This window comes from Somniosus microcephalus, chromosome 1 (assembly GCF_052327205.1).
Source record: "Somniosus microcephalus isolate GS21.2 chromosome 1, FLI_Smic_1.0, whole genome shotgun sequence".
Classification (NCBI taxonomy): Eukaryota; Metazoa; Chordata; class Chondrichthyes; order Squaliformes; family Somniosidae; genus Somniosus; species Somniosus microcephalus.
The window spans coordinates 196,669,462-196,741,550 of NC_140987.1; positions in this window are offsets into that span (position 1 = coordinate 196,669,462).

The window sequence follows — 72,089 nt, forward strand, 5'->3', positions numbered from 1 at the left end:
TGAGGTCCGGTGCTGAGGTCCGCCGCGTATCGCGCGGCTGATGGACGGCCGCTGTGGGTGGGCGGGCGGCGCATGCGCGGTCAGTGCGGGTGGCACATGCGCGGTCAGTGTGGGCGGCACGAGCCCCCCGCGATTTCCCGAGGCTCGCCCCCCCGCGATTTCCCGAGGCTCTGGCCCCCCCGCGATTTCCCGAGGCTCTCCCCCCCCCCCGCGATTTCCCGAGGCTCTCCCCCCCCCGCGATTTGCCGAGGCTCTCCCCCCCCGCGATTTCCCGAGGCTCTCCCCCCCCCCGCGATTTCCCGAGGTTCTCCCCCCCCCGCGATTTCCCGAGGCTCTCCCCCCCCCCCGCGATTTCCGGAGGCTCTCCCCCCCCCCTATTAAATTGTTATTTAATTCCCTAACACATCATTAAAATATTTACCTTAGTTCCCTAACACACAGAAAGTGTGGGGGAAAAAATTGTGAAAAATCAAGATGGCGGCCACTCACCTCGGTTCAGAAGGATAAGGCCCGCCCACACACGCACCGATTGGTCGACCGGTCAGGTCACCGAAGCATAGGATTGGTCAATCGTCGAGTCACTCGACACTCAACTGTAGGAAGGAACCCGCCGTCCGATTGGTCGACCTCGACGTCACACGGTCGCTAATGAGATGCTAATGAGCGGAACGCTGAACGTTTTTGGGATACCGCGGGCGGGATTTTTGTCCGGCCGAAACGTAAATACGCCTATGACCGGTCCGGAATCACAAGCTTTCTTTTGAGGTGACGCGCGCGTCGGTACGCTCTGTAACTTTCAAACGTATAGAGAACGGACAGACATCGGGACAGACAGACATCGGGACAGACAGAAGAGCTCTTTTATATATATAGATTGGGGCCGTATTTTCCGATCGGAGGGTTCCTGCATGCAGAGGCCTTCGATCTGGAAAAAATCTACGGACTTACCTGAGGGCTCCCAAGGTCCAGACACTTCCGCTCCTGGCCCTCTCCAACTCGAAATGCGCAGGGCCCATGTATCCCAGAGGCGCACGCGGTTTCCAAGCGTCCCTGGGATCACGTGGGCCATGGGGAGCCAATCAAAGAAGGGAATCTCCCTTCATACACTTGACAGATAGATCTGTCAAATTTATGAATGGAGATCACCCAAAAACACTGTAAAACATTAAATAAATACATTTTATAAAGCACATTTTTAAAATGAGTTGACATTACAATAAATTAAATATTTTAAACAAAAATTAAATTTTTTCAAAAAAATAATTGAAGTTTTTTACGGGTCTAAAAATAAACTTACCTTTTTTAAAAAGTATTTTTAAATGATAAATGAGTGAAATTTAAAAAAAACTTTTTTTCAAATCTTATGCTGGTAAAAGCAGGCCTTACGCTTTTTGCCAGGCGTAAGATTTCTAAGGGTTTTTTGCGGGCGGAGGTTCTCCAGAGAGCGGAACTCTCCCCCCGCAGAGAACCTTCTCTAGGGCAGGCGTCCGAGATCGGAAATATCGGTTTTCAGCGTATGCGCTTGGCATGCCTGAAACCGGCATTTCCGATGTCCCTATGGGTGTATACACAGCCCGTACACACCCGTAGGCATCGGAATATACGGCCCATGATCTTTCCCAAAGTGCATCACTTCACACTTCTCAGCATTGAACTCCATCTGTCATGCTTCTGCCCATTTCACCATCCTGTCTATGTCATCCTAAAGTCTACAATTATCCTCATCATGATCTATTACGTTGCCAAATTTCTTAACATCTGCAAACTTTATAATGCTGCTCCCTACACCCGAGTCTAGGTCGTTTATAAAAATTGAAAGGAGTAATGGACCCAAAACTGGCCCTTCTGGAACCTCCCAGTCTAAAAAACATACATCCACCATCACCCTCTGCTTCCTGTCACTGAGCCAATTCTGTATCCATATGCCACTTTCCCCTTAATTCCATGGGCTTCCATCTTCTTAACAAGGCATCAAGGGGTATGGGGAGAGAGTGGGAATATGTTATTGAGATAGAGGATCAGCCATGATCTCATTGAATGACGGAGCAGGCTCGAAAGGCCGAATGGCCTACTCCTGCTCCTATTTTTTTATTTCTATGTTTTCTAACAAGCCTTCTATGTGGTACTTTGTCAAATGCCTTCCGAAATTCCATATAAAGCAGAAATACAGAAGACAGGCATTTGTGAAAACAAATGGAAGATACCTGTTTTGCCGAAAGAGATCAATGAGATGAAATGATTATACAGGTAGACTATCCTTTATCCGAAAACCTCGGGACCAGTCGTGTTTCGGTTTTCAGAAAATTTCGGATTTCGGAAGGTATGTTATAAGACTGGGAAATTTGTCGGGGGTGGGTCGGCGGGGGGGTCGGCGGGGGGTCGGGGGTGGGGGTCATCGGGGTCGGCGGTGGGGGTCGGCGGGGGTCGGGTCGGCGGGGGGGTCGGCGGGGGTCCGCGGGGGGGTCGGCGGGGGGGTCGGCGGGAGTCGGGGTCGGCGGGGGGGTCGGCGGGGGGTCGTCGGCGGGGGTCGGGGTCATGCGCACGACTTACGCTGACCCTCTGCTCAGCGTAAGTCGTGCGTCATTCTGGTCATGTCGTGCGCACGACTTATGCTGAACGAAAAAACCTTCGGTTTTTAGAGGGTTTCAGTTTTCGGAAGTTCGGATAAAAGGTAGTCTACCTGTACTTGCTAGGTTAGGCGGAACCAAATAAATATATTAGACTTTGCTTGTGGGTTTTAGGCTATAAAATCTAATGAGGTAAAAGTAAAATTTCTTATGTTGCTAAAAACTTTAATCATTGCTTTTATGGGAAATCTTTAGGAAAAGGGGATTTCTCACAAATGTTATACAAACAAATTCTGGAGGCCAATGCATCAGACAACAGGGAGACAGTAATCCAGAGCGTAATAGAGCATGCTAAGTATTGTATAATCACACAATACTGAAAGTGACTCAATGTTGACTCATGATTTCCCAATCAGCCAAAGGATTTCCCCCTGCCTTCAGTTATTTTAGACCATCCTATCTTTGAGAAGCCCTGAAGCTAAACCTACAGATCTTGAAGTCTTTCACTAATAGGTGGCATAGAGTTGCTAAAAAAATCCAATTAGTCAGAGAAACTTTTTTTATTCATTCACAGGATGTGAATACAAGGCCAGTATTTATAGCCCATCCCTAATAATGTCCTGGCCAACATTTATCCCTCAATCAACATCACTAAAACAGATTATCTGGTCATTTAAAAAAATAACCTAATGGGATGTGGGCATCACTGGCAAAGCAATCATTTATTGCCCATCCCTAATTGCCCTTAAGAAGGTGGTGGTGAGCTGCCTTCTTGAACTGCTCAGTCCATGTGGTGATGGTACTCCCACATACTGTTAGGAAAGGAGTTCCAGGATTTTGACCCAGCGACGATGAAGGAACAGCAAAATATTTTCAAGTCAGGATGGTGTGTGACTTGGATGGGAACTTGGAGGTGATGGTGTTCCCAAACGCCTGTTGCCCTTGTCCTTCTAGGTGGTAGAGGTCGCGGGTTTGGGTCGCTGCCGAAGAAGCATTGGCGAGTTGCTACAGTGCATCGTGTAGATGGTACTCACTACAGCGACGATGCGCTGGCGGTGGAGGGAATGAATGTTTAATGTGGTGGATGAGGTGCAAATCAAGCGGGCTGCTTTGTCCTGGATGGTGTCGAGCTTCTGAGTGTTGTTGGAGCTACACTCATCCAGGTAAGTGGAGAGTATTCCATCACACTCCTTACTTATGCCTTGTAGATGGTGGAAAGGCTTTGTGGAGACACTCGCTGCAGAATACCTAGCCTCTGACCTGCTCTTGTAGCCATAGTATTTATGTGGCTGGTCCAGTTAAGTTTCTGGTCAATAGTGATCTCCAGGATGTTGATGTTGGGGGATTAGGTGATGGTAATCCCATTTAATGTCAAGGGGATGTGGTTAGACTCTCTCTTGTTGGAGATAGTCATTGCCTGGCACTTATGTGGTATGATTGTTACTTGCCACTTATCAGCCCAAGCCTGAATGTTATCTAGGTCTTGCTGCATGTGGGCACAGAATGCTTCATTATCTGAGGAGTTGCGAATGGAACTGAACATGATACAGTCATCAGCGAACATCCCCACTTCTGACCTTATGATGGAGGGAAGGTCATTTATGAAGCAACTGAAGATGGTTGGGCCTGGGACACTGCCCTGAGGAACTCCTGCAGCAATGGCCTGGGGCTGAAATGATTGGCCTCCAACCATCTTCCTTTGTGCCAGGCAGGACTCCAGCCAGTGGAGAGTTATGCCCCTGATTCTCGTTGACTTCAATTTTACTAGGGCTCCATGATGCCACGCTTGGTCAAATGCTACCTTGATGTCAAGTGCAGTTACTCTCACCTTACCTCTGGAATTCAACTCTTTTGTCCATGTTTGGACCAAGGCTGTAATGTGTTCTGGAGCTGAGTGGTCCTGGCGGAACCCAAACTGGGCATCAGTGAGCAGGTTATTGGTGAGTAAGTGCTGCTTGATAGCACTGTTGACAACACCTTCCATCACTTTGCTGATGATGGTAATTTGCCAGATTGGATTTGTCCTATTTTTTGTGGACAGGGCATACCTGGGCAATCTTTCACTTTGTCAGGTAGATGCCAGTGTCGTTGCAGTACTAGAACAGCTTGGCTCGAGGCACGGCTAGTTCTGGAGAACAAGTCTTCAGCACAACAGCCGGGATAATGTCAGGGCCCATAGCCTTTGCTGTATCCAGTGCACTCAGCTGTTTCTTGATATCATGTGGAGCAAATCGAATTGGCTGAAGACTAGCTTCTGTGATGGTGGGGGACCTCAGGTGGAAGCCGAGATGTATCATCCAATCGTCTCTTCTGGCTGAAGATGGTTGCAAACGCTTCAGTCTTGTCTTTTGCACTCACGTGCTAGGCTCTGCCTTCATTGAGGATGGCAATGTTCATGGAGACTTCATCTCCTGTTAATTGCTTAATTATTCACCAGCATTCACAACTGGATGTGGCAGGACTGCAGGGCATTGATCTGATCCATTGGTTGTAGGATCGCTTAGTTCTGTCTATAGCATGCTGCTTCTGCTGTTTAGCATGCATGTAGTCCTGTGTTGCAGCTTCCTCAGGTTAGCAGTTCATTTTTAGGTATGCCTGGTGCTGCTCCTGGAATGCTCTTCTACACTTCTCATTGAACCAGGGTTGGTCCCCTGGCGTAATGGTAATGGTAGAGGGAGGGATATGCCAGGCCATGAGGTTACAGATTGTGGTGGATAACAAACTTCATAAAGTATGTTATTCTACACATTTATGAATACCACTCACTGATTTATTCTGGTGATTTATATTTAAAGCAATAAAACTGTTCTATCTCCTTTTAATGGACACAAATAGTTCTTGATATCAATGAATGAGATGCTTCAAAGGAAGAATTCAGCATTACTGGTTAAAGAAGGGATTAACACAATTGTAAGGAAGGATATTAGCTCTGATGATGTGGAATCTGTATGGGTAGAATTGAGAAATACTAAGGGGCAGAAAACGTTCGTGGGAGTGGTATATAGACCTCCAAACAGTAAGGCGGAGGTTGGGGATGGCATTAAAAGGGAAATTAAAGAAGCATGCAATAAGGGCACAGCAGTCATCATGGGTGACTTTAATCTACATATAGATTGGGCTAACCAAATTAGTAACAATACTGTGGAGGAGGAATTCCTGGAGTGATTACGGGATTGTTTCCTGGACCAATATGTCGAGGAACCAACCAGAGATCAGACCATCTTAGACTGGGTATTAAGTAATGAGAAAGGATTAATTAGCAATCTTGTTGTACGAGGCCCCTTGGGTCGGAGCGATCATAATATGATCGAATTCTTCATTAAGATGGAGAATGAAGTAGTTGACTCAGAGACTAGGGTCCTAAATTTAAATAAAGGAAACTACAATGGTCTGAGGAGCAAGTTGGGTAGGATTGATTGGGGAATGTCACTCAAAGGGTTGATGGTGGATTGGCAATGGCAAACATTCAAAGGCCGAATGGATGAACTACAGAATTTGTTCATCCCAGTTTGGCATAAAAATAAAACAAAAAAGGTGACTCAACCGTGGCTAACAAGGGAAATTAGGGATAGCATAAGATCCAAGGAGAGGACATATAAATTGGCCAGAAAAAGCAATAATCCTGAGGATTGGGAGCAGTTTAGGATTCAACAAAGGAGGACAAAGGGATTAATTAAGAAGGGGAAAATAGAATATGAGAGTAAGCTTTCAGGTAACATAAAAGCTGACTGTAAAAGCTTTTATAGATATGTGAAGAGAAAAAGATTGGTGAAGTCAAGCGTAGGTCCCTTGCAGTCAGAATCAGGGGAAATTATAATGGGGAACAAAGAAATGGCAGACCAACTAAATACATATTTTGGTTCTGTCTTCACAAAGGAGGACCTCCCAGAGATGCCAGGGTCTGATAGGGTCTGATGAAAGGGTGGAACTGAAAGAAATCAGTATTTGTAGGGAAATGGTGTTAAGGAAATTGATGGGACTGAAGGCCGATAAATCCCCAGGGCCTGATAATCTACATCCTAGGGTACTTAAGGAAGTGGCCCTAGAAATAGTAGATGCATTGCTGGTCATCTTTCAGAACTCGATAGACTCTGGAACAGTACCCATGGATTGGAGGGTAGCTAATGTTACCCCACTATTCAAAAAAGGTGGTAGAGAAAAAGTGGGGAAGCCTGACATTGGTAGTGGGGAAAATGCTAGAGTCCATTATAAAAGATGTAATAGCAGAGCACTTGGAAAACAGTGATGGGATCGGACAAAGTCAACATGGATTTACAAAAGGTAAATCGTGCTTGACTAAACTACTGGAATTTTTTGAGGATGTAACTGGTAAAATAGATAAGGGAGAACCAGTGGATGTGGTATATTTGGACTTTCAGAAGTCTTTCAATAAGGTCCCGCATAAGAGATTAGCGTGCAAAATTAAGGCACATGGGATTGGGGGCAAGGTATTGACTTGGATAGAGAACTGGTTGGTGGATAGAAAGCAAAGAGCTGGAATAAATGGGTCGTTTTCCGATTGGCAGGCAGTGACTAGTGGGGTACCGCAAGGATCGGTCCTAGGACCCCAGCTGTTCACAATATATATTAATGATCTGGACGAGGGAATTGGATGTAATATCTCCAAATTTGCAGACGACACAAAGCTGGGTGGGAGGGTATGCTGTGAGGAGGATGTCGTGAAATTCCAGTACGATTTGGACAGGTTGGGTGATTGGGCAGAAACATGGCATATGCACTATAATATGGATAAATGTGAGGTTATCCACTTTGGTGGCAAAAACAGGAAGGCAGACTATTATTTGAATGGTGTGGAGATGCCGGTGTTGGACTGGGGTGGACAAATGTAAGAAGTCACACAACACCAGGTTATAGTCCAACAGTTTTATTTGAAATCACAAGCTTTCGGAGCGCTGCTCCTTCATCAGGTGAAGTGGAGAGATGCATAAAGACACAGCTTATATAGTCAGAGAATAATGCCAGATGATTACAGGAAATCTTTCTAACTTTCTAACCGAGGTGTGATAAATGGCAGTTAGAAAGATTACCTGTAATAGAAACATAGAAACATAGAGATAGGAACAGGAGTAGGCCATTCGGCCCTTCGAGCCTGCTCCGCCATTCAATGAGATCATGGCTGATCTTCGTCTGAGATCATAGCTGATCTTACCAGTTCAGTACCCCGTCCCCGCCTTTTCTCCGTAACCCTTAATCCCCTTAGCCTTCAGAAATATATCCAATTCTCTCTTGAAAATATTTATTGAATTAGCCTTCACAGCCCTCTGTGGCAGGGAATTCCACAGGCTCACCACTCTTTGAGTGAAGAAATTCTTCCTCATCTCTGTTTTAAATGATTTGCCCGCTATTTTTAGACTGTGGCCCCTGGTTCTGTGCTCCCCGGCCATTGGAAACATTCTCTCTGAATTCAGCCTGTCCAGGCCTGCCATAATTTTATATGTTTCGATGAGATCCCCTCTCAATCTTCTAAACTCCAGTGAGTACAAGCCCAAACTATTTAATCTCTCTTCGTAGGTCATTCCCGCCATTCCAGGTATCAGCCTGGTGAATCGCCGTTGCACTCTTTCCATGGCAAGAACATCCTTCCGCAGATGGGGCGACCAAAACTGTACACAATGCTCCAGATGCGGTCTCACCAGCACCTTGTACAGCTGTAATAAGGTATCCCTATTCCTATACTCGAACCCCCTTGATATGAAGGCCAACATACCATTTGCCTTCTTAATCGCCTGTTGCACCTGCATGCTCTCCTTCAGTGACTGGTGCACAAGAACACCCAGGTCCCTCTGCACTTCCCCATCTCCCAATCTATTGCCATTTAGATAATAATCTACCCTCCTGTTTTTACCCCCAAAGTGGATAACCTCGCATTTATCCACATTATAGTGCATCTGCCACGTATCCGCCCATTCCCCCAACCTGTCCAAATCGCACTGTAGCCTCCTGACATCCTCATCAGAGCCCACCCCTCCTCCTAGTTTAGTGTCGTCAGCGAATTTGGAAATATTGCATCCAATTCCCTGATCCAGATCATTTATATATATTGTGAACAGCTGGGGTCCCAGGACAGATCCTTGCGGCACCCCGCTGGTCACTGCCTGCCACTCCGAAAACGAGCCGTTTATTCCAACTCTCTGTTTTCTATCCGCCAGCCAGTTCTCTATCCACGTTAATACTTTGCCCCCAATCCCATGAGCCTTAATTTTGCATGATAATCTTTTGTGTGGAACCTTATCGAAGGCTTTCTGGAAGTCAAGGTACACCACATCCACTGGCTCTCCCCCATCTATTTTACCAGTTACTTCCTCAAAAAATTCCAGCAGATTAGTCAAACACGATTTACCCTTTGTAAATCCATGTTGACTCTGTCCGATCCTTTCCCCATTTGTCAAGTGCTCCGCTATTTTATCCTTAATAATGGACTCTAGCATTCTGCCCACAACCGATGTAAGGCTTACTGGTCTATAATTCCCTGCTTTCTCTCTACCCCCCTTTTTAAATATTGGGGTAACATTAGCTACCCTCCAATCCACGGGTACTGTTCCCGAGTCAATGGAGTTCCGGAAGATGATCCTTAGAGCATCTGCTATCTCCAGGGCCACCTCCTTAAGTACCCTAGGATGTAGTTTATCAGGCCCCGGGGATTTGTCGGCCTTCAGTCCCCTCAACTTACCCAACACCATATCCCTAGAGATACTAATTTCTGTCAGCTCCTCCCTCTCATTAGTCCCTATGTTTGCCGATATTCCTGGGAGGTTATTTGTGTCCTCCTTTGTGAATACAGAACCAAAGTATGAGTTTAATTGGTCTGCCATTTCCTTATTCTCCATTATATATTCTCCCGAATCGGACTGCAAGGGACCGACTTGGGATTTTACCAGTCTTTTCCTCCTGATATACCGATAAAAGCTTTTGCAGTCTGTCTTTATGTTTGCTGCAAGTTTACTTTCGTATTCTATTTTCCCCTTCCTGATTAATCCCTTTGTCCTCTTTTGCTGTATCCTGTACTGCCCCCAATCTTCCGGTCTGGTGCTTTTTTTTGCCAGTTGATATGCCCTTTTTTTTGATTTTATGCTGTCCCTAATTTCCCTCGTTATCCACGGTTGAGTCACCTTTTTAGGTTTATTTTTATGCCAAACCGGTATAAACATGTTCTGGAATTCTTCCATTCTATCTTTGAATGCTTGCCATTGTCTATCCACTGTCAATCCCCCCAGAAACACCACCCAATCAATCTTACCCAATTCCCGTCTCATACCCTCGTAATTCCCTTTATTTAAGTTCTGGACCTTAGTCTCTGATTCAATTTCCTCACTCTCCATCTCGACTGAGAGCTCGATCATATTATGATCGCTCTGACCCAAGGGGCCTCGTACAAGAAGATTGCTGATAAGTCCCTTCTCATTGCACAATACCCAGTCTAAAATGGCCTGATCTCGAGTCGGCTCCTCGACATATTGGTCCAGATAACCGTCCCGAAAACATTCCAGGAATTCCTCCTCCTCAGAATTTTTACTAATTTGGGTAGTCCAATCAATATGTAAATTAAAGTCACCCATGATGACAGCTGTGCTCTTATCGCACGCTTCTCTAATTTCCCTTTTTATGCCTTCCCTCACCTCCATATTACTATTTGGAGGCCTATATATCACACCCACTAAAGTTTTCCTCCCCTTGCTATTTCTCATTTCTACCCATACAGATTCCGTTTCATCCGAGTTAATATCCTTCCTTTCCATTGCATTAATCCCCTCCTTTACCAGCAATGCTACCCCACCTCCCCTACCTTTTTGCCGATCCTTCCTAAATATTGTATGTGGTAAACCACTGTTATAGTTATCACTGTATATTGTTCTCACTGTTCTCACTGTCACATCACTACACGAGGTCGCCTCTTGTCGCACTGTTATACCTGGGCTGACCACCTCCGACTCCGCCCATTACCTGCCCAGGTATAAAGGTAGCTGACTGGCTAGTATTCCTCCCTGTTGGATCGGATCACCCACGAGGGTGGGCTCTGTTATTTAGCCAATAAAAACCTTCAGTTACGTTCTTAACTCGTCGCCTTTTATTGGACTAATTGATAGGCATATCAATTTTATTGACTAAATTTTAAAGATGTCTGATAATGAACAGCAACAGCAAGGAGCTCACCCAGCAGCACAGCAACAGCAGCCTCCAGACAACGGGCCACACCAGCCGGCTTGGCTGCAAGCCTTGAAACCACCATACCTGGATCTAAACCCACAGGCACCAAACTCAGCCAACGACTTCAAACACTGGCTGGACTGCTTCGAATCGTACCTGGAGGAAGCCGTCGTCCCTCAGAGATCCAAACTAAGAGTCCTGAAAGCCCAAGCGAGCCCGAGAGTATATACACTCATCCAGGACATGACTACGTACGACGACGCCATCAACCTACTGAAACAGCAGTACCGGAGCCCGGTAAACTACATGTACACTAGGCATCTCTTAAGATCTCGCCAGCAACAGCCAGGAGAATCGATAGCTGAATTTTCACGAGCGCTGAGACAACTCGGCAGGAACTGTGACTTTAAAGCGGTGACGGCTACTGCGAACATGGAAGACAATGTCCGCGACGCCTTGGTGAGAGGCCTACGTTCCGACTACACACGGCAAAGACTGCTTGAAGCTAAGGACATAGACCTGGACAAGGCCGAAGCCCTCGCCCTCACCCTAGAGGCCACCCAGCAAGACCAGGAAGCGTTTGCCAGGTACTATTCGCGACCCTGGGACTCGGGCCTGACCCCCACCCCACCACCCTTCACAGCGCTGCCCCCGGGACCTACCTCAGCGTCTGCATCACGGATCCGACCGGGCCCGCTAGCCCCGGTACCGGCCCCGACATCAGGCAACCCCGATCGGGCCGCTGGCTGCTTCTTTTGCGGCCAGGAGAAGCATCCGAGGTCGCGCTGCCCAGCCAAAAACTCGACCTGCAAAACCTGCCTCAAGAAAGGCCACTTCTCCAAGGCCTGCAGAAGCAAATCCTCAGAAGCCAGCAGTGCCTCATGCGAACCCTGGGGGCGGCCATCTTTGTGCGGGGCAGCCGAAGCCTGCAGAGCCTCATGGGAAGACCAGGGGCGGCCATCTTTGTGCGGGGCAGCCGAAGCCTGCAGAGCCTCATGGGAAAACCAGGGGCGGCCATCTTTGTGCGGGGCAGCCGAAGCCTGCAGAGCCTCATGGGAACAGCAGGGGCGGCCATCTTTGTGCGGGGCAAACGATTTAAACAGAGCCTCATGTGAACTACGGGGGCCGCCATCTTCGCCGCCATCTTGTCATGACAACGACGCGCTCATCTACACCCTAGCTTCCGTGACCCTGGATCAAGCCCGCCCGCACCACCTGGCCAGCTCAATGATGGACATCAAAGTCAACGGCCACGCCACGACCTGCCTGTTCGACAGCGGAAGCACGGAGAGCTTCATCCACCCAGACACGGTGAGCCACTACTCCCTCCCCGTCCTGCCAACGCGCAGCCGCATCTCGATGGCATCGAGGTCGCACGCCACAGACATCAGCGGCTACTGTGTCGTGACATTGTCGGTTAAAGGGACAGAGTATAAAAATTTTAAACTCCTCGTACTCCCCCAGCTGTGCGCTGCCGTCATACTAGGGCTGGACTTCCAATCCCACCTCCAAAGTGTAACCCTAGCATACGGTGGACCCCTCCCCCCACTCACAGTCGACAACCAGCGAAAGTTAAACCGCCCACCGCGTAACACCTGCAGCCTATCCACCCTCAAGGTACCGCCACCTTCCCTGTTCGCTAACCTCACCCCCGACTGCAAACCTGTCGCTACTAAGAGCAGGCGGTACAGCGCTGGGGACAGAGCCTTCATTAGCTCTGAGGTGCAGCGACTCCTGAAAGAGGGCATTATTGAGGGGAGCAGCAGCCCCTGGCGTGCCCAGGTGGTGGTAGTCAAGACCGGCGACAAAAATCGCCTGGTTATCGACTACAGCCAGACCATAAACAGATACACCCAGCTGGACGCATACCCCCTCCCCCGCATATCGGACATGGTCAATGAGATTGCACAATACCGCGTATTCTCGACCATCGACCTCAAGTCGGCCTACCACCAACTCCCCATCAGCCCGGAGGACAGCCAGTACACCGCCTTCGAGGCGAATGGCCGCCTCTACCAATTCCTTAGGGTCCCCTTTGGTGTCACCAACGGGGTCTCGGTTTTCCAACGGGAGATGGACCGGATGGTTGACCAGAACGGACTACAGGCCACTTTCCCCTATCTCGATAACGTCACCATCTGCGGCCGCAACCGGCAGGACCATGACGTGAATCTGGAGAAATTCCTCCGTACGGCCCAACGGCTGAACCTCACCTACAATAAGGAGAAATGCGTGTTTAACACAGCGCGCCTTGCCATCCTTGGCTGTGTAGTAGAGAACGGAGTCATCGGCCCCGACCCCGAAAGAATGCGCCCCCTCATGGAGCTACCCCTCCCCCACTGTCCAAAAGCACTTAGGAGAACCCTGGGGCTTTTCGCCTACTATGCCCAATGGGTACCCAATTATGCGGACAAAGCCAGACCCCTCCTGAAAACCACATCCTTCCCCCTCACGGAAGAGGCGTGCGCGGCCTTCTCCCTCATTAAGGGAGACATAGCCAAGGCCACAATGCACGCAGTGGATGAGTCAATCCCCTTCCAAGTGGAGAGCGATGCATCCGACTTCGCCCTAGCCGCTACCCTTAACCAGGAGGGTAGGCCGGTAGCCTTCTTCTCAAGGACCCTACAGGGCCCCGAGACCCGACACTCGTCGGTCGAGAAGGAAGCCTAGGCAATTGTGGAGGCAGTACGGCGCTGGAGGCACTACTTGGCAGGCAAACGATTTACCCTCCTCACCGACCAACGCTCGGTTGCCTTCATGTTTAATAACAAGCTGAGGGGCAAGATCAAGAACGACAAAATCTTGAGGTGGAGAATCGAGCTTTCCACCTATGATTATGAGATCTTGTACCGGCCCGGTAAACTGAACGACCCCCCTAATGCTCTTTCACGCATTACATGCGCCAGCGCGCAAAGTGATAGACTTCAGACCCTCCACAATGACCTCTGCCACCCCGGAGTCACCAGACTCTACCATTTCATTAAGGCCCGCAACCTGCCATACTCCATCGAGGAGGTCAGGACCATGACCAGGAACTGCCAGATCTGTGCTGAGTGCAAACCGCACTTCTATAAGCCGGACAGAGCAAGCCTGATCAAGGCCACCCGCCCCTTCGAGCGTCTGAGCATCGACTTCAAGGGGCCCCTACCGTCATCCGACCGTAATGTGTACTTCCTCAACATCGTTGATGAGTACTCCCGTTTCCCCTTTGCCTTCCCCTGCCCAGACATGACCAGTAACACGGTCATTAAATGCCTGAACAAACTCTTCGCCTTGTTCGGGTTCCCGAACTATATACATAGTGACCGGGGCGCCTCCTTCATGAGCGAGGAACTCCGTCAGTTCCTATTGGAGAGGGGTATTGCAGCAAGCAGGACCACCAGCTACAACCCCCGAGGGAACGGCCAGGTGGAAAGAGAGAACGCGACGGTATGGAAGGCCACCCTCTTAGCCTTAAAGTCTAAGGGCCTCCCAACCTCCCGCTGGCAAGAGGTCCTCCCGATTGCGCTGCACTCCATCCGGTCACTACTTTGCACTGCCATTAACACCACCCCCCATGCCCGAATGTTTGTCTTCCCCAGGAAGTCGACTACGGGAACCACCCTACCAACCTGGCTGACCTCTCCGGGACCCGTCTTGCTGCGAAAGCACGTGAGGGCCCATAAAACGGACCCCCTGGTCGAGAAGGTGAACCTCCTGCACGCCAACCCCCAGTACGCCTATGTGGCTTACCCAGACGGACGGGAGGACACTGTCTCCTTACGAGACCTCGCACCCTCACCCCCCCCTCCCAACCCCCCGAGTCCAGCCGAGGTAGACGGCATGCCGGAACCCCACGAGCCTTTGCCGACTACGCAGACACCAGCTTTAACACCGGATAATGTAACACCGCCGCTGCGACGATCGGAGAGGCTAACGAAGCCTCCGGACAGACTGACATACCAGAGCTGGTAATACACTTCACCCCGCCGGACTCTAATCTAAACAAGGGGTGAATGTGGTAAACCACTGTTATAGTTATCACTGTATATTGTTCTCACTGTTCTCACTGTCACATCACTACACGAGGTCGCCTCTTGTCGCACTGTTATACCTGGGCTGACCACCTCCGACTCCGCCCATTACCTGCCCAGGTATAAAGGTAGCTGACTGGCTAGTATTCCTCCCTGTTGGATCGGATCACCCACGAGGGTGGGCTCTGTTATTTAGCCAATAAAAACCTTCAGTTACGTTCTTAACTCGTCGCCTTTTATTGGACTAATTGATAGGCATATCATTGTATATCCCTGGATGTTAAGTTCCCAGCCTTGCCCACCCTGCAGCCACGTTTCTGTAATCCCAATCAAATCATACTTGTTTACCTCTATTCCCACAACTAATTCATCCACCTTGTTCCTAATGCTTCTTGCATTAAGATACAAAGCCTTCAGGCTTGCTTTTTTCACACTCTCATTATGAATTAGTTTGGCCCTTTGTGTTTCTCTCCTTTGCTTATTGCTTCTCACCTTTCTACCATCTATTTCTGACTTCATATGACTTCCCTCTTTTCCACTACCTAGGTTCCCATCCCCCTGCCAAATTAGTTTAAATCCTCCCGAACCGCCCTAGAAAATATTACCCCGAGGACATCGGCTCCCTCACAGTTCAGGTGTAGACCGTCCCCTTGGTACAGGTCACTCCTCCCCAAGAACTGGTTCCAATGCCTCAAGAATTTAAATCCCTCTCCCTTGCACCACTGCTCAAGCCACGTATTTAGCTTATCTATCTTACTCTCTCTAAACTTATTAGCTCGTGGCACTGGTAGCAATCCAGAGATTACTACCTTTGAGGTCCTACTTTTCAATTTAGCTCCTAACTCCCTAAATTCAGCTTGTAGGACCTCCTCCCTCTTTTTACCTACATCGTTGGTACCTACATGTACCACGACAACTGGCTGATCCCCCTCCCCCTTCAGAATGCTCTGCACCCGCTCCGAGACATCCTTGACCCTTGCACCAGGGAGGCAACATACCATCTTGGAGTCTCGGTCTCGGCCACAGAAACTCCTATCTATCCCCCTTACAATTGAATCCCCTATCACTATAGCCCTATCCCTCTTTTTCCCGCCCTTCTGTGCAGCAGAGCCAGTCATGGTGCCCTGAACCTGGCTGCTGGTGCCTTCCCCTGATAAGTCATCTACCCCAACAGTACCCAAAACGGTAAACCTGTTTTGGAGGGAGATGACCGCAGGTGACTCCTGCACTACCTTCCTGCCTTTACCCTGCCTTTTGGTCACCCATTTACTGTCTGAGCTAGCCTTTACCTGCGGTGTGACCAACTCACTGAATGTGCTATCCACAACATCCTCAGCATCGCGTATGCTCCAGAGTGAGTCCATTCACAGCTCCAGCGCCGCCATGCGGTCCGCTAGGAGCTGCAGCTGGACACACTTCCTGCACACATAGTTGTCAGGGACAGTGTCCCTGATTTCCCACATGGCACAGGAGGAGCATGACACGGGTCCGAGCTGCCCTTCCATGACTTAACCCTTACAATACCCTTTTATTTACTACGATTTAGCTTAATTATTGAATTCTACTTAGAATAAGTTTGTGAAAGTACTCACCAACCAGTCACCTACCTGTTTTCTGGTGTTGTATTTTCACTGCCGCCTCCTGTCCTGGAACCTTTTCCACCTAGGTTAGGCTCCTGAAATCATCTGGCATTATTCTCTGACTATATAAGCTGTGTCTTTATGCATCTCTCCACTTCACCTGACGAAGGAGCAGCACTCCGAAAGCTTGTGATTTCAAATAAAACTGTTGGACTATAACCTGGTGTTATTTGAATGGCAATAGATTGGGAGAAGGGGAAGTGCAAAGAGACCTGGGTGTTCTTGTGCACCAGTCGCTGAAGGTAAGCATGCAGGTGCAGCAGGCGGTTAAGAAAGCAAATGGTTTGTTGGCCTTCGTAGCAAGAGGGTTCGAGTACAGGAACAAGGATGTCTTGCTGCAGTTGTACAGGGCCTTGGTGAGACCGCACCTTGAATATTGTGTGCAGTTTTGGTCGCCTTATCTGAGGAAGGACGTTCTTGCCATGGAGGGAGTGCAGCGAAGATTCACCAGGCTGATACCTGGGATGGCAGGAATGACGTATGAGGAGAGATTGTGTCGATTGGGCTTATACTCACTGGAGTTTGGAAGATTGAGAGGGGATCTCATCGAAACCTATAAAATTCTGTCAGGCCTGGACAGACTAGATGCAGGAAGGATGTTTCCGATGGCTGGGGAGTCCAGATCCAGGAGTCATAGTCTAAGGATAAGGGGTAAGCCATTTAGGACTGAAATGAGGAGGAATTTCTTCACCCAGAGATTGGTGAACCTGTGGAATTCTCTGCCACAGAGGGCGGTGGAGGCCAGTTCATTAAATATATTCAAGAAGGAGTTGGATATATTTCTTAAGGCTAAAGGGATCAAGGGATATGGGGAGAAGGTAGGGACAGGGGACTGAATTTGGATGATCAGCCATGATCTCATTGAATGGCGGAGCAGGCTCGAGGGGCCGAATGGCCTACTCCTGCTCCTATCTTCTATGTTTCTATGTTAATCATGAATTCATTTATCTTAGTGATGCTATCAGTTCTGATGGCCTGGCTTACTTTGGAAACAGTAACTTCCACCTACACTAATGATCTGTTTGTAGATGTGGGTGTGTAGGTACCGATGGATAGATACAGAGCATCTCTCATGTAGTCTGAACAGCCGGTCAGCCCACCGTTGTTCTTTTCTGCCCAATGTCAGGTAGGGGGATTTCCATTTGGATATTTTGCTGCTGAGGACCAAATATAAAGAATGTACAATTAGCACAAAGGCCCATGAGAACCCAAATGACAACAGGAAAATAATAAAGAAAAATAATTTGAAAAAGATATGGCAGAGGTACATTTATGTTCATATAATTGTGCTAGGTGTCAGCTTGGATGAGTTGTTGGCATTCTTGCCATTAAGGTGTAAGGTGATGGGTTCAAACCCACTTCAGAACTTGAGCACTTATCTAGGCTAACACTTTAGTGCAACACTGAATAAGCACTGCATTGTTGGAGATGCCATCTTTCATATGACACCTTAAACCATGCTCCTGTCTGCCTGTTTGGATGAATATAAACGGTCCCATGGCACTATTTGAAGAAGCATAATGGAGGTTTCCCAATGTTCTGGACAACATTTATCCTTCAACAAATACCACGAAAACAAATTTAGCCATTATGAGCACATCTCCAGGGTGGTCACAAACGTGGTGGAGGCAGGCTTTCACCAAAGCACGTGGCCTCATAGAAACATAGACGATAGGAGCAGGAGTAGGCCATTCAGCCCTTCGAGCCTGCTCCGCCATTCAATGAGATCATGGCTGATCATCCAAATTCAGTACCCTGTCCCTGCCTTCTCCCCATATCCCTTGATCCATTTGGCCTCAAGAAATATATCTAACTCTTTCTTGAATATATTTAATTAACTGGCCTCCACCGCCCTCTGTGGCAGAGAATTCCACAGGTTCACCACTCTCTGGGTGAAGAAATTCCTCCTCATTTCAGTCCTAAATGGCTTACCCCTTATCCTTAGACTATGACCCCTGGTTCTGGACTCCCCGGCCATCAGAAACATCCTTCCTGCATCTAGTCTGTCCAGACCTGACAGAATTTTATAGGTTTCGATGAGATCCCCTCTCAATCTTCTAAACTCCAGTGAGTATAAGCCCAATTGACACAATCTCTCCTCGTACGTCATTCCTGCCATCCCAGGTATCAGCCTGGTGAATCTTCGCTGCACTCCCTCCATGGCAAGAACGTCCTTCCTCAGGTAAGGTGACCAAAACTGCACACAATACTCAAGGTGCGGTCTCACCAAGGCCCTGTACAACTGCAGCAAGACATCCTTGTTCTTGTACTCGAACCCTCTTGCTACGAAGGCCAACATACCATTTGCCTTCTTAACCGCCTGCTGCACCTGCATGCTTACCTTCAGCGACTGGTGCACAAGAACACCCAGGTCTCTTTGCACTTCCCCTTCTCCCAATCTATTGCCATTCAAATAATAATCTGCCTTCCTGTTTTTGCCACCAAAGTGGATAACCTCACATTTATCCACATTATAGTGCATTTGCCATGTTTCTGCCCAACCACCCAACCTGTCCAAATCGTATTGGAGTTTCATGACATCCTCCTCACAGCATACCCTCCCACCCAGCTTTGTGTCATCTGCAAATTTGGAGATATTACATCCAATTCCCTCGTCCAGATCATTAATATATATTGTGAACAGCTGGGGTCCTAGGACCGAGCCTTGTGGTACCCCACTAGTCACTGCCTGCCACTCGGAAAACAACCCGTTTATTCCAACTCTTTGCTTTCTGTCCGCCAACCAGTTCTCTATCCAAGTCAATACCTTGCCCCCAATCCCATGTGCCTTAATTTTGCACGCTAACCTCTTATGCGGGACCTTATCGAAAGCCTTCTGAAAGTCCAAATACACCACATCCACTGGTTCTCCCTTATCTATTTTACCAGTGACATCCTCAAAAAATTCCAGTAGATTAGTCAAGCATGATTTACCTTTTGTAAATCCATGTTGACTTTGTCCGATCCTGTCACTGCTTTCCAAGTGCTCTGCTATTACATCTTTTATAATGGACTCTAGCATTTTCCCCACTACCAATGTCAGGCTTACCGGTCTATAATTCCCCACTTTTTCTCTACCACCTTTTTTGAATAGTGGGGTAACATTAGCTACCCTCCAATCCATGGGTGCTGTTCCAGAGTCAATCGAGTTCTGGACGATGACCAGCAATGCATCTGCTATTTCCAGGGCCACTTCCTTAAGTACCCTGGGATGTAGATTATCAGGCCCTGGGAATTTATCGGCCTTCAGTCCCATCAATTTTCCTAACACCATTTCCCTACAAATACTGATTTCTTTCAGTTCCTCCCTTTCATCAGACCCTATGTTCCGCGGTATTTCTGGGAAGTTATTTGTGTCCTCCTTTGTGAAGACAGAACCAAAATATGTATTTAGTTGGTCTGCCATTTCTTTGCTCCCCATTATAAATTCCCCCGATTCTGACTGCAAGGGACCTACGCTTGAGTTCACCAATCTTTTTTGGACTCCAGGGCCCTATCTACCCTTTTCAGACAGTGACACTCCTGTGTACTTCTAACATTTTCTGTTTTGATTTACTACTTTTAGAACTGGCTTGTCAGATCAGTTTTGTTTGTTTTCACACAATGTATTATTCTTCTACAGTACCTTCTCTGATTGAAATAAAAACAATGAACCAGGGGCCCCCTTTAGAGGAGGGGATATAATTGAAACATTTAGTGACCTTTTTCATCGGCGGTCCAGCACACGATCCAGGCTTGAACCCCCAGGTTTGGCCCCACTTTTGTCTCTCCAGCAGCTGGTATGGTACCTTTCATCTGAAGTACCAACTGTTACTCTTCCACCAGGCTGGGGTCAAGGAGACTTTCGGCCTGGGAGATCCCTATGTTCCTATGTAGCTAGCAGCAGATAATCCAGGCTTCTGTGGCACAAAGAATCGCTAACTAAAACAGTGCCCTATCTACCCTTTTCAGACAGTGACACTCCTGTGTACTTCCAACATTTTCTGTTTTGATTTACTACTTTTAGAACTGGCTTGTCAGATCAGTTTTGTTTGTTTTCACACAATGAATTATTCTTCCACAGTACCTTCTCTGATTGAAATAAAAACTTGATGCCTCCTACATCCTTGTATCTAGTTTATACTTGAGATATTTTACATAACATAAGAACATAAGAAGTAGGAGCAGGAGTAGGCCATACGGCCCCTCGGGCCTGCTCCGCCATTCAATAGGATCATGGCTGATCCGAACCTAGACTCACGTCCACTTCCCTGCCCGCTCCCCATAACCCTTAATTCCCTTATCAGCTAGGAAACTGTCTATCTCCGTTTTAAATTTATTTAATGTCGCAGCTTCCACAGCTCTCTGAGGTAGCAAATTCCATAGATTTACTACCCTCTGAGTGAAGAAGTTTCTCCTCATATCAGTTTTGAAATGGCAGCCCCTTATTCTAAGATTATGCCTTGATGGCAAGAATGCCAACAACTCATCCAAGCTGACACCTAGCACAATGATATGAACATAAGTGTACCTCTGCCATATCTTTTTCAAATTATTTTTCTTTATTTTTTTCCTGTTGTCATTTGGGTTCTCGTGGGCCTTTGTGCTAATTGTACATTCTTTTTGTCATTATGAAGTGATAATAGTTGTAATATTGGCATAATATTGTGAAGTATCAGTGCAACACTGAACAAAAGACTTACTGAAGACTCTAGCCTCAAGAATCATGTACCCTGTGAACATTTCTGACCCATTCACAAAGCACAGAAATTAGGGGTGGAGATTATTACAAGTCTTCATCCCCTCTTACATTGTTTTAGATTTGTGAGGCTTCCCAAAGCAGTAAATTTGGGGCAAGCCAAGGACAGGCATGGAGGTGAAGCAGGAGAAGGCATTCCTATCCTTCTTGAATCATTTTCAGAGAGCATCCAAAGAAGCTTACATTAGGCCCTGTCCCTCGGTTTTCTCAGATCGGAGGATCTGAGACAGGCAGACAGCAAGGTAATGGAGATCTGAGAACATAAGTGCAACCTTCTGCTATAGCTTCTCAAATGATCTTTGGAACTGTTGGCCTTCAGGGTGCTGATAATCCTCAATTTTATTCCTGATAATTTATTTTACATGGAATGGAAACAAGACTAATGGGTCTGGAATTGCCTGTGTCTGTTTTGTGCCCTTTTTGAATATGGGCACCACATTGGCCTGTTTCTAATCTACTCACAAGTGTCCAGTGACCCCTTCACAATGACAGTCAGTGCCTCACAAGTCTCCTCCCTAGTTTCTTTCAGCACGCTAGGATAAATACCATATACTCCTGGGGATTTACTTGTTTTCAGCCCTGTTACCCAGTCTAGGGCTTCCATCTCATTTCTGTAAGAGTCATTGGAGCGATTTTCGGCAGCATGTTTGGGCGCTAAAGAGCCTCCAAGGTGCTAAGCTGGGGTCTTGAGCTGAAATACTGGTTAAGCCCGCGTTTAGTGCAAGATGCCATCTTGGTAAAGGAGTTGAGGCCTGCGCTGGGAACGGCCGCCTGAAGGCTCATTAAGGGGCTGATAGCCTGCTAGTGCTCATTAAGGAGATTACACGGCATTTTGGTGGCTGGCGCTTGTCCTAATGCCTTCTCCTAACAGCGATCAGCTGTTTGGGAGTAAACAAGGCGTTGATATGGATTTTGAGCGCTACTTAAAGGGATATTCACCATTTCATGCTCATTTGCTGCTAGAGCAGTGAAGAGGACCTCTGAAACACTTCGAGAGACTTCACCAACACTTGAGCAACATTTATTCTGCAAATTCTCTGAGGACTTCACCTAAAAAGAGTGAGTGCTTTGCTACTCCACCTTATAGGAGTCACCAGGAGAAAAGGAGTCCTTGGTCATGGGCATCTTGCTAGGGGTCTGTTGTGTCTGTGTGTTGATAGAGACACTGAAGACAGGAGTTGGTTTGATAGGTGTTTACTAAACAAAGTCTGGAGGGAACTAACGGATACAACACAATACTCAGGCTTATATAGCCAAGTGGCCATTACCGGCATTACAGTACACATGGGGCTCTTAAAGGCACATACACTACAATTCCTCCCCTTTTAGCTAACCAGTACATAATATTTTAAGTAATTATTAATTACATGTTACAAGAAAAATAATCTATACATTGCTGCAGTTAATTAATTATAAGTCAACCTCTCTGGAGGCTTCCTGACTCGGTCCGGATAACGCCTCGGTGGTGTAGTAGTTTCTGATGGTGTAGTAGGTTCTTTTGGCAAGGCTGATTCGGCTTGAATGCCAGTGTCGGGTTCATCGGGTTCCAGTATCACTGGATCGGAGGTAGATATGGGTATCTCTGCTTCATCGTTAGGCGTATAGAGTTGTGGTGTAGGTTGTCCCTTTTCGGATGACTCTATGATTTGGTCAGCATGGCGCCTTATTATGCTTTCTCCGATGTCCACGGTATACATCAGCGGTCCTAGTCGTGTGCAGATAGTTCCAGGCTGCCATTTCTCTGTACGGTAGTCCCGGGCCAAAACTTGTTGACCTATCTGGAAGGTTCTAGTTGGCCTTTCATTCATGCCTTGAAATTGCCGGTTTTCCACGTCCCTTCTGATGTTGGGCTTGATCAAATCCAGCTGGCATCTTAGGCTTCTATTGAAGGACATCATGGCGGGAGTTTGGTTTGTAACCATATGTGTTGCATTCCTGTATGCGAACAAGAAGTTATCCACCTTGTGCTGAAGTTTTATGTCTTCATTACCCATGGCCTTTGTGGCCTTCTTGAAGGTCTGGACAAACCTTTCAGCCAATCCATTGGTGGCGGGATGGTATGGGGCGGACGTGTATTGCTTAACCCCATTGTTTTTTAAGAACTTCCTGAATTCTTCGGACACAAATTGCGGTCCATTATCAGAACAGATCTGTTCCGGCAGCCCATTCCTGGCAAATATGGTCCTTAATACTGTGATGGTTTTTTCCGTGGTGGTGGAGGACATCTTTATTACCTCCGGCCACTTGGAGTGTGCATCAACCGCGATTAAGAACATTGAGTCCATAAATGGACCAGCAAAGTCGATGTGTACCCTTTGCCAGGGAGATGAGGGCCACTCCCATGGATGTAGAGGGGCTTGGGGTGGAGCGTTTTGGACCTTCTGGCATCCTAGGCAGCTCTTGGTCATTTCTTCGATGTCTCCATCAATACCTGGCCACCATACAAACGCTCTGGCTAGGTTCTTCATTTTTACTCCACCCAGATGCCCCTCGTGAAGCTCCTTTAGCACTTTATCCTGGAGTTTGGGTGGAATCACCACTCTGGATCCACACATCAAGGTTCCTCGGCACACTGACAGCTGTTCTCTTCTTTGCAAGAATGCTGGCAACAGTGGTTCGCCATGTGCTGGCCATCCCTTCACCGTTAAGTCGTAGACTCGTGAGAGAGTCGGGTCATTTCTCGTTTCCTTTTCAATGGCAGAATTTGTTACTGGTAGACATTCCACTATGGTTGAGTGGAACATCTCCACTGGGTCTACTGTAGGTGCCTCTTCTACCATTGGCAACGGTAGGCGCGATAAACCATCAGCATTCCCATGCTGTTTTGATCCTTTGTATTCTATGTTGTATTGGTGTGCCCCTAGAAAAAGGGACCACCTCTGTAGCCTTTGCGCTGTCATAATGGGAACACCCTTTTTAGGGTTGAATATGGAGATGAGGGGTTGATGGTCAGTCAACAAGGTACATTTTTGTCAGTGTAGGTAATACATAGATACATAGAAGATAGGAGCAGGAGTAGGCCATTCGGCCCTTCGTGCCTGCTCCGCCATTCGATGAGATCATGGCTGATCCTTTAATTCAGTATCCCGTCCCCGCCTTCTCTCCGTAACCCTTAACCCCTTTTGCCCGTAGAAATATATCTAATTCCCTCTTAAATATATTTAATGAGCTGGCGTACACTGCCCTCTGTGGCAATGAGTTCCACAGGTTCACCACTCTCTGAGTGAAGAAATTCCCCCTCATCTCTGTCCTAAATGGTTTAGCCCTTATCCTTAAATTATGTCCTCTAGTTCTGTTCTCACCCGCCAAGGGAAACATTCCTTCTGCATCCAGTCTGTCTAGACCTGTCAGAATTTTATACACTTCTATGAGGTCCCCTCTCAATCTTCTAAACTCCAGTGTGTACATCCCTAAACTACATAGTCTCTCCTCATAGGTCATTCCCGCCATTCCTGGTATCAGCCTGGTGAATCGCCGCTGCACCCCCTCCATGGCAAGAACATCCTTCCTCAGATGAGGCGACCAAAACTGTACACAGTACTCGAGGTGTGGTCTCACCAGTGCCCTGTACAGCTGCAGCAAGGTATCCCTGTTCCTGTATTCTAACCCTTTTGCTATGAAGGCCAGCATACCGTTTGCCTTCTTGACCGCCTGTTGCACCTGCATGCTCGCCTTCAGTGACTGGTGTACAAGAACACCCAGGTCTCTCTGTACTTCCCCCTCTCCCAATCTATTGCCATTTAAATAATAATTTGCCCTCCCGTTCCTGCACCCAAGGTGGATAACTTCGCACTTGTCCACATTATAGTGCATCTGCCATTTATCCGCCCAATCGCCCAGTCTGTCCAAATCGCTCTGGAGCTTCCTGGTCTCTTCCTCTGAGCCCACCCCCCCTCCTAGTTTAGTGTCGTCTGCAAATTTGGAAATGCTGCATCCGACTCCCTGATCCAGGTCATTAATGTAAATTGTGAACAGCTGGGGGCCCAGGACAGATCCCTGTGGTACCCCACTTGTTACTGCCTGCCATTCAGAAAATGAGCCGTTTATTCCAACTCTCTGTTTTCTATCTGACAGCCAGTTCCCTATCCACGCCAAAACTTTCCCCTTTATCCCATGAGCCTCAATTTTCCATGCTAATCTTTTATGTGGGACCTTATCGAAGGCCTTTTGGAAGTCCAGGTACACCACATCTACTGGCTCTCCCCCATCTATTCTACCAGTTACTCCCTCAAAAAATTCCAATAGATTAGTCAAGCACGATTTACCCTTTGTAAATCCATGTTGACTCTGTCCTATCCTGTCCCCATTTGCTAAGTGCTCCGCTATTTCATCCTTAATGATGGACTCCAGCATTTTGCCCACAACTGATTGGTTGAATTTCTTCACTCCCCATACCAGGCTGAGTGCTTCCCTGTCGATTTGGACATAGTCACGCTCAGCTGAGTTCAATGAGCGTGACGCAAAAGCTATCGGCCGTTCCGAGCCATCAGGGAATTTATGCGATAATACTGGTCCTATGCTGTAAGGGGATGCATCACACGCCAGTCTGATTGGCAGTGATGGGTTGTAATGAGCCAAAACTTCTTTGGACGTGATTAAGTCTTTGCATTTATGGAAGGCACGTTTACAGTCTTCGCTCCATTTCCAAATTACTCCTGTTTGTAGCAGTTCATTAAAAGGGTGTAGAAGAGTTGATAAGTTCGGTAAAAATTTATGATAGTAATTTATTAATCCCAGGAACGACCTTAATTGTGAAACATTTTCAGGTGCTGGGGCTTTTATGACCGCTTCAATTTTTTCAGGTGACTTATGCAACCCTTCCTTATTAATTATGTGGCCACAATATGATATTTGATTTTGGAAAAATTCGCACTTGGGGCGATTTGCTCGTAGGCCCCGTTCTCTCAGCCTGGTGAGCACCTGCTCCAAATTGGCAAGGTGCTCGTTGTCGTTTTCTCCTGTTACAAGGATGTCGTCTAGGTAGCATTGAGTCCCCGGAATCCCTTGGAGGACTTGCTCCATAGCTCTTTGCCAGATAGCTGGAGCGGATGCTACTCCAAAAACCAGTCGATTGTACTGGTACAGACCTTTGTGTGTATTTATCGTGAGATATTTTTTAGAGGCCTCTTCAACCTCCATCTGTAGATATGCCTGTGTCAAGTCAATTTTGGTGAAACGCTTCCCTCCGGATAGTGAGGCGAAAATATCTTCTATCCTCGGAAGAGGATACTGTACCATGTGAAGGACCGGGTTTACAGTCACCTTGAAGTCTCCACAGATGCGAATTTTTCTCTGTTCTTCAGATTTATCATTCTTCAATGCTTTCTTCATGACTGGGACGATGGGTGTTGCCCACTCGCTCCAATCTATTTTAGATAATACGCCTGCCTTTTCCAAATTCTCCAGCTCTGCCTCGACTGCTGGACGAATTGCGTATGGCACCGGTCTTGCCTTAAAAAACTTGGGAATTGCTGCATCTTCCACTTTTATTGAGGCGGTGATGCCTTTCAAGGTTCCTAGTTTCTCTTGAAACACTTCCTTGGCGTTGGCCAAGATGTCTTTTAATCGTTCAGGTATGACGTCATCATCATTTTTTTCCTTACTGGTCACCGTCAGTGCCTGAATGGAGTGCCAGTCTAAACGTATTTTCCTGATCCATTCACGTCCCAACAGCGGTGGACCACCATCTTGTAGAACATATAAATACAACTTCTGTATTTCCTTGCCGTTGTATACAACAGGCACCCTTATTTTTCCTTTGGGGTATACTTTCTGCCCCGTATATGTTTTCAAAATAATGGATGTGTCTTTTAAAGGTATATGCGGAAATAGCCGCTCGTAATCCCATCGATTTATAATGGTCAGAGCTGATCCTGTATCTAGCTCCATTTTAACTGGGGACCCTGCTATTGTGAGGGTAACCCAAATGGTCTGGTAATCTTCTTTGGCAATTACATTATGTAATTTGAGAGAGCTTAGTCTCTTGTTCCCGGAGTCACTATCGCTCTTCTGGTCTTCGGAGCTACTGTCCGTCATCATTTGTACCTTTCTGTGCTTTTCCTTATTGATTTTTTTCCTGTTAGTGGATTTTCTGTTTCCAGATCGGCATGCACGTGTAATGTGTCCCATCTTTCCGCATTGCCTGCATGCTTTGTCCTTGAACCAGCAGTCCCTCTGGTCATGGGTGGATCTGCCGCAGCGATAACATCTCTCGAAACCCCGTGTCATTTCATGGGTGCCGAAGTCTTGTGGCTTTTGCTGTATCTCTGCAGCTCCTCTTGCACTGAAAGCCTTGTCCAGTGTTAAATCTTTCTCAGAAAGTAGCCTTTTTTGTGTTCCTACACTTAGGAGACCGCAGACGAATTTGTCTCGTAGAGAATCTGCCAGTCCTGCCTCGAATTGGCAGTGTAGGGTATCAACAATCTCCTTAAAATTCTTGTCCATCGGTTCGGCTGCAGTGATTAAGTTTCGTAACAGCTTGTATGTCTTTGCGCCCATTAGATTTAGAAGTACTGAAGCTTTTTTTTCATCTTCTATTCCATTTGCGGTGCAATATACCTCCACTCTTTCCACATATGTGGTCCAATCCTCTATCTCATTATCAAAAGCATCAATATTGCCAGAATTAGGCATCTTAGAAAAGAAATGGCGCTTCCCGCGCTTTTCTTTCTTTTCTGCAGAAAAGATATGGCGCTTCCTGCGCTTTCCCACCGCTGCTGCCGATGACAACGCTGTTTCCCGCGGTTTCCATTCTTTTTTATTTATTTATTTACAGTTGGAGACTCGTTCCCGCCGGACTCTCTCTCTAGGTCTGAATGCCGACCTGCTTGCAGTGCCGGCTGTCTCCCGAGTGCTCCCTCCCCGTCTGCTACTGCTTGCCTCCGCTTTCGCTGCTTGGCCCAGCTATAGAGCCAGCCGCTGGAGCCCCAGCCTGACGCCCAGGAAGGATTACCACAGTACCTGCCACCAGCTTGGCCAGCTGGTGAAACAACAGCTGCTTTCACTTCTTGATTCTTCTGGACGCCAGAGGAATCGATGTCCTTGAGGTCCTGCCGAATTGTAGGTGAGTCCGTTTCCACTTCGTCGCCACTTTTGTGTCTGTGTGTTGGTAGAGACACTGAAGACAGGAGTTGGTTTGATTGGTGTTTACTAAACAAAGTCTGGAGGGGAACTAACGGATACAACACAATACTCAGGCTTATATAGCCGAGTGGCCATTACCGGCATTACAGTACACATGGGGCTCTTAAAGGCACATACACTATAGGGTCCCCCTTGGTCTGCAGGAGAAATGGGAGGAGGACATGAGGCCAGGCAGAGCAGCACCAACTGCTACAGGAGGGCGAGGTGACATCCCTCTGCCTCTGGACCTCCTCCATCAGGACCTCCAGTGCAGCATCTGAAAACCTGTGCACCCTCTCCCTCGGTCTCTGAACCATCCTGCAACATGCCACATGTGCCAACCAGCACACTCCACACCTTCAGTGGAAGTGAGTGCAAGGAGCCCGTATATACTGCTCCACGAAAATTGCGTCCAATCAGCACTTGAGTGCTAAACCTGCAATTCTCTGCTTTAGCACCTGCAGGCAAGTTCAAATTATGGTAATCAGTAATTAGGACCAAAATTGTGTGCTAAATCCCGACTTTCAAACTGGCATGTCTTATTAGCACAGCAACCATTTAACACCTGTATTCACCCTTTGGTCAAAATAACTCCCATGGGTTTTTGCTTAGGTTATCTCTGTTTGGTGAGAGCATGATGCTCATGTCTTCCCTTGAAGGAAGTAGTCATTCAGACTGTTTTGTGTTCACCTCAGTTTTAAGCTTGTTAGTACCTTTTAAGGTTTTCAGCTCTTCTTTGATTGTCCTCTTACTTTTCAGCTGTGGATGAGTGTCAGCTGTGGCTCAGTGGGGAGCAGACTTGCTCCTGGGTCAGAATGTTGTGGGTTCATAGTCCCACTCCAGGGACTTGAGCACATAAAGCTAGGCTGAAACTGTGATGAAATATGTCATTCATCAGACTCTATTTAACTACATATATTGTATTGCCTGCTCCTGTGTTTTTACCTCGTATTGTATATAGGGCACCGCCCCCTTTCTCCCCACTGGGTGTGTCGGCTCCGCCCATACCTGGCCCTACTTAAGACAAGCCCAGGCTTGTCTTGCAGCAGAACAGCAGAATGCTAGGTGAAGACACAGGCATCTTTCTTTGCTAATAAAAGCCTTGTTTTATCCAGTTAACTTTGAGCCTTGAAGTTATTGAGGCGCATCAATTTTATTAGCAAACTTTCAATGATGGATCAACTTTTGAAACCGGAACGCTTGGATTTGGACCCGCATGCTTCGGATGCATCGGCATGGTTTGGACACTGGTTCCAGTGCTTGGAATTTTTTATGGCCAACTCCAAAGCCGTCATAGCCTCTAGAGCCACCGGAGATGTGAAACTCGGGATCCTGCAGAATCGGGTAAGCCACCGGGTTTTTCCACTCATCCAAGACGCCGCCACCTACCTGGATGCCTGCAACATTCTAAAGGCCCACTATCAGCGGCCTACCAACGAGGTGTACGCCAGGCATCTGCTTGCTACCTGCACACAGCGACCCGGAGAGTCGCTAGAGGACTTTCTAGTCACCCTAAAAGTGCTTGGCAAAGACTGCAAATGCAAAGACGTGAAAGCCACGGTATACACAGACGAGCTTATTCGGGATGCCTTTATCGCAGGCCTTAGCTCTAATTACATCCGGCAGAGACTGCTAGAGAAAACGGGCCTAGATCTGACACAGACTGTGGACACAGCGCGATCGCTGGATGTGGCTCAGAAGAACTCTGACTCTTACTCTTCAGGCCACGCGGCCCACGCCGCCTCGTACGCACCAAGGGCGCCGCCATGTTGGAAGACATCTTCCCCGCCCGGTAGCCCAACACCGTCGGGGCCCTGCTCTCCCCCCAGAAGCCCTACGACCGCCGCGACGCATCGGGGCCCCAAATGCTACTTCTGCGGGCAGCCGAAGCACACCAGGAACCTGTGCCCGGCGAAAGGCACCACCTGCTGTAAGTGCGGTAAGAAGGGGCACTTTGGGAAGGTGTGCAGAGGGAACCCCGCAGGCAAACCCGCCACTGCCGCGTGCGCGCCGTGGGAGCGGCCATCTTGGACGCCATCTTGTCCAACCTCGTGGGGTCCGCCATCTCGCGAGCAGACATCGTGGACGCCATCTTACCCGGCCTCGTGTGGCCCACCATCTTGTCCCGATCAGGGCCCTACAGTGGCGTCGATCACAGTGGACCAGTCCAGACCGCACCCACTATCCAAATCAATGGTGGACATCGAGGTAAACGGGTGCAAGGTTAAATGTTTAATTGACAGCGGGAGCACGGAGAGCTTCATTCACCCTGGTCTGGTACAACGACTCTCTCTAACTATAGTCCCTACTCAGGGCACGATCTCTATGGCCGACAAAACCCAGATATCGACTATTGCGGGTTACTGCGCGATACGATTGTCCGTTAAAGGCACTGTATATAATAATTTTAAACTGTTAATTATGAAGGATTTATGTGTGAGCGTGATCTTGGGCCTGGATTTTCAGTGCCACCACCAAAGCATCACGCTCAATTTCAGTGGGTCCCAGCCGCCCCTCACAGTGTGCAGTTTGGCTACCCTGAAGGTAAAGCCGCCTTCGCTATTCGCGAACCTTACCCCTAACTGCCGGCCAATAGCGACCAAAAGCAAGAGGTACAGCTGGGAGGACAGGCGGTTTATTGCGACCGAGGTAGACAGGCTCCTGAGGGAGCGCATTATTGAACGCGGCAACAGCCCGTGGCGCGCCCAAGTGGCGGTGGTGAGGGGTAGCGAGAAGAAGCGGATGGTGATTGACTATAGTCAAACAGTCAACATCTATACCCAACTAGACGCCTACCCGCTACCCCGCATATCCGAGATGGTGAACCAAATTGCCCAATACCGGGTGTTCTCCACTATCAACCTCAAGTCAGCGTACCACCAGCTCCCTATCAGACCAGAGGACCGTTCATACACCGCCTTCGAGGCAAACGGACGCCTCTACCAGTTCCTCAGAGTCCCCTTTGGGGTGACGAATGGGGTCTCGGTCTTTCAGAGGGAGATGGACCGCATGGTCGATGACCACCACTTGCAGGCAACCTTCCCCTATCTCGACAACGTCACCATCTGCGGCCACAACCAACAGGACCACAACTCAAACCTCGCGAGGTTTCTGAAAACCGCACAAAAACTCAACCTCACTTACAACGAGGACAAGTGCGTTTTCAACACCACGCGCCTCTGCATACTAGGCAGCGTGGTGGAGAATGGGGAAATCGGACCAGACCCCGACCGATTGCGCCCCCTACGGGAGCTGCCCCTGCCCAACACTCCCAAAGCCCTGAAAAGGTGCCTAGGGTTATTCTCGTATTATGCCCAATGGGCCCCTAACTACTCCAATAAAGCCCGCCCCCTCTTGAAAGCATCCTCTTTCCCGCTCTCTGCTGAGGCCCATGCTGCCTTCAAAAGCATTAAGCAGGATATTGAGTGGGCCACGCTACAGGCAGTGGACGAGAACACTCCCTTTCAAGTGGAAAGTGATGCGTCTGACTTTGCCTTGGCGGCCACCCTCAACCAGGCGGGGCGGCCCGTAGCTTTCTTCTCGAGGACCCTCCAGGGGCCTGAGATCAGACACTCCCCCGTGGAAAAGGAGGCCCAAGCCATCGTGGAGGCAGTGCGCCACTGGCGGCACTACCTAGCCGGCAAACGCTTCACCCTACTTACCGACCAGCGGTCAGTAGCGTTTATGTTCAATAATAAACAGAGGGGGAAGATTAAAAATGATTAAATTCTTAGGTGGCGGATCGAGCTCTCCACCTTCGAGTACGACATCATATACCGGCCGGGGGCCCTTAACGAATCCCCCGACGCCCTCTCACGAGGGATGTGTGCCAACGCCACCGGGGATCGGCTACAGACCCTCCACAACGACCTCTGCCACCCAGGGGTCACACGGCTGTTCCACTTCATAAAGTCCCGCAACTTACCCTACTCGATTGAGGAAGTTCGGTCTCTGACCAGGAACTGCCGCACTTGCGCTGAGTGCAAGCCTTGGTTCTACCGCCCTGATAGAGCCCACCTAATCAAAGCTACACGGCCCTTTGAGCGGCTTAGCTTAGATTTCAAGGGCCCCCTCCCGTCCGTCGACCGCAATGTTTACTTCCTGAACATTGTGGACAAATACTCCCGTTTCCCATTCGCCTTCCCCTGCCCAGACATGACCAGCGCCACGGTCATTAAATGCCTCAACAGCCTGTTCTGCCTGTTCGGTATGCCAAGCTATATCCACACGGATAGGGGGGCGTCCTTCATGCGTGAAGAGCTACGCCAGTACATGCTGTCCAAGGGGATTGCCACGAGCCGTACCACCAGCTACAACCCCCGGGGTAACGGTCAGGTGGAGCGAGAGAACGGGACAGTATGGAGGGCAGTCACTCTAACTCTAAGGACCAAGGGCCTCCCTATCTCCCGCTGGCAGGAAGTCCTCCCAGATGTGCTCCACTCAATACGGTCACTATTGTGTACCGCCACTAATGCCACGCCTCATGAGCTAATGTTTGTGTTTCCCCAGAAATCCACCTCAGGCGTATCGATACCGTCATGGCTCTCCACCCCAGGTCCGGTACTTTTGCGGAAGCATGTGAGGGGCCACATGACGGACCCTCTCGTGGAGCCAGTGCACCTGCTCTACGCCAACCCACAATATGCGTATGTCCGGCACGCCGACGGACGGGAGGACACTGTGTCCATAAAAGACCTCGCCCCAGCCGGTAACAACAGCAACAACGACAACGACTACAACAACAACAGCAACAACGACAACAACCACAATAACTATTACCCACCCACTCCACCCACTATTCTTTCATCACCCCCGGAAGAACACCAGTCAACGGTACCCCCACCACCTACTCCTTCAACAACCCCGGTGGCGCCCCCAGCAGAGACCCAGGAGGTCACCTGGAACACCCAGCCGGCACCCGCGGCACCGCAACCGTTACGTCGGTCACAGAGGACTATCACACCCCCGGACAGACTAAATCTGTAGAAGGGGTGAATGTGATGAAATATGTCATTCATCAGACTCTGTATTTAACTACATATATTGTATTGCCTGCTCCTGTTTTTTTACCTTGTATTGTATATAGGGCACCGCCCCCTTTCTCCCCACTGGGTGTGTCGGCTCCGCCCATACCTGGCCCTACTTAAGACAAGCCCAGGCTTGTCTTGCAGCAGAACAGCAGAATGCTAGGTGAAGACACAGGCATCTTTCTTTGCTAATAAAAGCCTTGTTTTATCCAGTTAACTTTGAGCCTTGAAGTTATTGAGGCGCATCAGACACTCCAGTACAGCGCTGAGGGAGTGCTGCACTGTCGGTGGTGCTGTCTTTCAGATGAGACATTAAACCAAGGCCCCATCTGCTCTCTCAGGTGGATGTAAAAGATCCCATGGCACTATTTCGAAGAAGAGTAGGGGAGTTATCCCTGGTGTCCTGGCCAATATTTATCCCTCAACCAACATAGCAAAAACAGATTATCTGGTCATTATCACATTGCTGTTTGTGGGAGCTTGCTGTGTGCAAATTGGCTGCCGCATTTCCCACATTACAACAGTGCCTCCACTTCAAAAGTACTTCATTGGCTGTAAAGCACTTTGAGATGTCCGGTGGTCGTGAAAGGCGCGATATAAATATAAGTATTTCTTTTTACTTTTGTAGTACTGTAACAATTTTTATTGTTGTGTTTAGCCTCTACTGCTCTCCTTTTTTCTAGGCTTCTCTTTGCTCCTCTGATCGCACTTTTAGTGTGTTTCTGCATTTTCTTATATTCTTCTGAGCAAATTCTTTCCACTTTCTCCCTTCAGAATCTGTAGAAGTCATGATTCCTTTGTATTTTACTTTTAATTTGTTTGTTAATCCATTCAGGATTTCATTGGTTCAGTCTGCGCTTGTTAGTTTTAGGAATGTATTTATCTTACATGTTTAGGCAATATACCTTTAAAGGTGTCCCATTATTGAAGTATTGTTCAGCAACTTGCCCAATCCATTTGCTTTAGTTGTTCCCTCATTTCTTTGAATTCATCCTGTTTAAAGTTATATGCATGAGTGATGATTTTAAGCATGTCTAGTTCCCAAATCATGTTGAACTCGATCCTTCCCTGACCACTATCCCCCAAGGGTGCTAAGACTTCCATTTCCTTTATACTGTACTAGCTGAAGTGCCCGGCGGTGCCAAGGCTTTTTCGAGGGCATGTTGTTGTTGGAAGAGAGAGAGAGAGAGCGACTGGGGGGGGGGGGAGAAGAGAGAGAGAGAGCGCGACTGGGGGGGAAGAGAGAGAGCGACTGGGGGGTAGAGAGAGAGCGACTGGGGGTAAGAGAGAGAGCGACTGGGGGATGAGAGAGAGCAGGTGGGTGGAAGAGAGCGGGGGGGAAGGGGCGGGGGGGAAGGGAGGGGGAAGGGAAGGGGGGAAAGGGGCGGGGGGAAGGGGGGGAAGGGAGGGGGGGAAGGGAGGGGGGAAGGGGCGGGGGGAAGGGGAGGGGGGAAAGGGGCGGGAGGGAGGGGGGAAGGGGGGGAGGGGGGGCGGCGGGGGGGTGGGAAGGGGGGGGCGGAAGGGGGCCCAGGCCGAGAGCCCCGCTCTCCGAGCCCCGCCCCCCCGGCCGAGAGCCCCGCTCTCCGAGCCCCGCACCCCCGGCCGAGAGCCCCGCTCTCCGAGCCCCACCCCCCCCCCCCCCCGGCCGAGCCCGATTGCGGCTCTGAGAGACGGCCGGCGGCCGAGCCACACCCCACCCCCCCCGGCCGAGGCCGATTGCGGCTCTGAGAGACGCCCGGCGGCCGAGCCCCGCACCCCCCCCCCGCCGAGCGCGGAACAGAGACGCCGCGTCTCACCTGCTCCTGCTGCGCGCGCACCCTGACCCTCGTGGCTGACGCCGTTGCCCTGGGTAACGTGACACGGCGGGGGGGCGGGCGGTGAGGAGCTTAGCAGAAGCGCAATCACCTAGCTTGGGCCTGGCTGGGCAAGAAAGGCGCAGGCTTTGAGGCCTAAGAAAAAAACGGGGAAAGGTAGGAAAAAGAATGTTCAGGTTAGGTTTACAAATGAGTGATTTTTTTAAAAACAATTTAATAAATTCAATTTTATTTTGGTGGAAATGTATATTTGAAAAGAAAGACGCAGAAAGCAGGAAAAAGAATGGAAGCAAGATGGCGGCGACTCACCTCGGTTCAGAACGATAAGGCCCGCCCACACACGCACCGATTGGTCGACCGTTAGGTCACCAAAGCGTAGGATTGGTCAATCGTCCCGTCACTCGACCGTAGGAGGGCCCGGCCGCACGCGGCAGCAAGCTGCCGTACGATTGGTCAACCTCGAGGTCACTCTGTCGCTAATGAGCGGATAATGAGATGCTAATGAGCGGAATGTTGAAGGTTTTTGGGATACCGCGGGCGCGATTTTAGCCTGGCCGAAACGTAAATATGCTTAAAACCGTCTCGGAAGCGTAAGCTTTCTTTGGAGGTAACGCGCGCGTTGGTACGCCCTGTAACTTTCGAGCGCATAGCCCGCCAGACGCACACGCGATGACAGACAGAATGACAGAATGACAGACAGAATGACAGAATGACAGACAGATGTACCGATTTATATATATAGACTTGCTGAAGTGCCCGGCGGTGCCGAGGCTTTTTTGAGGGCATGTTGTTGTTGGAAGAGAGAGAGAGAGAGCGACTGGGGGGGGGGAGAGAGAGAGGGAGAGCGCAACTGGGGGGGAAGAGAGGGCGGGTGGGGGGAAGGGAGGGCGGGGGGGAAGGGAGGGGGGAAAGGGAGGGGGGAAAAGGGGCGGTGGGGAAGGGAGGGGGAAGGGAGGGGGGGAAGGAAGGGGGGACAGGGGGGGAAGGGGGGAGCAGCGGGGAAGTGGGGAGGGCGGGAAGGGGGGTGGGGGTGAAGGGGGGGCGGGGGGAAGGGGGGGGCGGCGGGGGGGCGGGAAGGGGAAGGGGGGGCGGGGGCAGGGGGGAAGGGGGGGCGGGGGGGAAGCGGCGGGGGGCCCCGGCCGAGAGCCCCGCTCTCCGAGCCCCGCCCCGCCCCCCCCCCCCCCGGCCGAGCCCGATTGCGGCTCTGAGAGACGGCCGGCGGCCGAGCCCTGCCCCCCCCCGGCCGAGCACGATTGCGGCTCTGAGAGACGGCCGGCGGCCGAGCCACGCCCCACCCCCCGGCTGAGGCCGATTGCGGCTCTGAGAGACAGCCGGCGGCCGAGCCCCGCTCCCCCCCCGCCGAGCCCGATTACGGCTCTGAGAGACGGCCGGCGGCCGAGCCCCGCCCCCCTCCGCCGAGCGCGGAACAGAGACGCCGCGTCTCACCTGCTCCTGCTGCGCGCGCACCCTGACCCTCGTGGCTGACACCGTTGCCCTGGGTAACGTGACACGGCGGTGGGGGGGGGTGAGGAGCTTAGCAGCAGCCCAGTTACCTAGCTCGGGCCTGGCTGGGCAAGAAAGGCCCAGGCTTTCAGGCCTAAGAAAAAAACGGGCAAAGGTAGGAAAAAGAATGTTCAGGTTAGATAAAATATTTACAAATGAGTGATTTATTTTAAAAGAATTTAATAAATTGAATTTTATTTTGCTGGAAATGTATATTTGAAAAGAAAGACGCAGAAAGCAGGAAAAAGAATGGAAGCAAGATGGCGGCTACTCACCTCGGTTCAGAACAATAAGGCCCGCCCACACACGCACCGATTGGTCGACCGTCAGGTCACCAAAGCGTAGGATTGGTCAATCGTCCCGTCACTCGACCGTAGGAGGGCCCGGCCGCACGCGGCAGCAAGCCGCCGTACGATTGGTCGACCTCGAGGTCACTCTGCCGCTAATGAGCGGATAATGAGATGCTAATGAGCGGAATGTTGAAGGTTTTTGGGATACCGCGGGCGCGATTTTAGCCCGGCCGAAACGTAAATACGCTTTTAACCGTCTCGGAAGCGTAAGCTTTCTTTGGAGGTAACGCGCGCGTAGATACGCCCTGTAACTTTCGAGCGCATAGCCCGCCAGACGCACACGCGATGACAGACAGAATGACAGACAGAATGACAGAATGACAGAATGACAGACAGAATGACAGACAGAAGGATCGACCGATTTATATATATAGACTTGCTGAAGTGCCCGGCGGTGCCGAGGCTTTTTCGAGGGCATGTTGTTGTTGGAAGAGAGAGAGAGAGAGAGCGACTGGAGTGGGGGAGAAGAGAGAGAGAGAGCGCGACTGGGGGGGAAGAGAGAGAGCGACTGGGGGGTAGAGAGAGAGAGCGACTGGGGGGAAGAGAGAGAGCGACTGGGGGGAAGAGAGAGAGCGGGTGGGGGGAAGAGAGCGGGGGGGAAGGGAGGGCGGGGGGGAAGGGAGGGTGGTGGGGGAAAGGGGCGGGGGGGAAGGGAGGGGGAAGGGAAGGGAGGGGGGAAAGGGAGGGGAGGAAAGGGGCGGGGGGGAAGGGAGGGGCGGGAAAGGGGCAGGGGGAAGGGAGGGGGGGAAGGAAGGGGGGGAAGGGCAGGGGGGAAGGGGCGGGGGGGAAGGGAGGAGGGGAGGGGGGGCGGGGGAAGGGAGGGGGGGAAGGGGAAGGGGCGGGGGGAGAAGGGGGGGCGGGAAGGGGAAGGGGGGCAGGGGGTGAAGGGGGGGGCGGCAGGGGGGGAAGGGGGGGTGGGAAGGGGAAGGGGGTGGCCCAGGCCGAGAGCCCTGCTCTCCGAGCCCCGCCCCCCCCCCCGGCCGAGCCCGATTGCGGCTCTGAGAGACGGCCGGCAGCCGAGCCCGATTGCGGCTCTGAGAGACGGCCGGCGGCTGAGCCCCGCCCCCCCCCCCCCGCCGAGGCTGATTGCGGCTCTGAGAGACGGCCGGCGGCCGAGCCCCGCCCCCCCCCCCCGCCGAGCGCGGAACAGAGACGCCGCGTCTCACATGCTCCTGCTGCGCGCGCACCCTGACCCTCGTGGCTGACGCCGTTGCCCTGGGTAACGTGACATGGCGGGGGGGGGCGGTGAGGAGCTTAGCAGAAGCGCAATCACCTAGCTCGGGCCTGGCTGGGCAAGAAAGGCGCAGGCTTTGAGGCCTAAGAAAAAAACGGGGAAAGGTAGGAAAAAGAATGTTCAGGTTAGGTTTACAAATGAGTGATTTTTTTAAAAACAATTTAATAAATTCAATTTTATTTTGGTGGAAATGTATATTTGAAAAGAAAGACGCAGAAAGCAGGAAAAAGAATGGAAGCAAGATGGCGGCGACTCACCTCGGTTCAGAACGATAAGGCCCGCCCACACACGCACCGATTGGTCGACCGTTAGGTCACCAAAGCATAGGATTGGTCAATCGTCCCATCACTCGACCATAGGAGGGCCCGGCCGCACGCGGCAGCAAGCCGCCGTACGATTGGTCGACCTTGAGGTCACTCTGTCGCTAATGAGCGGATAATGAGATGCTAATGAGCGGAATGTTGAAGGTTTTTGGGATACCGCAGGCGTGATTTTAGCCCGGCCGAAACGTAAATACGCTTAAAACCGTCTCGGAAGCGTAAGCTTTCTTTGGAGGTAACGCGCGCGTAGGTACACCCTGTAACTTTCGAGCGCATAGCCCGCCAGACGCACACGCGATGACAGACAGAATGACAGACAGAATGATAGAATGACAGAATGACAGACAGAATAACAGACAGAAGTATCGACTGATTTATATATATAGATGCATTATTAACGAATGCCAGGTCAGGATAAACACTACCTATTGTGGCTTCCTTGACCACCGGCTTGTGAAGCAGTAAAGCATTACATTTACCAACTCTGATTCTGATACACTTGGCTTTTTTCAGTTTATATTTGTCTGATTGAAGTCACCCATTAAGATAACATTCCTGTTCTCACATACCCTTCCTATCTATTTGTAGAGCAAATTGTCCTCCTTCTTATGCTAACACGGTGGTCTGTAGAATACCCCTAGTAGAAGCTTGGATTTTTTTGTATTTGAGATATTTAACCAGAGTAGTTCATTTTGTAGCTTGCACCATCCCACAGCATAAACTTTTTAACATAGTTCTATCAGTATCACATTCTTCAGCGTCTGTGTGTCCCAATGTTTATCAATGCTTTTGAAAGTTCTTGAAAGCTCTTTAGGTGTATGGCTCCTGTAGGTAGAGGTGGTACAGGAAAACTGGCCCCCAGTGTATATTATTATGCATTTGTGATTAGGATTATAGAATGCATTAATAAAAGCATTCAACCATGGAGAGAAAATATTGTGTAAACAGGGACAGCAGAAGAATAAATGTGATTCAAAGTAGATCAACCCCAGCTCCGCACCTTACAACTACAATGTCAGTTCCATAACAAGCAGTTAATTGTTATGACCATAAACATCACAAGATTTTGACATCGAGCTGGCATGTTTGGGAGTTGGGAACATGCCAGATCAATATCAAGGAAGTCTGTAAACCATCTCAGGGGCTAGAATTTACATGCCGAATCAAATCCTGTCCATGCATGAGGCATATGCAAACTTCTAACTAAGAGATTACAAAATGCTACAGTTCAGAGGGACCTGGGGGTCCTTGTGCATGAAACACAAAAAGTTAGCATGCAGGTACAGCAAGTAATTAAAAAGGCAAATGGAATGTTGGCCTTTATTTTAAAGGGAGTTGGAGTATAAAAGCAGGGAAGTCCTGCTACAACTGTACAGGGTATTGGTGAGACCACACCTTGAGTACTGCGTACAGTTTTGGTCTCCTTATTTAAGGAAGGATATACTTGCATTGGAGGCAGTTCAGAGAAGATTCACTAGGTTAATTCCAGAGATCAGGTGGTTGACTTATGAGGAAAGGTTGAGCAGGCTGGGCCTATACTCATTGGAATTTAGAAGAATGAGAGGTGATCTAATTGAAACATATAAGATACTGAGGGGGCTCGACAAGGTAGATGCAGAGAGGATGTTTCCCCTCGTGGGGAAATCTAGAATGTGGGGGCACAGTTTTAGAATAAAGGGTCGCCTTTTTAGAACTGCAATGAGGAGAAATTTCTTCTCTCAGAGGGTCGTAAATCTGTGGAATTCTCTGCCCCAGAGAGCTGTGGAGGCTGGGTCATTAGATACATTTAAGGTGGAGATAGACAGATTTTTGCAAGATAAGGGAGTGAAGGGTTATGGGGAGCGGGCGGGGAAGTGGCTTTGAGCCCAAGATCAGCCATGATCTTATTGAATGGCGGAGCAGGCTCGAGGGGCCAAGTGGTCTATTCCTGCTCCTATTTCTTATGTTCTTATGAATTCCTAAATTATACAAGAGGCAATGGCCATGAAATTTGGTGGCGTAGCGCCCATTGTTTGGGCGCTACAGGTGCCAAATTGGATCCAAAATAGTGTCCGAGCAGCGTGCGCACACTTCTGGTGCGGGCCATGCTGGACGCCATCTTGGTGAGGAAGGTAGGGTGACCCCTAGGTGTGTCCACAGTAATTATGGTAATAAGGCATATTGTGACGTCAATCAGCGTGCAATGCTGATTTAACGCCAATGCTGCCATTTTTGTTGTCATCATTGGAACTAACGACCTGTGTTAACCTCACACACCTGAACATTCAGCATTCAGCAGCAGGAAGGACCCCCCACCAGCAATATTTAAAGGGATCATCAACATCTTCAGGCAACTCGCTTTTTATTTCTACTGGCTCTGTGTAAGTTTGTGGAAGTGTTTGCAGCTTTCTAGAATTGTTTAAAGTTGATGAGGTGACAGGAAGTGGTGCTGCTATTTGAGAGGGTCTTTCTTCTGACTTCAAGAGTTTTGGTCAGACCACTTGCTCCCAGTCATGGGTGCTCTAGTTGTCATCCCCCTTGACCTGCAGCATGACGGAGAGGGAGCAGAAGCAACGAAGAAGAGGACAAGTGAGGGAGGAGGAGAAGGGGAGAACGGCTCTCAGTAGGAGGCCTCACCCACCTAGGGTCTTTCGAGAGCAATTCTCTTATCTCAACCTGAGCCAGGAGCAGTGCCTGAGGCATCTGCACTTTGTGAAGGAGGTGCTCACAGAACTCTGCCACCTCTTGCAACCTGACCAGCAGCCTCTCTCCACAGCAAGGAAAGTGCTGCCAGTGGCTTTGAAGGTGACCGTGGCCCTGAATTTCTTTGTGTCGGGATTCTTCCAGGCAGGAGCAGGCGACATCTGTAACATCTTACAGTTCACTGTCCACAACTGCATAAGAGAGGTGACAGACGTTCTTTATGCCAGGAGAGGGGACTTCTTTGTCTACTCTCTGACCAGAAAGAAGCAGGCAGAGCATGCACATGGATTTGCCAGGATAGCGGACTTCCCCATGGTGTAGGGCACCATCGACTGGACGCATGTGGCTTGGCGGACACCATATCTAAATGCTGACATGTACTGCAACGGCAAAGGTTACCACTCGCTGAATGTGGAGTTGGTGTGTGATTCTGCTCAGCACATCATGATGGTGAATGCCCAGTATCCTGGCAGCAGTCAGGATGCTTTTATTCTGCGCTAGTCCACTGTTCCCTCAGTCTATGAGCCAAGAAGGAAAACCAGAAGGTAACTATTGGGTGACAAGGGCTATCCCTTGACCACCTGGCTCATGACCCCACTCCGCAACCCAACCACATGTGACCAGCATTTGTTCTATGAGATCCATGCTGCCACATGAAACATCATAGAGCAGACCATTGGGGTGCTGAAGCAACTGTTCCGCTACCTGGACCACTCTGGAGGAGCCCTACAGTACTCACTGGAGCGTGTGTCCCATTTCGTGGTGGTCTGCCATATCCTCCACATCCTGGCCATCATGAGGGCACAGCCCTTACCACCAGGGATACGGCCAGCTCAGGAGCAGGAGGATGAGGATGAAGAGGAGGAGGAGGAAGAGGAGGAGGAGGAAATGGAAGAGGAGGAAGCGGAAGAAAAGGAAGCAGAGGAGGAGGAGGATGAAGCAGGTGAAAGGAGGTAACCCAGACAGCCCCTTTCTGGCTGGGATATCGGGATTGAATCATTCACCTGCGGTACCAGTGGACGCAACCCCAATTCCCTTTCAACATTTGTCCCACACATTACCTTCCCTCTGTTGATGACTATTACAGTGTCCTCTTGGTCACAATGCTGAAATAAAAGCCACCACAAAGCAAACATTCCAATCTAACTTTATCCATATATCCATCCAATATTACATCAAAAAATCAACTAATCATCCTTGTGCATTCCCTAAGTGACTGTCTTGCATCTTCCTTTGCCTATCTAAGTGTTCCTACGCAGTGCTACCCCAGTGGCTGCAGCATGGCTGGTGGAAAGCTGCTGACTTTCAGTGGGGGAGACTGCAGATGGCCTTGCTGAACAATCTCGAGGAGCTCTGGGCCCAGGCTTCGGACTGCAGCACCTCGGCATGAGCTGGCTGGCTGACGGGCAACAGCAAGGTGGAGTGGCAATGGTGGGAGGACAAATGCTGTCATCCTGAGAAAAGACAGCAGGGTTCATCTCCACGGATCCATTGCCACTCCCCTGGGGCACCGCTTCAGTAATCCTAGTAATCTGATGGAGTACTGACTGCTGGACTGCTGTGACACCCTGCAAGCCCCTTTCCACACTGGTAACCACAGCCATGATGGCAGCAGTCTGTGCTTGCGTGGGAACAAGCTGAGCCTGCATGACCTCAGTCTGAGCTTCCATTGCTCACTCAGATGTTGAGTGGCTTCTGCTTGTGCTGCAATGGAAGCTGGAACTTCAGCCATCAGACACAGCATAATGGTTGGGTCCACAAGTGCAATAATGGATCTGCCCACCCCTTCCATGCTGGAAAGGATGGGCTCCAAGCTCTGCCTAAAGCCCTGTACAAGGCTGGAGCTGGAATCCTCCATGCTCCTTGACATTGCATTCAGGCTTTCTGGCAGGCCTGCCAATACACCAAGCATTTCATTGTGCACACCCATCAGTGTTCTTCTGTAGGCCGCCCCATCGAAGTCTTCATCTTAGTCCTGTGCAGCTGAACTCGTGTGCGACCTCACCCTCCAGGAAGCTGGCACTTGCGCTACCCTTTCCCCCTGCCGTGACTGCAGCCCACTCGTGCCCGGTGTCTCACCACGTGCAGATCCCGCATCTAAACTATCTTGTAAAGTTCGTGGAGTGTCAATATCTGAGCTGGTGGCTGCGAGTGTGAAATCGAGTGGCGGTGTTCTGTTTCTTCTTCACTCTCCTCTCCCTCTTCTTGTTGACCCACTGGCTGGGCAGGCTGGATTTCTTGGGTATCTGAAAGGAGAAAGGCACAAGGGTGGAGTTATGGTGAGGGGAGGGGGAAAAGCAGGAGGTGCATGCTCACACCATGTGCAAATTATAAATCAGAAGAAATTGTGGGATGATGGGGGAAGTGGGACGTGTGAAGGAGGATAACGTATGAGGATACTGGCATCTTGTATTCTTTCAGCCCCACTGCTCGCCACAGGCTCAGCCATGCCCCTGCCAAGAATGGCCAGCACCGTCTCCTCCAAGGGGATGAGGTGATGCAGGCGAGCCTGTCTCCCGCTGGTTAAGGTCTGCTGGCACCAGTTATGCGCCACCTTCTCCTGCAAGAGAAAGGGAAGGGTGTCAGTGAGTGTGGTGCAATGTTTTTGGGTAATGTGGCTGTCATGGTTGAATAGCTGACAGTGTCAGGAGTGTGATGGAATACTCTCAATTTGCCTGGATGGATTCAGCTCCAACAACACTCAAGAAGCTCGTCACCATCCAGAACAAAGCAGCCCACTTGATTGGCACCCCATCCACCACCTTAAACATTCACTCCCTCCACCACCAGCACACCGTGGCTGTAGTGTGTATCATCTACAAGATGCATTGTAGCAACTCACCAAGCTTTCTTCGACAGCACCTTTCAAACCTGCAGCCTCTACCACCTAGAAAGACAAGGGCAGCAGGCACATGAGAACAGCACTTCAATCATCTGTTGAAGACAGAAGGCACCTCCCCTTTAAGAGGTGCAGATTGTCTTTAAGAAGTGGAGGCTAGCTTTAATTGGAGCTAGCCTCGCACGAACTTGGGCCCCCTGCTGAGCGTTCAGTCACTCAGCAGCGCTTTCAGCACTAGGCTTAATGCTACAATCACATAAATTAGCAGGCAGCACGAAGTTTGCGTGCTGCCTGCAGTCCTCCGAATGGGCGCGGGTTGATTGTGCATCGCGATTCCTGTACCCTTTTTCAGGCCTTATCCAACTTCTAGGCCAATGGGTCTTAATAACCAGCTGGAGTGCGCCACAATACACCACTAGATAACTCAGAATGTCTGGCAGAGAATCATGTTTGTGAACAATATATTTTAATTTGTCATGTTTTAAATAGGGCTTCAACTGTTGAAAGGGGAATTCAAGCTATTAAAAATGAATGAACTATTGCAAAGACACTTCCGCATTCACTACTTCAGACACAAGTTTAGCATAATTCTCACTACACTCCCTTTTCCCAGGTAGATATCAGTGGCACAGTTATTGGCTTTGAAGAGTGGAATGTAGTTAGAGATATCACAATGACAGTGTGTAGAATGGATTTGATTTGGATATTGAAGAAAAGCTTTAATACGCCACATCAAATGGTTTACAACTTAAAAATAGTTTCCAGTTCTTGTAATAGGTCTGCACATAAGGTTGTTTACAGTTACAAACAGGAGCCAAATAAATACATGATTCAGCTTCTATTTGGTATTCTAAATGTCAAGAGTGTGAAAAGGCTGCCTTATGCTGCAGACTTATATTAAAGTGCAAGATCAAGAAGAACAAGGTCTTTAATACTCTTGGCTCCTATTTATCTTTGATTGAAACTTGGCTCATGGGTGACACATTTGACCACGCCTCTCCTCCTACACCTCTCCTCTGTAATCCAGCTCAGTAGGACTGCCTTCACTTGGTTCCACTCTTAAATATCCAATCGTAGCCAGAGCAACTCCAGCAATATCCTTCATCCCCTCCTCTTCCTCATGTACATGCTGCCCCTTGGAGACATCAGTCATCATGGGTGACTTTAATCTACATATAGATTGGGCTAACCAAATTAGTAACAATACTGTGGAGGAGAAATTCCTGGGGTGTTTACGGGATGGTTTCCTGGACCAATATGTCGAGGAACCAACCAGAGATCAGGCCATCTTAGACTGGGTATAATGTAATGAGAAAGGATTAATTAACAATCTTGTTGTACGAGGCCCCTTGGGTCGGAGCGATCATAATATGATAGAATTCTTCATTAAGATGGAGAATGAAGTAGTTGACTCAGAGACTAGGGTCCTGAATTTAAATAAAGGAAACTACGATGGTATGAGGTGCGAGTTGGGTAGGATTGATTGGGGAATGTCACTCAAAGGGTTGATGGTGGATAGGCAATGGCAAACATTCAAAGATCACATGGATGAACTACAGAATTTGTTCATCCCAGTTTGGCATAAAAATAAAACAAAAAAGGTGACTCAACCGTGGCTAACAAGGAAAATTAGGGATAGCATAAGATCCAAGGAGAGGACATACAAATTAGCCGGAAAAAGCAATAATCCTGAGGATTGGGAGCAGTTTAGGATTCAACAGAGGACAAAGGGATTAGTTAAGAAGGGGAAAATAGATTATGAGAGTAAGCTTGCAGGGAACATAAAAACTGACTGTAAAAGCTTTTATAGATATGTGAAGAGAAAAAGATTGGTGAAGTCAAGCGTAGGTCCCTTGCAGTCAGAATCAGGGGAATTTATAATGGGGAACAAAGAAATGGCAGACTAATTAAATACATATTTTGGTTCTGTCTTCACAAAGGAGGACACAAATAACCTCCCAGAGATGTCAGGGAACATAGGGTCTGATGAAAGGGAGGAACTGAAAGAAATCAGTATTTGTAGGGAAATGGTGTTAGGGAAATTGATGGGATTGAAGGCCGATAAATCCCCAGGGCCTGATAATCTACATCCTAGGGTAATTAAGGAAGAGGCCCTAGAAATAGTAGATGCATTGCTGATCATCTTCCAACATTCGATGGAATCTGGAACAGTACCCATGGATTGGAGGGTAGCTAATGTTACCCCACTATTCAAAAAATGTGGTAGAGAGAAAACGGGGAATTACAGACCGGTAAGCCTGACATCGGTAGTGGGAAAAATGCTAGAGTCCATTATAAAAGATGTAATAGCAGAGCACTTGGAAAACAGTGACAGGATCGGACAAAGTCAACATGGATTTACAAAAGGTAAATCGTGCTTGACTAATCTACTGGAATTTTTTGAGGATGTAACTGGTAAAATAGATAAGGGCGAACCAGTGGATGTGGTGTATTTGGACTTTCAGAAGGCTTTCGATAAGGTCCCACATAAGAGATTAGCGTGTAAAATTAAGGCACATGGGATTGGGGGCAAGGTATTGACTTGGATAGAGAACTGGTTGGCAGACAGAAAGCAAAGAGTTGGAATGTCTTTTTCCGAGTGGCAGGCAGTGACTAGTGGGGTACCGCAGGGATCGGTCCTTGGACCCCAGCTATTCACAATACATATTAATGATCTAGACAAAGGAATTGGATGTAATATCTCCAAGTTTGCAGACGACACAAAGCTGGGTGGGCGTGTCTGCTGTGAGGAGGATGCCGAGAAACTCCAGGATGATTTGGACAGGTTGGGTGATTGGGCAGAAGCATGGCAGATGCAATATAACGTGGATAAATGTGAGGTTATCCACTTTGGTGGCAAAAACAGGAAGGCAGATTATTATCTGAATGGCAATCGATTGGGAGAAGGGGAAGTGCAACGAGACCTGGGTGTTCTTGCGCACCAGTCGCTGAAGGTAAGCATGCAGGTGCAGCAGGCGGTTAAGAAGGCAAATGGTATGTTGGCCTTCGTAGCGAGAGGGTTTGAGTACAGGAACAAGGATGTCTTGCTGCAGTTATACAGGGCCTTGGTGAGACCACATCTTGAGTATTGTGTGCAGTTTTGGTCGCCTTATCTGAGGAAGGATGTTCTTGCCATGGAAGGCGTTCAGCGAAGATTCACCAGGCTGATACCTGGGATGGCAGGAATGACGTATGAGGAGAGATTGTGTCGATTGGGCTTATACTCACTGGAGTTTAGAAGAATGAGAGGGGATCTCATTGAAACTTATAAAATTCTGACAGGACTGGATAGACTAGTTGCAGGAAGGATGTTCCCGATGGTCGGGGAGTCCAGAACCAGGGGTCACAGTCTAAGGATAAGGGGTAAGCCATTTAGGACAGAAATGAGGAGGAATTTCTTCACCCAGAGAGTGGTGAACCTGTGGAATTCTCTACCACAGAAGGCAGTAGAGGCCAATTCATTAAATATATTCAAGAAGGAGTTGGATATATTTCTTAAGGCTAAAGGGATCAAGGGATATGGGGAGAAAGCAGGGACAGGGTACTGAATTTGGATGATCAGCCATGATCTCATTGAATGGCGGAGCAGGCTCGAGGGGCCGAATGGCCTACTCCTGCTCCTATCTTCTATATTTCTATATTTCTATGTTTCATCTGCAGACATGGGGTCAGGGTTCACATGTACGCTGACAATGCACAATTCTCCCTCCAAAAAAAATCTCTTGGTTCTAACTGAATGGCAGAACAGGCTCGAGGGGCTGAATGGCCTACCCCTGTTCCTATGTTGCTATGATTCTTTCATTGCCTCTGTGCTGTTACACTGTTTGACACCGTGTTGGATGAGCCACAATTTTCTCCAGTTAAACATTGGGAAGACCAAAGACAATTTCTTCAGCCCTTCCACAAACATTTACTCTTGCCCCTGATTCCATCCTGCTCCCCGGCCTCTGTCTCAGGTTGAAGCAGACTGTTAGTAATTTTAGTATCCCATGTGACCCTGGGCTGAGATTCCAGCCTTTAAGCACCTCAGAACATTCTGCTCTTCTGATTCTGGCCACTGGAGCCTCCCGCCTCCCTTCGCCTCATCTTTGGCAGCCCGTTCCTTAAGCTGTCGAGGCCCCATGCTCTGAAATATCCTCCCTAAATCACCTCCATGTCTCCACCCATCTCTCCTGCTTTAAGGCCCTTCTTAAAACCCACCTCTTTAACCAAGCACCTCCTAAGAGCTCAATGCCCATTTTTATCGGATTGTGCGTCAGGGACTTGAGCACAAAAATCTAGGCTGACACTCCAGTGCTATACTAAGGGAGTGCTGCACTGTCGGAGGTGCCATCTTTCGAATGAGACGTTAAACCGAGGCCCCGTCTGCTCTCTTAGGTGGATGTAAATGATCTTATGGCATGATTTCGAAGAAGAGCTGGGGAGTTATCCTCGGTGTCCTGGCCAATATTTATTCCTCAATCAACATAACAAAAATAGATTATCTGGTCATGATCACATTGTTGTTTGTGGGAACTTGCTGTGCGCAAATTGGCTGCCGCGTTTCCTACATTACAACAATGACTACACTCCAAAAGTACTTCATTGGCTGTAAAGTGCTTTGGGACATCCAGTGCTCATGAAAGACACTATATAAATGCAAATCTTTCTTTTCTTTTTTCGTGAAGTGCTTTGGGATGTTTTTCTACATTAAAGGCTGCCTTGTAGAATTATAATTATAATACCACACGGACTTCAGCGATTCAAGAAGGCAGATCACTACCACTTCTCAAGGGCAATTAGGGATGGGCAGTAAATGCTGGCCTTCACAGCGACGCCCACATCCATGAATGAAAAAAAAAATTTTGCATACCTTAATTGTGCAAATATATTTCAGCCGGTGTAAACCAGTTATTGTGGCGCCATGTATTGTCTGTGTAGCAACAGGATGTCTAACTATGTACGTGCATTTATCACCTGCCCTTTACTTTTTACAGATCCCAAGAGCAGCAAGCCAGCCCCTCTCAGCAGCATATCTTAGCACGCAACATCATTCTACGAACTTGAAGCAGTTACCAGTCCAGAGATACACACCTAATTTCTTTGCTTGGGCAAAAGCCTGTGCAGAAATGATTGAAGTACAGCTCGTGCCCATTGAACAAGAAGTGGGCTAAACCTGCCAGAATTCCATGAATCAGTTAAATTAGCGTAACGAGGGTGACTTGTCATTGTGGGGGCAGATACTTGTGTGTTGCTGTGGGAGTTTAAAGGCCTACAGCAGCTTAAAGGGACCATGTTACCAAAATCTGAGATTTCCAGCAGCTCTGAAAGCTAAGATGTCTGAAAGTTTAGGAGAGCGACTGAGAGCTCAGAGAGATGCGTACTGAAGTTATACAGAAGGGGAGCCAATATTCCGAACTTTGCAACTGCATCCAGCGAGGAGGTAAAAAAGACAGGTGACCAGGGCAGTTAGCACCAACTCCTCAACCCCATGCACAGCAACGCAATGTCACAAACAAATTTAACCAGGAAAGAAAGAACTGCAGCCGGGAAATTGGAGCCGTTTGCGCCGGCCGTTAAGGCCAGTTTGGGAGAACAAATGGCAGCCGCTTCGCTTCTGTCCGCTTGCCGAATTTAATGGCTGGGCCTGATTTTCATTTGAAACCTGTTTCCCATCCGCAGCCAGCCAGATTGAGAGGCTGGTTGACGGTGGGTGGGTAGGCCTGCAGCACTAGTCCGCAGAGAGGAGAGAGGGAGGGATCATGTGGGGGCCGGGGGGTGGTCGGGGGGGTGCCGGAGAAGCATGGAGAGTCTGAAGGTGCATGGGGAGGGGGGGAGGGCCAGAGGAGCATGGGTGGGGGGGCGGGAGAACATCGGGGGGCCATTAGTATCATCGGAGGGCCGGAGGAGCTGGGGGTGGGTCGGGGGTGGGGGTGAATGGGGGCACATTTGGGGGGGGGGGGCAAGGAGCATCATTGGGAGAGGCAGGGAGATCAACAGTGGGCCGGAGGAGCCGGGGTGGGGGGGTAGTGGGAAATCATCGGGGGGAGGGGAGCGGGGGTCCGGGGCATTATCGGGGGCAAGGCATCATCGGATGGCTGGTGGAGCATGGCGAAGGGAGGGGAGGGGGGGCCAGAGCATAATTGGGGGTTGGGGGGAGCGGAGGAGCAAGTGGGGGTGGGATGAGAGGCAGACGACATTAGAGGGCTGGAGGAGCATGGGAGCGCGGGAGGCCTAGGGAGGGAATTGGTAGCCTCATGGGGGTGTCTCCGATCGCGGGCGGTGGGTTTGGCAGGAACGCTGGATCCAGGAGGTAAGTGTAAAAGCACTACCTCCTGGATCCAGCAGTCCTCGCCTTCTAATAGCCTTCACAAGATCTGCAAAACCTGACCAGCCATTGTTAAATTTAAAATGGTGGTTAAATCAGATTAACGCCAGCCTCATTATAATAGTTAAATGGAGGACCTGCTTCCTGGGAGCGGGTTGGTTGCCCACCCTCACCCATCTCCGTTAAAACCAGAGGTGGGCGGGTTGGAGGCGGGTTCTGGCCGGGACTCAGATTTTTAACACTTTAACTTCCCACCTGACCCCAACCCACCTGCTTTTTGGGTTAAAATTCCCCTCTAAGACTCGAGAGTAAATCCATTGCAGAGTTTCACCCTGAGTGTTACTTTAAAGATGTTTTGTAATTGATGCTTTAGACAAGATTGAAGTTTTTTTACAAAAGGTTTCTATCTAAGGCCACTAAATGACACACATAGTAAATACAATGCAGAGCAACATGATCCATCAGATTTTCCAAGTCTCACTCCTGAGGAGTGACAAACACACATTTTGGCTGACAAACGTAACCTACTTTGATTTATATCACTCTGATATGTAAACTTAGCTTCACATCTTTCAGTGGATTTGCAGTTAGTGCCATTTGTTGATTGTAAATATCACTCATAAAATTTCTCTGATGTTGGCAGCTCTGCATAGCTTGAATTTCAGCATTTGGACTTTCTTGATTTAAAACTGCTGCTATCTTGTAATAACCTTGAATCTGTTGTATAAAAGTTCAGGAGGCTAACAGTCATGGTGGCATTGATTCTACAAATGTGTAGTAAGATGCAAGTTCTTGCCTGTAACTGTAACAACGACAGCTTCCATTTATATAGGACCTTTAATATAGAAAAATGTCCCAAAGTGCTTCACAGAGGCATTGTTGTTATTGTAACCATAAGCCCAAGCTTATCTCATCCAGCTTCTGCATGTCAATGTTAATGCATCATTAGCAGAGGCCGAGAAGCAGATTGCTTCACTGCCTCTTAATGTGTAAAACTATGCAAGGCATGGAGAGACGTAAAGATTAAGGGAAGGACAAAACGTTAGTCAAAAAAGGGAAAAATAAATTGTCAAGCTGGGTGTTAACTGCACATGACAGTATTATAATATTGGCCCTCTATATATAAAAAAGAAACTTTGCTGTCCTTCATTCTCACTTTAGAGACATCAGATTATCTCCACTGATACCTCTGCTATTGATGCAATGTCGCTGTGTATACTAGAACACAATTTTACTGCATGTGTGCATGTAATCTGTGCTGGCTGAGTTCCACTGTTAGCACAAGAAGAACTTGGATTTGTATCACAGCTTTAATGTAGAAGAACATCCCAAGGTGCTTCACAGAGCCAGAAAGATGAAAAGGACATAGAGCCAAAGGAGACATTAGGATGGATGACCAAAATCTTGATCAAAGGATGACTAAAATCTTGATCAAAGAAGTAGTTTTTTTTATGAGGGTCTTAAAGGAGGTGAGGGGATTGGAAAACGGAGGGTGTTTAGGGAGGGGTTCTAGAATGTGGGGCCTTGGTGGCTGAAGGCAAAGGGATGGGTGGGAGGCACAAGAGGCCATTGTCAGAGGAACAGAGAGATTGTGTGTGTGTGTGGGGCGGGGTCAAGAGTTGGTATTGCTGGAGCAAGTTACAGAAATGGGGAGGAGTGAGGTCATGGAGGGATTTAAACACAAGGACGAGAATTTTAAACTTGAGGTGTTGGGGAAGCAAGACCCAATGTAGGTCACTGATGATGGGAGTAATAAACAAGCAGGATAGGGAATGGACAGCAGCATTTATGTTGAGTTGAAGTTTATAGAGGTTGGAGGATGGGAGGCCAACCAAGGAAGCAGTGGAATAGTTGAATCTGAGGGTGACAAATGCATGGATGAAAGTTTCAGCAGCAGATGGGTTAAGATAAGGGCAGAGGTCGGCGATGTTACAGAGATGGACGTAGGCAGTTTTTGTGATGGAGAGGATATAGGTTTGGAAGCATAGCTCCGGATCGAATAGGACACTGAGTTAGTGGTCGAGGTGCAGGATAGAATCAGTGGCGAGATAAAACATTTGTTGAGGGGTCCGAAGATGATGACTTCAGTCTTCCCAATGTTCAGCTGGAGGAAATTGCAGCTCAGCCAAGACTGATGTCAGACAAACAGCCTAACAGCACAGAAGTAGTGGAAGGGCCAAAAGTGGTGGTGGAAAAATAGAGCTGGCTGTCTGCCTGTGGATGATATTGCCTAGGGGTAACATGTAGATGATGAGGAGGAGGCGAAGGTCAAAGATAGATTCTTGGGGCACACCATAGGTCATGGTGCATATGAAGAACATTGGCTCTGAAATCCTGCAGGAGTCCTCCTAGTCTCCTGTCATAACTCTGGCGGGGATAAATGGCCAGAGTTATGACAAGAGACCGATGAAGCCCCAAGGAATTTCATGGCCATTGTTTATTCCTTCTTGGTAAGCGTGGTTGTCTCATTTGTAAACCCAGCTCATGAATATAATTTACATAAGCCACCTGCTCTGCTGGTGCCTTGTGTAAGGAATGTGACTATATGGGTAAATGGGACGATGTGACTATGGTATGCCTTCCATAAAGGTATGCAGCCACATATAGCTATTAAAAATGTCAGTGAAAAAAATGTTTCTGACAAGTTTGCAATATATGCAAAGATAGTGGGAAGGTAAACTGCTTGTTTTTCTTAATTGTATATATATTTTTTTCATTTTAATTCGCTTATGAGATGTGGGTGTGGTTTATTGCCCATTCCTAATTGCCCTTGAGAAGGTGGTGGTGAGTCGCCTCCTTGAACCACTGCAGCCCGTGTGGTGAAGGTACTCCCACAGTGCTGTGAGGTAGGGAGTTCCAGAAATTTGACCCAGCGATGATGAAGGAATGGCGATATACTTCGAAGTCAAGATGGTGTGTGACTTGGAGGGGAACTTGGAGGTGGTGGTGTTCCCGTACGCCTGCTGCCCTTGTCCTTCTAGGTGGTAGAGGTTGCGGGTTTGGGAGGTGCTGCTGAAGAAGCCTTGCTGAGTTGCTACATTGCATCTTGCAGATGGTACACACTGCAGCCATGGTACACCAGTGGTGGAGGGAGTGAATGTTTAAGGTGGTGGATGGGGTGCCAATCAAGTGGGCTGCTTTGTCCTGGATTGTGTCGAGCTTCTTGAGTGTTATTGGAGCTACACTCATCCAGGCAAGTGGAGCGTATTCCATCACACTCCTTACTTGTGCCTTGTAGATGGTGGAAAGGCTTTGGGGAGTCAGGAGGTGAGACACTCGCTGCAGAATACCCAGCCTCTGACCTGCTCTTGTAGCCACAATATTTATATGGCTGGTCCAGTTAAGTTTCTGGTCAATGGTGACCCCAGGATATTGATGGTGGGGGTTTCTGCAATGGTAATGCCATTGAATGTCAAGGGGTAGTGGTTAGACTCTTGCTTGTTGGAGATAGTCATTGCCTGGCACTTCTGTGGTGCGAATGTTTCCTGCCACTTATCAGCCCAAGCCTGAACGTCGTCCAGGTCTTGTTGCATGCAGGCATGGACTGCTTCATTATCTGAGGAGTTGTGAATGGCACTGAACACTGTCCAGTCATCAGCAAGCATCCTCATTTCTGACCTTATGTTAGAGAGAAAGTCATTGATGAAGCAACTAAAGATGGTTGGGCCTAGGACACTGCCCTGAGGAACTCCTACAGCGATGTCCTGGGGCTGAGATGATTGACCTACAACCACCACAACCATCTTCCTTTGTGCTAGGTATGACTCCATCCAGTGGAGACTTCCCGCCCCCCACCCCCCCGATTCCCATTGACTTCAGTTTTACTAGGGCTCCTTGATGCCACACTCGGCCAAATGCTGCCTTGATGACAAGGGCAGTCACTCTCACCTCACCTCTGGAATTCAGCTCCTTTGTCAATGTTTTGACCAAGGTTGTAATAAAGTCGGGAGCCGAGTGGTCTTGGCAGAACCCAAACTGGGCATCAGTGAGCAGGTTATTGGTAAGTGCCGCTTGATAGCACTGACAACGACACCTTCCATCACTTTGTTGATGACTGAGAGTAGGCTGATGGAGCGGTAATTGGCTGGATTGGATTTGTCCTGCTTTTTGTGGACAGGCCATACCTGGGTAGTTTTCCACATTGTCGGATAGATGCCAGTGTTGTAGCTATACTGGAACAGCTTGGCTAGAGGCGCGGCTAGTTCTGGAGCACAAGTCTTCAGCATGACAGCCGGGATGTTGTCGGGGCCCATAGCCTTTGCTGTATCCAGTGCGCTCAGCCATTTCTTAATATCACATGTAGTGAATCGAATTGGCTGAAGACTGGCTTCTGTGATGGTAGGGACCTCAGGAGTAGGTCGATATGGATCATCCACTCAGCACTTCTGGCTGAAGATGGTGGCAAACACTTCAGCCTTGTCTTTTGCACTCACGTGCTGGGCCCCACCATCATTGAGGATGGGGATATTCAAGGAGCCTCCTCCTCCCGTTAGTTGTTTAATGGTCCACCGTCATTCACGACTGGATGTGACATGACTGCAGAGCTTTGATCTGACCTGTTGATTGTCAGATCGCTTAGCCCTGTCTATAGCCTGCTGCTTCCACTGTTTAGCATGCATGTAGTCCTATTTTGCAGCTTCCCCAGGTTGGCACCTCATTCTTAGGTATGCCTGGTGCTACTCCTGGCATGCTCTTCTACATTCTTTATTGAACCAGGGTTGGTCCCCTGCCTTGATGATAATGGTAGAGTGAGGGATATGCTGGGCCTTGAGGTTACAGATTGTGGTGGAATACAATTCTACTGCTGTTGATGGTCTGATGCGCTATCAATTACTCATAAAAGACTGAGAGTTAGAAGAGTAACTAAAGGCTTTTATTAACAACAGAATGGAGGTCTGCCTCGAGTGGTCGACCGGATCCAGGATACCAAGGGCTGGGGAGCAGTCACCTTTATACTAGGACCTGTGGGAGGAGTCAGCCGAGGCATGTCCAGGCATGTACACAGTGGAATACAAACAGGACAAACAGGAATACAACAGTGGTTTACCACATTCACCCCTTGTTTAAATTGAGTCCGGCGGGGTGAAGTGTATTAAAAGTTAGTGTATTGAGTCTCTCCGGAGGTCTTGTCTGCCGCTGTGATCGGCGTGGCGACGGCAGGGGTAGTGAAGCTTCCGGCGTCGAGTCCAGCGTAGGCTGTGGCACAGGCGTGTCGTCCTCGTAGATGTCGAGCGGGTCGCGGGGCCAGGCCTGCCGTCTGCTGGGGCTGGATATCGGATCGTGGGGGGGGGTGGTAGTGGGTAGTGGGTTACTGTGGTCCCCGAGGGTGCAAGGTCTCTTATGGAGACTGTGTCCTCCCGCCCGTCCGGGTATGCGATGTAAGCATACTGGGGGTTGGCGTGGAGGAGGTCGACCCCTCGACCAGGGGGTCCGGTTTTATGGGTCCTCACGTGTCTTTCAGTAGGACCGGCCCTGGGGACGTCAGCCATGGCGGTAGCGATGTCCCTGATGTGGACTTCCTTGGGAAGACAAACATTTTCTCATGAGGGGTTGGCGTTAGTGGCAGTGCAGAGCAGTGACCGAATAGAGTGGAGCGCATCGGGGAGCACATCCTGCCAGCGGGAGGTTGGAAGGCCCCTAGACTTTAAGGCTAGCAGGACGGCCTTCCAAACTGTCGCATTTTCTCTTTCCACCTGTCCGTTCCCCCAGGGGTTGTAACTGGTGGTCCTGCTTGTGGCAATACCCCTAGTTAGCAGGTACTGACGGAGTTCGTCGCTCATAAACGATGAGCCCCGGTCGCTATGGATAAGCTGGGGAAGCCGAACAGGGTGAAGAGGTTAAAACGATAGCAAAATACTGCAGATGTTGGAAATCCGAAATAACAACAGAAAATGCTGGAAAAACTCAGCAAGTCAGGCAACATCCGTGGAGAGAAATTTGAGTTGACGTTTCGGGTTTGACCCTTCTTCAAAACTGGAGAGAAAAGAACTAGATCGAAGGCAGGGCTGCGATCGACAAAAGAATAAAAGAACCAAAAGAAGTAAAGAGATTAGAAGCTAGACGAGATGGTAATAGGCTGTGATTAGGTGTAAAGTGTACTGCAGGCAAAAGATAGCTGCCAGGTGTGAGAGAGAAACAAAAGGAAAGGGGGGTGGGGGGGGGGGTGGGGGGGGGGGAAAGGAAAGGAGTGAAAAATATAAGTGAAAATGAAATAGGGGCCGAGGTTATGATCTGAAATTGTTGAACTCGATATTGAGACCAGAAGGTGAAGAGGTTGTTCAGACATTTAATGACCGTGGCACTGGTCATGTCCGGGCATGGGAAGGCGAACGGGAAACGGGAGTACTCATCAATAATATTGAGAAGTACACATTGCGGTCGGAGGAGGGGAGTGGCCCTTTAAAATCAACGCTCAGAGCGCTCGAAGGGGCGAGTGGCTTTTATCAGGTGGGCCCTGTCTGGTCTATAAAAGTGTGGTTTGCACTCAGTCGCAGACTTGGCAGTTCCTGGTCATGGTCCTGACCTCCTCAATAGAGTAAGGCAGGTTGCGGGCCTTGATGAGGTGGAAGAACCTGGTGACCCCCGGGTGGCAGAGGTCATTGTGGAGACCCGTAGTCTATCGATCTGCGCGCTGGCGCAGGTGCCACGCGATAGCGCATCCGGGGGTTCATTTAGCTTCCCTGGCCGGTACAAGATCTCGTAGTTGTAGGTGGAAAGTTCGATTCTCCACCTCAAGATCTTGTCATTTTGATTTTGCCCCTCTGCTTGTTGTTAAACATAAAAGCAACTGAACGCTGGTCAGTGAGCAGGGTAAATCGTTTTCCGGCCAGGTAGTGCCTCCAATGACGCACAGCCTCCACAATCGCCTGGGCCTCCTTCTCAACAGCGGAGTGTCTGGTCTCCGGGCCTTGGAGGGTTCGTGAAAAGAAGGCCACGGTCTCCCCGCCTGATTGAGGGTAGCGGCCAGGGCAAAGTCGGACGCGTCGCTTTCCACCTGGAAGGGGATGGATTCGTCCACTGCGTGCATGGTGGCTTTGGCAATGTCCTCCTTGATACGGTGAAGGCTAAGCGGGCCTCTGCCGTCAAGGGAAAAGAGGTGGACTTGATCAGCGGAACGGGCCTTGTCCGCATAGTAGGGGACCCCACTGGGCGTAATAGGAGAAAAACCCTAGGCACCTCTTCAGGGCCTTGAGGCAGTGGGGCAGTGGAAGTTCCATAAGGGGACGCATCCGGTCGGGGTCGGGGCCGATGACTCCGTGTTCCACAACACAGCCAAGGATGGCGAGGCGGTTTGTGCGGAATATGCACTTCTCCTTGTTATATGTCAGGTTTAGGAGTTGGGCGGTGCGGAGGAAGGTTTGCGTCATGGTCCTGCAAGTCACGGCCGCAGATGGTCACATTGTCCAGATATGGGAAAGTGGCCTGCAACGCATTTTGATCTACCATCCGGTCCATCTCCTTTGGAAGATGGAGACCCCGTTGGTGACGCCAAAGGGAACCCTAAGGAAGTGATAGAGGCGGCCGTTTGCCTCAAAGGCAGTGTACTGGCGGTCCTCAGGGCGGATGGGGAGCTGGTGGTACGCTGATTTCAGGTCAATGGTCGAGAAGACGCGGTACTGCGCGATCTGGTTGACCATATCAGCTATACGGGGGAGTGGGTAGGCGTCCAGCAGGGTGTAGCAATTTATTGTCTGGCTGTAGTCGATGACCAGGCGCTGCTTCTCGCTGGTCTTAACGACCACAACCTGGGCTCGCCAGGGGCTGGTGCTGCCCTCAATAATCCCTTCTTTCAGGAGCCGCTCCACTTCGGTTTTAATGAAAACCCTGTCCCCGGCACTGTATCGCCTGCTCTTTGTGGCGATGGGCTTACAGTCGGGGGTGAGGTTAGCAAACAGTGGTGGGGGGGTGACTCTGAGTGTGGAGAGGTTGCACCTGGTGCCGGCGGGCAATTTGGAAGCTGCTGGCTGCGGACTGTGAGTGGGGGTAGGGGTCCACCGTACGCCATCGTAACACTTTTAAGGTGGCACTGAAAATCTAACCCCAGCAGGACGGCAGCGCAGAGGTCAGGCAGGACCAGAAGTTTAAAATGATCGTACACGGTCCCGTCTACTACGAGTGTCACCACGCAGTAGCCGCCGATGTCCGCCGACTGGGACTCGGAGGCCATAGAAATCCGCTGTTGCGCAGGCAGGACTGGGAGAGAGCAATGCCGCACCATGTCGGGGTGGATGAAGCTCTCCGTGCTCCCAGAGTCAAAAAGGCAGATTGTATCGTGACCATTTACCTTAATGTCCATTGTGGAACTGGCCAGTTGGTGCGGTCTCGCTTGGTCCAGTGTAACGGATGCCAGCGTAGGGGTCGGTGTGTCGCTGCGGGTATCAGATGAGGCGGTGTCGGGGGCCTGCTGCGTCCCAGCTGTCGTCCAAGATAGCGGCGTCCATGATCCCCATGTGGCTGGAGGCGTCCAAAATGGCTGCTGTACCGGTGATTCGCACACAGGCCGGGGAGGTCCAAAATGGCGGCCCGCATGGCCCACACGCGGCGCTGCTGGGGTTCGGGGTGGCTTTGGCCCTGCAGACGCTAGCGTAGTGTCCCTTCTTCCCGCAGCCCGAGCAGATCGCGTTTTTCGCCGGGCAGCGCGCTCTGGGGTGTTTTGCCTGGCCACAGAAGTAGCATTTCTGGCCTTGGGGCACTGCTGTCTGGCCTTGGGACACTGCTGCGGTAGTTGGGCCGTTGTTGGGGTGTGGCTGGGGTGGCACGGCGCTATGAGGCGGTCCTACCGTGTCCCAGGCTGTCATTCCCCGCGGCGTCCACGGTGCAGAGGAGTAGGCATCCATGCCCTGGTAGGCTGCATCCAATGATAGTGCGAGTTCAGAGGCCTTGTTGAGGTCGAGGTTACTCTGCTCCAACAGTCGCTGTCGTGTGTAATTGGATCTGTGGCCCGCTACAAAAGCGTCCCGGATAAGTTCCTCTGTGTACACGGCGGCCTTTACATCCTTACAACCACAGGCCCGGCCAAGCACAGACAGTGCCTGAAGGTATTCCACGGTCGATTCCCCAGGTTGTTGTTTACGACTCCCCAGGAGGTGCCTGGCATACACTTCGTTCACTGGGCGCGTGTACTGGTCCTTGAGGAGCTTGATAGCATCCGCGTTCGAGGTCGCGTCTTGGATGACCGAGTACACTCGGTGGTTCACTTTGGAGGTCAGGACATCCAGTTTGTCCTCGTCCGATTTGATTGCTTCGGAGGCGGTCAGGAATTTTTCGAAACACTTCAGCCAGTGAGTAAACTTGGTGGATGAGTCCGCCTCCCGATGATCTAAGTCCAGGCATGCTGGTGTGAGGATCTTCTCCATTATAAAAATGTTGTTAATAAAATTGATGCGCTATCAATTACTCATAAAAGACTGAGAGTTAGAAGAGTAACTAAAGGCTTTTATTAACAACAGAATGGAGGTCTGCCTCGAGTGGTCGACCGGTCCAGGATACAAGGGCTGGGGAGCAGTCACCTTTATACTAGGACCTGTGGGAGGAGTCAGCCGAGGCATGTCCAGGCATGTACACAGTGGAATACAAACAGGACAAACAGGAATACAAACAGTGGTTTACCACATTATTCACGACTGGATGTGACATGACTGCAGAGCTTTGATCTGACCCGTTGATTGTCAGATCGCTTAGCCCTGTCTATAGCCTGCTGCTTCCACTGTTTAGCATGCATGTATTCCTATTTTGCAGCTTCCCCAGGTTGGCACCTCATTCTTAGGTATGCCTGATGCTACTCCTGGCATGCTCTTCTACATTCTTTATTGAACCAGGTTGGTCCCCTGCCTTGATGATAATGGTAGAGTGAGGGATATGCTGGCCTTGAGGTTACAGATTGTGGTGGAATACAATTCTACTGCTGTTGATGGTCCACAGCACAGCATGGATGCCCAGTTGAGCTGCTAGATCTGTTCTGAATCTATCCCATTTAGCACGGTGGTAGTGCCACACAACACGATGGAGGGTGGCCTCAGTGTGAAGACGGGACTTCGTTTCCACAATTACTGTGCGGTGGTCACTGCTACCAATTATATCATGGACAGATGCATCTGCGACAGGAAGGTTGGTGAGGACGTGGTCAAGTAGGTTTTTCCCTCGTATTGGTTCTCCTCACCACCTGTCACAGGCCCAGACTGGCAGTTATGTCCTTCAATACTTGGCCAACTCGGTCAGTAGTGGTGCTACTGAGCCACTCTTGGTGATGGACATTGAAGTCCCCCCACCCAGAGTATATTCTGTGCCTTTACTACTCTCAGTGCTTCTTCCAAGTGGTGTTCAACATGGAGGAGTACTGATTCATCAGCTGAGGGAGGGCGGTAGCGTGGTAATCAGCAGGAGGTTTCCTTGCCCATGCTTGACCTGAAGCCATGAGACTTCATGTGGTCTGGAGTCAATGTGAGGACTTCCAGGGCCACTCCTTCCCGACTGTATACCACTGTGCCGCCACCCCTGGTGGGTCTGTCTGCCGGTGGACAGGACATACCCAGGGATGGTGATGGAGGAGTTTGGGGCATTGGCTGAAAGGTATGATTCTGTGAGTATGACTATGTCAGGCTATTGCTTGACTAGTCTGTGGACAGCTCTCCCAACTTTGGCAGAAGTCATAGAGTCATATGGCTCGATTTTATCAATGGGGAACTTTTGGAGGCGGGACTCCCACTTTTTGGGTTGTAGTCCCGCCTCCATTGACTTGCGGCCAACCCATGCTACTTTCCTTGATTGACCTTGTTAAGCCCGCCCAGCGGGCTCAGCAGGCCAATTAAGGGACACCTGGTTACTGGTGACGTCAGCGATTGACATTTCATCTGTCAAGAGCTTTTGACAGATGAAAAATCAGCGTTTGACGGCTCTGTGAAGTTGTCAAACTGACAATCTGTCTTCTAACTTGAGTCCTTCTACTCAGACTCAGTTAGAGATCTCTCCAGACCAGAAAACAGAGGCTGCAACTTTTGACAGTTCAGCGGCCATTCTGCTTTCTGTGCCGGTGAGCTCAGGGACTCCCGAGAACTGAAGGAAGGAAGCCTGCAGGAGAAAGTAAAGGTAAGTAAAACTTATTAAAACACTTTACACTTACCTCACACACTTACCTCTGCACACATGCACCCATCACTCATCTACACAACGGACATCTCGACCCCTCCAACCCCTGCAGACTGACGGTCCACCTCGCTAACTTGGTGTGGTTTGGAGCCATCGGACAGCCCACACTTCAGGGCTAAAAATATGGATTAGGCAAAAACTGCCTGTTAACTACCTGTTAACAGGCAGTTAATTGGCACTAATCCCCTTCCCGTCTCGGGGAGGCGGCTCCCAGCACAGGGTGGGTACCCGCCTCCTGGGACATTGACACGGAGGCGGGTTGGGGGCGGGATGGGTTCCTGCCCCCCGATTCTGCAATTTTCCCACCACTCCCACCTCCAAACCCGCCTCCTCGGGGTTTGGAAAATCGAGCCCAGAGAGTCAGAGAGTTATACAGCACAGAAAGAGGCCCTTCGGCCCATCGTGTCTGTGCCGGCCATCAAGCCCTGTCTATTCTAATCCCATTTTCCAGCACTTGGTCCGTAGCCTTGTATGCTATGGCATTTCAAGTGCTCATCTAAATGCTTCTTGAATGTTGTGAGGGTTCCTGCCTCTACCACCCTTTCAGGCAGTGAGTTCCAGATTCCAACCACCCTCTGGGTGAAAAAGTTTTTCCTCAAATCCCCTCTAAACCTCCTGCCCCTTACCTTGAAACTATGCCCCCTGGTTATTGACCCCTCTACTAAGGGGAAAAGTTCCTTTCTCTCTACCCTATCAATGCCCCTCATAATTTTGTACACCTCAATCAGGTCCCCCCTCAGCCTTCTCTGCTCTAAGGAAAACAACCCCAGCCTGTCCAGTCTCTCTTCATAGCTAAAGCGCTCCAGCCCAGGTAACATCCTGGTGAATCTCCTCTGCACCCTCTCTAATGCAATCACATCCCTTCTATAGTGTGGTGACCAGAACTGCACGCAGTATTCCAGCTGTGGCCTAACCAGCGTTTTGTACAGCTCCATCATAGCCTCCCTGCTGTTATATTCTATGCCTCGGCTAATGAAGGCAAGTATCCCATATGCCTTTCTAACCAGCTTATCTACCTGTCCTGCTGCCTTCAGGGATCTATGTACATGCACACCAAGGTCCCTCTGATCCTCTGTCCTTACTGGGATCCTACCATTCATTGTGTATTCCCTTGCCTTGTTTGTCCTCCCAAAATGCATCACCTCACACTTTTCAGGGTTAAATTCAATTTGCCACTGATCTGCCCATCTAACCATCCCATCTATATCATCCTGTAGCCTGAGGCTTCCCTCCTCGTTATTTACCACTCCACCAATTTTCGTGTCATCTGCGAACTTACTGATCATACCTCCTACATCCATATCTAAATCATTAATGTATACTCCAACAGCAAAGAACCCAGCACCCTGCGGTACACCACTGGACACAGGCTTCCAGTCACAAAAGCAACCTTCGACCATCACCCTCTGCCTTCTGCCACTAAGCCAATTTTGGATCCAATGTGCCAAATTGCCCTGGATCCCATGGGCTCTTACCTTCTTGACCAGTCTCCCATGTGGGACTTTGTCAAAAGCCTTACTGAAGTCCATGTAGGCTACATCAATTGCACTACCCTCATCCACACACCTAGTCACCCCCTCGAAAAATTCAATCAAATTGGCCAGACATGATCTCCCCCTGACAAAGCTATGCTGACTATTCCTGATTAATCCCTGCCTCTCCAAGTGGAGACCAATTCTGTCCCTCAGAATTTTTTCCAATAATTTCCCTACCACTGATGTTAGACTCACTGGACTGTAATTCCCTGGTTTATCCCTACTACCCTTCTTGAACAATGGTACTACGTTAGCTGTTCTCCGGTCCTCTGGCACCTCCCCTGTGGCCAGAGAGGTTCTGAAAATTTGTGTCAGAGCCCCTGCAATCTCCTCCCTTGCCTCACACAGCAGCCTGGGATACATCCCGTTAGGGGCTGGGGATTTATCCACTTTTAAGCCCGCTAAAACCGCTAGTACCTCCTCCCTCTCTATTCTAATTTGTTCAAGTATATCACAATCCCTCTGCCTGATTTCTATGCCTACATCGTCATTCTCCATAGTGAACACAGATGCTGGTGAGGAAGACTTTCCAGGGTCGTCTGGGCTGGGTGTGCCGTTGCCATGTCCATAGCCCGTGCCGAGGTCGTCCGTTCGGTTTCATTCTTATTATTGTGTTTTGTAGCGGTTTGTTACAACTGAGTGGCTTGCTAGGCCATTTCAGAGGGCAGTTAAGAGTCAACCACATTGCTGTGGGTCTGGAGTCACATATAGGCCAGACCAGGTAAGGACAGCAGATTTCCTTCCAAAAAGGACATTAGTGAACCAGATGGGTTTTTACAACAATCCAATAGTTTCATGGTTACCATTACTGATACTGACTTTTTATTCCCGATTTATTTAATTAACTGAATTTAAATTCCCCAGCTGCCATGGTGGGATTTGAATTCACGTCTTATGGATCATTAGTCCAGGCCTCTGGATTACTAGCCCAGTGACATTACCACTAAGCAGTAGGTTTTTTTCTGCTGTTTGGTTTATTGCTTTTTTCTGACAAAGTTATTGTTTAGCAAATTAATAATTGTACAATTTGTGGATGCCTGGAACTCCACATTACCAATAAAATGCTGATAGAGCTTCATACACAGCTGACTCTTGTGCTGTACATTTATCAACAGGAAAGATAACAAGGCATTTGTGTGGTCATCAGGCAACCTAATTCATAAACTAACTTTTTCAGATGTTATCAATGATGCTTTGCATGATTATCCTTGTGCATAATATGCAATCGAAAATGTACTGCATAGCATTTTGGATTTAAACAGTGAAGCAGATGTTTACAGACAGGTTTACAAACTTCTGGATAACAAGATTTCAGTTTGATGATGACAAAATTCATTCTCACACCAGTCAGTTAAACACCACACTCTGGCATTCAACTCCAGCTGAGGTATGGTTCACCATTGCTTTGTCATGGTCAGCCAGATGCTGTAGCATTGTACAACTGGGATTTGTTGGATATTGCAAGATCTACTGTCGATATTATTGTGCATGATGTATGTTCTGTTTCTGCCTCTGACATTGGTCATTTGAGTAGAACATTTTAGCATTGGCTTCTTATGGGAAGTGGCTCAATGGGCAATAATAGTGTCTAATAAACAGAAATGGCATTGACGTGGAATATCGATTCATGTAAAATTCTGCATGATTACGTTTGCTAGCACTCGGTTAACTTCTTTCTGACTAAAAACAAGACCAACATTCGAAGGTGCTTCGCAGAGGTGTAAGCAAGCAAAAATGGACCCAAGCCATATATTAGGAGGGGTGACCAAAAGCTTCGTCAGAGGTGGGTTTTAGGGAGGGTCTTAAGGAGGAGAGGGAGGTGGAGAGATGGAAGGGTTTAAAAGATAATTCCAAAACATGGGGCTGAAGGTTAAAACAATTAATGACAAGGCAAAATGCTTCCTTCAGATAGTTGTTAGCCATGGGAGTAGATGCTGAGTTGGTCATGCACATGTGCAGGTTAGCAACAGCCGAGAATTAGGGATCTCCAAGTATGCTCAGGAGTGCTGCTGGAGTTTAACCAGCTAAAACCACACATGTTATCAGTCCAAAACACTGCTAAACTTCCTGATGTGAGTTCAACTAAGAACACCCTAACAGGATCATAGAACCGCAGAAGCTTGCAGCACAGGAGTCCGCCATTGGCAGCCAATGTTGCTGAGCCTGCTCTGTGATATATCAATTCTAATCTAATCCCACTGTGTCGGTCTATTCAGAGAAGCCTGAATCTTCCTTTGGACTTCAAATATTTTATGCAATTTTCCCTCAAAAGATGCAATGGCCTCTGCCATGACCACTCTCGGCAGCAAAGCATTCTGTGCTCTGAAAACTCTCTGTGGAAAGAAATTTCTCCTAACTTCTCTCCTCACAGTCTGTGACAATTTCAAAATGATGGTTCCTCATCATGGACTTCTCAATCAGAACAAGTAGAAACGATTCCTGCACTGGAATGGCCCTGATATTGGGGCTTTGGCCCCATTAACATCAGACTGCAGACTTCTGCTAGGTATCCCGGGGCAGCTCAACAGTGAAGAGGTCAGGAATTTCAGGCCATGGCAGCGGCATGCAGGTAGGGGGGAGCGATTGGGAGGGAGGACAGGGTCGACCGGGAAAGGGTGGGGGGAGAGGCAAGGTGAGAAAGGGTCAATCAGGAGCTGGGGTCAATCGGGATGGTGGTAGACCGGGAACGGGAGGGGTGATCGGGACATCAGGATAGGGTCAATCTGGAGGGAAGCAAACGGTGGCCGGCAGCAGCCCATGGTTTTAATGTGGAGCCAGAGACACATTCAGATAAGTAATTTTTTACAAACTTACCTTTTTGGTGGTAACCTGCAGTGGTTCCTTTAAGGACCGCTGGTTAGGCCGCATATAGGCGACTGTATTCAGGGCAACCCGATTTTGTTCAGGGTGCTTCAAACAGGCGGTAGGCCCCTTATTTGCATATGCACGTAGCCTAATGCCAGATTCAGGCATGGGCTCTGGAGGCCTATTTTTTTGCCTATGCAAATATGGCAGGTGGCGCACTTCTCGCTCGTAATGTGTGTGCTCTTACTACCCACCATATTGGAAACTTAGGCACCCATAAGTGCCTGAAAAACAGGCGCGGCAAAATCAAATTTCTAGGTCAAAGTCTTTCCAAGGGGAAACAATTAAATCTCCAGGCTGGTTCATTTTTAGTGGGTTCTTGCCAGGACCCAGGCCTGAAGCTCCAGGTGGGCCCCAGTTCTACCTGCTAGGAAGAGAGTATACAACAAATTGTATTTGTATTAATGTAGTGTCCGCGTATCAATAACACACGGACTGCAGGAGAACGGTAATAAGAGGTGTTTACTGAACAGAGGGTATGCTGGAACTGAAAGTACAGAAGCCTGCTACAGCTTTATATACAGGTGTGGTCACTGCCGGTACTACAGTATAAAAGCAGTTCTCTCTTAAAGGTACATACACAACAATTCCTCCCCTTTTAGATAAACAGTACATAACATTCATTTAACAATTGAATAATAACTAATTACAATTACAATTTTCTTTGTACTATATACATCAGCTGAAAGTAATCATTTATAAATTCAGTCTTTGAGGAGGCTTCCTGATCCTATCTGGATAGCGCCTTTCTCGAGTATCCTGTTCTTGTGGCGGAGTCGATTCTGGCTCATTGTCATTGGTTCGTTCGTCAGCTTCCAATACCACTGATTCTGAGGTAGGCGCAATCTGTACTTTGGGTTCATCACCAGGTGCGCATGCTCGTGGTATGGGTTTGACTTGTTCCTGTGACTCTAGAATCTGGTCAGCATGGCATCTCACGATGCTCTCTCCAACGTCCACTGTGTACATTAGTGGTCCCTGCCGTGTGCATATCGTTCCTGGCTGCCATTTTTCTGTTCGGTAGTCGCGGGCCAAGACTGGTTGCCCTATCTTGAAGCTCCTGGTTGGCTTTTCATTGATGTGCTGGAATTGCTTATTCTCAACATCTTGTCTTATGTTTGGTTTGAGCAAGTCCAGGGGACATCTTAACCCGCGGTTAAAGAACATCATGGCTGGAGCTTGGTTGGTGACTGCATGTGTCGCATTTCGGTAAACAAACAAGAAATTATCCACCTTGTGTTGCAGTGGTATGTTGTCATTATACATCGCCTTTATTGCTTTTTTAAAGGTTTGGACAAACCTCTCAGCCAATCCATTTGTGGCTGGATGATATGGGGCGGATGTGTAATGCTTTACCCCATTATTCCTCAAAAACCTCCGGAAATCCTCGGACACAAACTGTGGTCCATTGTCGGAGCAAATCTGTTCTGGCAAGCCATTCCTGGCGAAGATGGTCTGTAGGACTGCAACAGTTTTCTCCGTGGTGGTGGAGGACATTTTGATGACCTCTGGCCATTTCGAATGTGCATCCACGGCGATTAAAAACATTGAGTCCATAAATGGACCAGCAAAATCAATGTGTACCCGTTGCCATGGAGATGAGGGCCACTCCCATGGGTGTAGCGGGGCCTGTGGTGGAGCGTTTTGGACTTTCTGGCATCCTGTGCATCTCTTGGTCATTTCCTCGATTTCTTTATCAATTCCCGGCCACCACACAAACACCCTGGCTAGGCTCTTCATTTTTACCCCTCCCAGATGACCCTCATGAAGCTCATTGAGCACTCTTTCTCTCAACTTGGGTGGAATTACCACTCGGGATCCACACATCAAGGTCCCCCGGCACACTGGCAGCTGTTCTCTCCTTGGCGAGAATGCTGGCAACAGTGAGTCGCCATGTGCTGGCCATCCCTTCACCGTCAAATCATAGACCCAAGAGTGTGTCGGGTCATTTCGGGTTTCCTTCTCTATACTTGAGTTTGTAACAGGTAGACATTCGACTATGGTTGAATGGAATATCTCAACAGGGTCCACTGCAGGTGCTTCCTCCACCGTAGGCAGCGGCAGGCGCGACAGCCCATCAGCGTTTCCATGCTGTTTCATGCCCTTATACTCTATGTCGTATTGATGTGCCCCTAGAAAAAGGGACCATCTTTGCAGCCGTTGCGCCGTCATCACCGGAACGCCCTTCTTTGGGTTAAAAATGGAGACAAGAGGCTGGTGATCAGTCAGTAAGGTGAATTTCTGCCCGTGCAGATAGTGATTGAACTTCCTCACCCCCCACACCAGGCTGAGGGCCTCCCTGTCAATCTGGGCGTAGTTACGCTCGGCTGAAGTTAACGACGTGACGCAAAGGCTATTGGCCTCTCTGAACCGTCAAGGAATTTGTGCGACAGCACCGCTCCAATGCCGTAGGGAGATGCATCACATGCCAACCGAATCGGTAGTGATGGATTGTAGTGGGCCAATACTTCTTTTGAAGTGATTAGGCATTTACATTTCTGAAAGGCACGCTTACACTCATCACTCCATTTCCATGCTACTCCAGTTTGCAGCAGGGCGTTCAGCGGGTGCAGAATTGTAGACAAATTTGGCAAGAACTTATGGTAGTAGTTCACCAACCCGAGGAACGACCTCAGTTGTGACACATTTTCCGGTGCTGGAGCCTTGACCACTGCCTCAATCTTGTCTGGGGACTTATGTAACCCCTCTTCATCAATCATGTGGCCACAATACGAGATTTGCTTCCTGAAAAACTCGCATTTGGGGCGGTTGGCTCGTAGCCCATATTCTTGTAATCTAGTGAGCACCTGCTCCAGGTTGGCAAGGTGTTCACTGTCATTTCCACCCGTAACCAGGATGTCGTCCAAATAACACTGGGTCCCCGGGATCCCTTGCAGGACTTGTTCCATTGCACTCTGCCAAATAGCCGGAGCTGATGCTACCCCGAATACCAGTCAGTTGTTCTGGTAAAGACCTTTGTGAGTGTTTATCGTGAGGTATTTTCTAGATGATTCATCTACCTCCCTTTGTAGATACGCTTGGGCCAGATCAATCTTCGTAAAGCGTTTCCCTCCAGATAGTGAGGCGAAAATATCTTCTATCCGTGGAAGTGGATATTGTACTGTGTGAAGGACTGGGTTCACAGTTACCTTAAAGTCCCCACAGATGCGAAACTTCTTCGGTTCCCCAGGCGTGCTGCTCAATGATTTCTTCATTACAGGAATGATGGGTGTGGCCCACTCACTCCAGTCCACCTTGGACAGCACACCCGAACGCTCCAGACTCTCCAGCTCTGCTTCGACGGCTGGACGGATCGCATACGGTACCGGTCTGGCCTTAAAAAATTTTGGGTTTGCGTTATCTTCAATTTTTATCATTGCTGTTACGCCTTTTAGAGTCCCAAGTCCTTGCTGGAACACCTCTTTCGCGTCAGTTAGAATTTTTGACAGTCATCCAGGTGTGGCGTCGTCATCCTTTTTGTCAGCCACAGCTAGCGCCTGAATGGAATGCCAATCCAATTGTATTTTTCGGATCCATTCACATCCCAATAATGGTGGTCCTCCATCTTGTAGTATATATAGATACAGTTCCTGTGTTTCCTTGCCGTTGTGTTTAACGGGCACCCTTATTTTTCCTCTGGGGTAGACTTTCTGCCCCGTATATGTCTTCAAGACAATGGACGTATCCTTCAAGGGAATGTGTGAGAATAGCCGCTCATAGTCTCGTCGATTCATGACTGTTAGGGCTGATCCTGTGTCCAATTCCATCTTTACTTGGGACCCTGCTATCATGAGGGTGACCCAAATGGTTCGGTGATCCTCCTTTGCGATCACGTTGTGTAACTTTAGACAACTTAGTCTCCTGCTCCCGGAGTCATTATCACTCTTCTGAACTACTGTCCGTCATCTTTTGTACTTTCTTGTACTTTTCCTTAGTAGTTCTTTTAGTGTTGGTTTTCTTTCCCGACCTGCAGACTCGTGCTATGTGTCCCACTTTTCCACATTGCCTGCATACTTTGTCCTTAGCCCAGCAATCCTTCTGGTCATGGGTTGTTCTGCCGCAGCGATAGCACTTTTCTGCTCCATATGCCATTTCATTGGTGCTATATTCTTGCGGTTTCTGTTGTATTTCCGCAGCTCCCCGTGCTGCTGCTTCATAGGATACTGCAATGATGAAAGCCTTTTCTAGCGTAAGGTCCTTTTCCGAAAGTAGTCGTTTCTGGGTTCCTTCACTCTGGAGCCCGCAGACAAACTTATCCCTTAAGGTATCTTCCAGTTCTGCTCCGAACTGGCAGTGTTTCGATAACTTGTGTAGTTCCGTAAGATAGTCAGCATTACTCTCGTCTTTGTGCTGGTTTAGTTTATGGAACTTGAATCTTTCTGCTATCAGCAGCGATGTAGGGTTTAGATGTTCCTGCAAGATGTTGGCAATCTCTTCAAAGCTTTTCTCCATTGGTTTAGCTGGGGTAATTAAATTCCGCAATAGGCCGTACGTTCTCGCGCCCATCAAATTCAATAATACCGACGCCTTCTTTTCAGCGGCCACCTCATTTGCCTTGCAGTGCACTTCAATTCTTTCCACATACGTGGTCCAGTCTTCTGTTTCGTTATCGAAAGCAGTGATGCTGCCACTCTTCGGCATCTTGGGTGGTTTAAAATGGCGCCTCCCACGCTTTTCCTTCTTCCCCAATGGATTAAAATGGCGCCTCCCACGCTTTTCCTTCTTCCCCCTGCTGCCAATGCTGCTCCTAGCGTTCTAACAGGTAATGGCGGCGTCCCGCGGCTTTCTGCACGTCTCTTTTCCTTCCCCTTTTTATTTTTTTTTCCAACGTTGCCCGACTCTTGAGCACCGGCCGCGCCCTGTGCGCTCCACCCTCTCTCTCTCTCTTTTTCTTCCCGACGACGCTGCTCGACCCCCTTACAGAGCTGCTCGATCGAGCTCTAGCCCGCCGCAGCCCGGGAAGGGTCAGCGCACTACCTGCTACCAGCCTGATTTGCTGGGACACCTTGACTGGAGAACCAGGCCCAGCTCTCCACAGCTTCCCCTGCGATTCTCTGAACTCCGATGGATCACTGGGCGGTTGCCCACGGTCGACGCCCGTTGCTCTGGCTTCGACCTCCAAGAAGTTTCTTTTCAGGGATGGATCCCCGTGAGGTGATGCAGTACTGCAGGTGAGTTTGAACCTGCTCGTCGCCACTGTCGTGTCCGCGTATCAATAACACACAGACTGCAGGAGAACGGTAATAAGAGGTGTTTACTGAACAGAGGGTATGCTGGAACTGAAAGTACAGAAGCCTGCTACGGCTTTATATACAGGTGTGGTCACTGCCGGTACTACAGTATAAAAGCAGTTCTTTCTTAAAGGTACATACACAACAATTAATATAATTGTATTTATTCAACCAGTGTACCAGACACCTGGTAGATCCTAGGCCAGGGCTGGGGAACCTCCCAGCCTGGGAACCTTCTCCCCATACCTCACCACCTTTAGCATGAAGGACCATATTTGGGGCGGATTGAGGATCTGTACAAAGGCCCATGGATACTCGTGACCCTTGTACCTGTATTTGCTGTGGCTTAAATGCCACAAAATACGAGCTGATTCCCTGTTTTGCAAGTTGTCAAAGGCTGATAATGGCTGGTTGGGGCTAAATGGACTATTTCCATGTTGTAACTTCCATGAAACCTAGCGGATCCAAGTTCTGCCATTTTCCGACTTCCTCTTCCTGCTTGGCTTATATCCGTGTCGCCAAATAAAGGTTTTTTCTTTATTTCACAGGATCAATTATTTAAACTTTTAAACTAATAGAACTCTTACTTACTAGTACAAAGGAGGCAAGAAACCTAAAAAGAAAAAGAAAAGAAAGACTTGCATTTATATAGCGCCTTTCACGACCACCGGACGTCCCAAAGTGCTTCACAGCCAATGAAGTACTTTTTTGAAGTGTAGTCACTGTTGTAATGTGGGAAACGCAGCAGCCAATTTGCGCACACCAAGCTCCCACAAACAGCAATGTGATAATGACCAAATCATCTGTTTTAGTGATGTTGATTGAGGGATAAATATTGGCCAGGAGACCAGGGATAACTCCTCAGTTCTTCTTTGAAATAGTGCCATGGGATCTTTTACATCCACCTGAGAGAGAAGATGGGCCCTCGGTTTAACATTTCATCCAGAAGACAGCATCTACCAACAGTGCAGCAGAGGCTCCCTCAGTACTG